The 72,089-nt window shown below is 38.3% G+C and overlaps 2 protein-coding genes and 1 non-coding gene across 3 annotated transcripts; 1 reads left to right on the plus strand and 2 right to left on the minus strand.

Moving 5' to 3' along the window:
* Nucleotides 1–13,727: 13,727 nt before the first annotated feature.
* LOC141628328 (uncharacterized) lies at nucleotides 13,728–14,315 on the minus strand. Its single transcript, XM_074441486.1, has 2 exons — nucleotides 14,247–14,315; nucleotides 13,728–14,159 (listed from the first exon to the last, which is right to left on the minus strand). Exons 1-2 carry the CDS (start codon nucleotides 14,313–14,315, stop codon nucleotides 13,728–13,730), a joined length of 501 nt encoding a protein of 166 aa, XP_074297587.1.
* Nucleotides 14,316–14,474: 159 nt separating this feature from the next.
* Nucleotides 14,475–22,735, minus strand: LOC141628330 (uncharacterized). The gene is made up of 4 exons (XM_074441487.1): nucleotides 22,510–22,735; nucleotides 15,733–15,932; nucleotides 15,428–15,627; nucleotides 14,475–15,351 (listed from the first exon to the last, which is right to left on the minus strand). The coding sequence occupies exons 1-4, from the start codon at nucleotides 22,733–22,735 to the stop codon at nucleotides 14,475–14,477; spliced, it is 1,503 nt and encodes a 500-aa protein (XP_074297588.1).
* Nucleotides 22,736–33,567: 10,832 nt separating this feature from the next.
* LOC141636519 (small nucleolar RNA R71) lies at nucleotides 33,568–33,673 on the plus strand. Its single transcript, XR_012541125.1, has one exon. It is a non-coding gene; the product is annotated as a small nucleolar RNA R71 (small nucleolar RNA).
* The last annotated feature ends 38,416 nt before the right edge of the window (nucleotides 33,674–72,089 follow it).

The raw sequence follows: 72,089 nt of genomic DNA on the forward strand, positions 1-72,089 counted from the left end.
ACTATAGTGCTCCCGGGGTCGTATGCTCTAATTTTGCTCTTATGATACGGTCCTCGAGCCGTTACCTTACTTGTGGGGCTATAGTGACCCGCTTGGCCCAGAGATTGACTGACTTTGAGGCTTCGCCTGCGTCAGGTACATGGTTATTCGAGTCTGTTCCTACGATGGATGAGAAGTATTGGTGTCACAATAGGTAGCTTAGGAAGTTAGAGAATGGGTCTTTTACTTGGAGGGTGAGGGGATCTATGTGGATGGTGCTCCCGATCCCGAACACCTTCCAGTGGTGGACCTGTGGGGTAATATCCGTATAAAACCCTTAAATTTTAGGACTATAACGTAAATGGAGGACACAACTCCAACAGGACTACCTAGCAAAGTACGACCCGGGGAGTGGTGAGCGTAGACCTAACCTTCAGTCTTACTTGATCGATCCTAAGATTCTGTTAGACCTACCTGAGCCTATCTCCGTGTCGTAGAAGCAGATGATTGCTTCCCCGCCCCGCGAGCACCGTAGAGGGAGAACGGCTAGGATGGCCGAGACCGAGACCGAGCATTCCTTTTTTGCACCTAGCTTTTACCCATCGCAGTACTCACCCTACCCCACCGTCCACGACCCTATGATGCAGGTTAACGACCTGACCGATCGGATTTCTACTACCTTGGTGCTATGAAACAAGCATGAGATGGCCTATAACCAGGGTATAGGGAGGGACTTAGCATAGCCGGTTTGGTGGAGAGGACTTGGGGTTGACACAGGGGTGTTCCATAGTTATGGGGTTGACCCCAGCTTTTGGAGACCATCGACATAGACCAAGTTTGGCTGCCTCGCAGGACCGTGAGGAGCCAACTACGGCAGTCAGCTAGACGAGTCAGGGAGGTGGACCGGCGGTGAAGGCTACTCATATGTAGCTTATCAGGGAACAGGAACATCAGGAGCAGGGACATCTGGGACTGGAGGTGGTGAGGAGATAGAGGAGGATGCGGACATTTGAGTTCCGCTTTGTTTTCTAGATTTGTTTTTCTAGACTTGTTTTTCTAGACTTATTGTTGTATATTTGCTGAAGTTTTATCGTACTCTTTTTATTTTGGGTGTTTGTAATTGTCCATAAGGCCACTACTTGTTTTCCGTACTGATATTGGGCCATCTAGACCGGGAACCTTGAGTTGATGATAGACATCTAGCCGTTGTGCATGATAAAACATTGGTGTTATAGGCACGAGTTGCCAAATTCACGTTCTGCTCTAGAAATTCGGCCGAGCAAGCCGATACTCGGCCGAGTTCGCGTACTCGACCGAGTTTCGCGTACTCGACCGAGTATCCGTACTCGACCGAGTGTCGCGTACTCAACCGAGTATCGCGTACTCGACCGAGTACTCTTCGATACTCGACCGAGTATCTGGACATTTCACACCTTGCTATTTGAGCTTGTTGTAGAACACACTTGAGTATCTGTTATCCTATGTATGTATCTTGCAGTGTCCTAGTATTGGGTTACGTCTTCATGGTATGAACTTGGCTTATATGGTAACGATACCCGGTTGGAATCAATGTCGAGACGGTAATAATAATATAAGAACTAGACAGGGGTGACGGCATGGCATTTGTATCATCATGGTTCACATACGTACAATTTATATCTCTTTGTCTATGTTGCATGTGCCTATTTTCCCTAAATTGCATGAATATGATGGTTTTTCACTTACGTTCCAAACGTGTCGTAATTGTCCCGTGACATGATACATGTTATACGTTTTTTTTAAGCACATACGATTTTGGTTTGATGGGTGGAGTGAACTTCGGGGACAAAGCTCCTTTTTAGAGGGGAAGATAACATCGCAGTAAAAGTCCTAACAAGTAGACAGAGTTATCCTATGTTTCACCTTTGTTTTACTTTCAAGTCTCTAAGTTGTCACAAAACTTATGTAATATGTACTTTTGAAGTCACCATCTCATAACTTAATTGGGCTATGATATTAACTTTGTTACTTAATTATCTGAGTGGCTGCATACAGTAATAGTATAGTGATTTCAAGAAATGAGTATAACTTAGTGTTAAGCCCAATTTAGCCTGGTTTGACTCTAACTTGGCCTGACCTTACTAGGCTGATTGAGGCAACCAGGGACCGGACAAATCTAACTACTATTTGGCAGATGAAGAGTGCCACAAGATAAGCAAGCTACTAAATCCTAGAAGAAAAGCCTTATGGTAAGTGCAAAATAGCCTGGCAAGACACTCAAGCAGGCTGGATTAAATTGATAAACAAGAAATGCAGTTATATGAACAAATAACCACGTTCTACTCTCATGGATGACAAAGTCCAACTACAAGGAGCACATAATCTTAGTAAATTTGAACGTGCAAGAGGAAAGGAAGGACGGTTTGTTAAAGAAGAACGAGTCAACCGTGTTAATAGGGAATGTGCCCTATTTTCCAGCTAACAACTCCAACAATCAAGGGGAACGTTGAGGTTGAATGTAACGTTAGAATCTGTAGAACTATAAATAGCATAATCTAACAATTGTAAGGACATTCATGATTCATCAGTTATTTACAATTTATCTCTCACTCTTTCCTGAATATTCAGTTATATACACGAGTTTGTACTCAGCTTATCAAAGTAATACAAGCGATATTCTTTATACTTAATTCTTCCTTGTTATTTACTCATATTATTATTCTAAACTTATTGAATTAGATACCCTAATTACTCAATAATCAAGCCGGATCATTTCAGGAAAAATCCTGCTAAAACAATTGGCGCCCACCGTGGGGCATCTAGTTCGTTAATAAAACAATTCCTTTTGCCATTCTTCATTTAATATTCACATACAAAAAATGGTAGAACTCACCCTAGAACAACAATTGGTGGCTGCCTTAACTAAAATCAAAGAATTGGAGACAATTCAAGAAAAGGCAGCCCAAGCAGAGGCTGAAATTAGTAGGCTCAAGGAATCTGAGTCTAACCTGATAAAAAAACTGGAAAATCAGGTTTCAGGCTCCAAGAACATATTCGAGCCAGGAACTCCATTCTCATCCATTATCAAAAACATTGACTTTTCCAGTTTTGGAACTCTGGAGAAGGACACCTCATCCGGCACCCAAATCATTCCCAACGATGAAATAAACAAAACCGAAGCAGCAATAATGATGGCCATGCTTCAGGAAATTCAAAAACTTCACAACAAAATAGAAAATATACCCGGAGTGCTAGACCCTGTGGCTGAAGTAGAGGTTGACAGCTTCGCTGATTCACCCTTTGCAGATGAAATTGCAAAGATTGATCTCCCCAAGAAATTTACCGTCCCATCCATCAGAACTTATGATGGAACCTCTGATTCACAAAATCACGTTGCCATATTCAAACAGAAGATGTTAGCCGCCTCAATACCCAGTGAACTCAGGCAGGTCTGCATGTGTAAAGGCTTTGGTACAACCCTGACTGGAGCATCATTACAATGGTTCATCAATCTCCCAAATGGAACTATCAAGAATTTTGCAGAACTGGTCAATGCCTTCAATCAACAACTCGCAACCAGCAGAGACATGGCCAAGAGACCCAGTAACCTGTTCAAGGTAAAGCAACTCCCTGAAGAATCTCCCAAAGAATTCCTGGTAAGATTTGTCAAAGAGAAGGTAGCCATTCCTAGGTGCGATGAAGAGACGGCGGTAGAAGCCTTCAGGCAAGGAGTCCTGCTTGATAGTGACATCTATGCAGACTTGACCAAAAAAGCCTGCCCAACCTTTGCCACTGTTCAATCCATCGCCTTAGAACATGTCAGATTGGAGGAAGATCTCAACTTCAGAACAAACTCGTCCGGAGGAAAGCAAGGCTATGGACACACTAACAGGAAAAGCTCCTACCAGAAAGAAGGCAACCCCAGATCAGCACCTTATTCCAGGCCTGAACGATCTGAAGTCAACATGGCACAAGAACACAAAGGTAACCTTTATAGCCTACCAACTATTCCTGAATATAACTTCTCTATAAATACTACAGGATTAATCAAACGCCTGGAAAGCTTGGAAGATACGGTCAGATGGCCCAAAAAATCCGACAACCCCGGGAAAGATCCAACAAGATGGTGTGACTTCCACCAAGACATCGGACACACCACAGAAGAATGCATCCAACTCAGGAAACAAGTGGCATACCTCCTAAAGAAGGGCTATCTGAAGGACTTAATCCAGCAGCCAAAGAACAAAGATGAAGGACAAAATAAGAGAGATTCGAGGAACAAAGAGAGATCCTCCTCCTCCTCCCCCCATCTATGAAGTCAAGTTCATAAATGGAGGATCGAAAATCGTGGGCTTAAACAGGCTCGGTACGAAGAGAATATCCAGGGAGTCCAAACTTCAACCCCCTCTTAGATCTAAGTCATTACCTGCTGTTACTTTTGATGACTCAGACTTGCAGGGAATATCAGATCTACACCATGACAGCTTGGTGATCACCATGCAAATCGGCACAGCTAAGGTATCAAGAATCCTGATAGACGGTGGTAGTTCAATCAACTTGGTGATGCTTGACGTCCTTAAAGCTATGAAGATAGATGAAGAAAAAATCATCAAAAAATCCACTGTCCTGGTCGGATTCAGCGGAGAAACAAAGAATACCCTGGGAGAAATTAGCCTGCCAACCTATGTGGAAGGCGTGGCTTCCTATGAAAGATTTCGCGGTAATGGATTGCCTATCCTCGTATAACGTAATCCTTGGCAGGCCATGGATCCACAACGTCAAAGCAATCCCGTCAACATACCATCAATGTGTGAAAATACCAACCGAATGGGGGATAACCACCATCAGGGGAGAACAAAGGACAGCTCAGGAATGCTACACCCAGGCTTTGCATAGCAATTAAAGTCACCTGTCAGGAAAGAATATATTGCGCAGTCACAGATGGAAACAGGAGAGGTCATTCTGGACCCAGAATTCCCTGACAGGAAGGTACTTGTAGGGTTAGATGCACCTGACTCAGTCAGACCCAATCTGTTCAGTTTTCTCAAAACTAAAATGTCTTGTTTTAGTTGGTCACATTTTGATATGACTGGTATAGATGCTGATATTATAACCCATAAGTTAAATATTGACAAATCCTTTAAGCCTGTACAGTAAAAAAGAAGAAAATTTGCTGCTGAGAGGCATGAAATCATCAACCAAGAAGTTGACAAGCTATTGGACATGGGAATGATCAGGGAAGTAATGTACCCCGACGGCTTGTAAATGTAGTGGTCGTCCCAAAAGAAAAACGGCAAATGGAGAGTCTGTGTAGACTACACCGACCTAAACAAGGCCTGTCCCAAAGATCCATTTCCCCTGCCACATATCGATGCAATGGTGGATGCCACTGCATGCCACGAGATGTTAACATTCATGGATGCCTCCAGTGGATTCAACCAAATAAAGATGCACCCCGCAGATCAGGAAAGTACAACCTTCATCACTGAAAGAGGAATATACTGTTATACAGCTATGCCCTTTGGATTAAAAAATGCAGGTGCAACCTATCAAAGATTAGTCAACATGATGTTCAAAGATCAAATAGGAGATACCATAGAAGTCTATATAGACGATATGGTAGTCAAGTCAAAAAAGGCAGAAGACCACATCAAAGACCTGGAAGTAGCCTTCCAAATACTGGAAAAATTTAATATGAAGCTCAACCTACGGAAATGCCATTTTGGAGTCTCAGCAGGCAAATTCTTGGGCTATATAGTGACAAAAAGAGGAATAGAAGCCAGACCTGAACAGATCAAAGCCATCCTGGAGCTAGAACCACCAAAGACAGTCAAAGACATACAAAAGCTGACAGGAATAATAGCAGCCCTGAACAGGTTCATTTCAAGATCGTTAGAGAGGTGCAAATAATTCTATAATCTGCTAAGGAAAAACAAAGACTTTCAATGGACCCTTGATCATTAGGCTGCCTTTGAAGATCTGAAAACATATCTATCCTCTCCTCCCCTGTTGGCAAAACCAGTCAAAGACGAACCCCTGACAGTATACCTGTCAGTGACGGAAACTGCTATCAGTGCAGTCCTAGTCAAAGAAGCGGACGGACAACAACACCCTGTCTATTACGTAAGTAAAAGTCCACTGGATGCAGAGATCAGGTATGGCCTACATGAAAAATACGTTTTAGCTTTAATTATAAGTTGCGCAAAATTAAGACCATACTTTGAAAGCTACCCTATAATAGTCAGAACCAATCTTCCTACCAAGTCTGTACTTAGGAAACCAGAATTGTCCGGACGAATGTGCAAATGGTCAGTCCAACTAAGCACATACAACATAACATTTGAACCGAGGACAACAATTAAGTCACAAGCACTAGCAGACTTTGTGGCTGATTTTAGTCCAGCCCTAGAACCCGACCTAATAAAAGAAGTAAATAGATTGACCAATGACCAAACAAACCTAGAATGGACCCTATTTGTCGATGGTGCAGCCAACATGAGGGGCACAAGCCTAGGGGTAGTACTAAAATCGCCACAGGGGGATAAGATAGTACAAGCTATAAGTTGTGCATTTGAAGCCACCAACAATTAGGCAGAATATGAAGCCCTAATAGCCGGATTAAAGGTATGTACTGACCTTGGTGTACAAAACCTAAAGGTACGTACTGATTCCCTCCTTATTTCAAACCAAGTAAATGGAATATATACTGCAAAAGACTCAAAAATGATGCTTTATTTGGAAGTTGTCCAAAATTTAAAATCAAAATTCCGCAATTTTAATATTGATCAAATTCCTAGGGACTTGAATACCCAGGTCGATGCCCTAGCCGGCCTAGGATCCAACTTCAGTCCCCCTGACTTTGACAAAATACCCATCGTACATTTATTAGAACCTGCAATAAACAAACAAGATGAAAGTTTCCCAATATATGTTCCCAATTCATGGACAAAACCTTTCTATGATTGGCTACAACAAGGAATCCTCCCCCTGAATAAGCAAGATGCTAGGGTACTCAAAATCAAAGCTGCTTCATATACTATTATTAACAACATGCTTTTTAAGAAATCGCAGGTAGGACCATACCTCAGATGCCTGGAACCACTAGAAGCTGAACAAATACTATCAAAAATCCATGGAGGATACTGTGGAAATCATAAAGGAGGAAGGAGCCTGGCAAGCAAGGTACTCAGAACAGGTTATTATTGGCCCACTTTGAGGGCCGATTACCTGGAATTCAGCTCTAAATGCGAAGCTTGCCAGATTCATGGACCATATATCCACCAGCCATCTGAGGAACTACATTCCATATCCGCACCCTGTCCATTTATGAAGTGGGGCATGGATATAGTAGGGAAACTACCTCAAGCACCCGGGCAAAAAGTTTTTATGCTAGCAATGACTGACTACTTCTCTAAGTGGATAGAAGCTGATTCATACATGCAAGTCAAACAAAAGGATGTCATAGCATTCATCAAACGCAACATCATATGTAGATATGGCATCCCTTCTGAAATAGTATGTGACAATGGCACGCAATTCGTGGGAAAAAGAACAGCAGCCTTCTGTGCTCAATGGAACATCAACCTGGTAACCTCTACACCAGGATATCCAAAAGCTAACGGCCAGGCAGAATCTAGTAACAAAGTAATAATCAGTTGCATAAAGAAGAAGCTAGAAAGAAGGAAAGGTAGATGGGCTGAAGAGCTCCCCTTGGTCCTCTAGGTTGACAGAACCACGCCTAAAACATCCACAGGCCAAACCCCCTACTCCTTGGTCTATGGATGTGAAGCAGTAATCCCAGCTAAGGTCGACATTCCATCAGCAAGATGCAGCCTGAATACAATAACGAGCAATATACCTCTAATGGAGGACAACGTGGACTTGACAGAAGAGCTAAGCGATGCGACCGAAGATTAGAATGGCAAAGATATCGGAAAGAGTTGCAAAAAGCTACAACAAGACTGTCAAAGCTAGAGTATTCAGGGTAGGAGACCTTGTTCTCAGAAAAGTTTTTCAAAACACAAAAGAGAAGAATGCTGGCAAATTGGCCCCAACCTGGGAAGGTCCCTACCTGATTGACTCAATAGTCGGCCAGGGAGCTTATAGACTACAAACCCTTGACGGCGAAATGATCCCAAGAGCTTGGAATATCGCACACTTAAAACTATTTCACATATAAAATATATCCCCCAGTCCAGGTATAATCTTCATCTTACCATTTCCTGCCTGACCTGATATGAAACTAAATGTATGATATTTGCCATTATATGAATAAATGTCTTATATAATTTCTTCCATTATGTGCCCAAGTACTTGTCAATATTCTCGTATTTCCCTTCACCGAGTAGAATCTTCAATATTTTTTTACATACTGTACTTTACTTAAAACAAATTTTAAAGATTGGGGGCCACCCCACTGATATCCAACTGATATCCAACTTTCAGTTGCAAAAACATGCCTTAAAATATTAAGCTCAAACCTGGAAAAACTTTTCCTGGCATGTGTGACATAGATGGGTCATAAGACCTCCAGACAGGAAGGGGACATAAGCCCTCCAGACAGGCAATAACCCCACCCATGACACAAAGAACTCACTAGATCCAGCACAAAAAAGACTGGTCCGATCCAGTCGAATAAGTGGCCAGATCCAGTACACATCCAACACTACAAGTATTCTTCATCAAAACACAAAAAGAAACCACTAAAAGACCAAATATTTATTCCAAAACAAAATAATCACTCAAAAAACTCCAGCCCTACCACATACTTAATAATTATTCATTCCAGGAACATCCCTCCTGGATGGGCCAAAATGAATAGCAAAAACCCAAATCTAAGTAGGCTTCGAACCAGTGACCGACTCACAACCATCCACCATTTCCTGATCACCAGATTTCTCCATGGAAGGAGGAGAATCCACTTCTTCTTCTTGACCCATATTGGCCAAATCAGGATACTGGGTGTCCAGAGCTGTCTCATCCGGATCCCAATTAGCCCGGTCAGATTCCGGATCTCTCATAGCATCAACCCGGCCTTTCCCAAAGAAGTACTGAGCAGCATCAGCAAGTCGCGCCTCCACTAGCTTCTTTTCAGCACTAATCTCTTCATTTTTCCTCAGCTGATCCTGCATTGCCTGTTTCTCGGCAGCCAGCTCTTCCTTGACAGTCTTGTCTTCAGCTCTTCCCTTGCAGCCTCCAACTCTTGTCTGACAACTTTTTCAGCGTTTTTTGCAGCCACCTCACAAACCAAAGCTGCCCTGGATGCCTCTCTAGCTGACCCCAACTGAGATTGAAGTACTACCTCACTACCCCTGGATGTGTGCAGCTCATGGCTAACTTTATCTAATTTCTCCTCCAAGCTAGAAATCCTAGCCTGGGCATCCCTGAGCTGACAATCAGTAACCAACCCAACGTCCAATCCCTACAGAAAAACAAAAGAAAGTCAATCAGCCAAACATACAGCAACACAAAGAACACATAATAATTGAAAAGTCCCTTTGCAACAAACTTCCTTAGCTTGAGAAGCAAGGGCAGCAGCCTTTGTCACAAGAGAAGACAAGATAGAAACCACTTTAGTAGAAGAGTCAAAGTTATTGTCAGATAAAAGCTGGCTGCTCATACTAGCAGAGAAATCATTTATCTGCGCCCGGGCAACATCCATATCGTCCATCCGAGCAGACACACTTCTGATTGGCTGAGTCTAAATAGGCTCTTTCTCTCTCCCTTCTTCTTCAGGAATAACAGCTTCCCTCCTCCTTTTGGAAGCCTGAAGGACCTCTAGTGATACTAGCCTGGGCGGTTCCTGGGGAGGCTGGACATCAGAAACCAAAAAGTCAAGCATCTTGTCACTCTCACTAGCCTCCTGGCTCTTGGACTGTTCAGCAATCCTAGCAACCCCAGCTTTCAAGTCAGTTGCACTAAAGCTGGCCAACCTAGCAGAAGACCTGTATACTGAATGTATAAAAAATACACATAAATATCAGGAGAGGAGCGACAAGAAGACAACAATCAACACAAAGACATATAGAAGACATACAGGAAAGAGCAGTGGAGCTAGGCTTGCCTTTGGGTACTTTAACCACACTCAGCTTAGTCTTCATATATCGGGGCAATAAATCCCTGCCCAGACTAGCAGGCCAAGCCCTCTCTTCCTCAGGAATAGAAAGAAAGGCCTCTATCGTTGAAATAGCCTCCTCGTCAAGAGGTTTGAAGTCCCAGTCAGGAGCTGCAAATATCATCAAAAATGCATAGGTAAAACTTTAATATCCTAATTTCGTATAAAATAAAATGCAAATTAAGAATACGGGAAACCTACCACTCTCCAAAGGAGGATATCTCAAATAATCAAAGCCTGACCCCAAACTTTCAGTCCAGATGAACAGGTAAGTCTTTGCCCAGCTTTTATCATCTCCAGAGTCCAGGTTAGTAATTAAAGGAGACATTTTCGACTTAATCCTCAAATTGAAACGACCGATAGAAGGATTTTTCAAATGATATATTGCCTTGATATCGTTAATAGTAATTACAAGTTTATGCTTAGCACATAAATTTTTAATAGAATGGATAAGTTTCCAAACCATTGGCATGATTTGGAAAGGTGATACTTCCATGGCACGAATAGTATCAATCATTAAAGGAGTAAAAGGTAACTTACAACCTGCTTTGAACGCCCACTCATAAATACAGAACCAACCAGGCGATACCCAGTTAACTCTGACTGGACAAAACTCAGGAATCCAAACCTCAGCCGAATCATGAATTAATTTTTTCTCCCTTAAAACCCTACCATAGTTTGTTTTCAATAGGTTTTCTTCAGGGAAATAGGGATCCAGAGATTGAAGAGCAGAAAAAACAGAATCTTGATATTTAAACGCAATAGCATGAGCAGGAGGATCAATTTCAACCACCTCCTCTTCATGGACGCCTGTAGGTTCAGGTTCAGCCGGGGCTTTCTAGGAAGCAGGACGCTTTTTGGCTCCCATATCCTTTATTTTTTTATTTATCGTGATAAATTTTACTTAATGAAAAATTATAAGTTAGCAAACTGGAATTCCTGGGAAATAGGGAAGAATTTTAGAGAAGATTTAGCAAGGAAAGTGGAAGAATTTTGGTGAAAAATAAACTTGTCACAATTACCGTATTTATAGAAGAAGAGTAACGGTGCAAAAACCCTAGGAAACATAAAACTGTCAGCATGACATCATGTAGTTAGCCGTAGCAGTGATTAACGGTCACTAGGAGTCTAAGAGTTATTGAGTAACTATAATTCTTTTTATTGTTTAACCCCGGTAAAATTGACATCTCACCCCTGGCCTGATCCAGCACGGGTAAAATGTCAAGGGGCAATTGTTAGGCCCAATTTAGCCTGGTCTGACTCTAACTTGGCCTGACCTTACTAGGCTGATTGAGGCAACCAGGGACCGGACAAATCTAACTAATATTTGGCAGATGAAGAGTGCCACAAGATAAGCAAGCTACTAAATCCTAGAAGAAAAGCCTGATGGCAAGTGTAGAATAGCCTGGCAGGACACTCAAGTAGGCTGGATTAAATTGATAAACAAGAAATGCAGTTATATGAACAAATAACCACGTCCTACTCTCATGGAAGACCAAGTCCAACTACAAGGAGCACATAATCTTAGTAAATCTGAACGAGCAAGAGGAAAGGAAGGACGGTTTGTTAAAGAAGAACGAGTCAACCGTGTTAATAAGGAATGTGCCCTATTTTCCAGCTAACAACTCCAACAATCAAGGGTAACGTTGAGGTTGAATGTAAGGTTAGCATCTGTAGAACTATAAATAGCATAATCTAACAATTGTAAGGACATTCATGATTCATCAGTTATTTACAATTTATCTCTCACTCTTTCCTGAATATTCAGTTATATACACGAGTTTGTACTCAGCTTATGAAAGTAATACAAGCGATATTCTTTATACTTAATTCTTCCTTGTTATTTACTCATATTATTATTCTAAACTTATTGAACTAGATAACCTAATTACTCAATAATCAAGCCGGATCCTTTCAGGGAAAATCCTGCTAAAACACTTAGTGTCGTACGCGTCATAGACTTAATTGGTGTTTATCGCCGTGTGAGTGGTAGGTCTTTCCTTAGGTGTCTTGTCTTGTCATTTTGGGAAGTGTGGGATGAACTTCGGGGACGAAGTTCCTTTTAAGGGGGGAAGACTGTAATACCCGACCTGTTTACGGACCCGTTGACTGACCGTTTGACCAAAGGAGACCCGTAGCAAGGGATATGGGAGAGGTTAGGAAACCTACGTTACTGGTTACTCGATCTAGTAAAGGTCACTCGGCCGAGTAGTGAGAATACTCGACCGAGTAGGGCTTACTCGGCCGCGTATGCCTATACTCGACCGAGTATCACGTCTGTTAACGCTTTATTATAAAATGCGAGATCATGAACCTCATTTCATTTCCGACGGTTCCTTTCTCTTTCTAACCCTAATATCTCTCTCTCCCACTTATCTTCCATCACCCTACACTCTTACATGTCCTTGACACTAACCCAAGAAGGGAGATGGTTCATGCTTGAAGTCATCGATTCGGGTTGTCGCCATTGCCGACATCGGTCGGCGTCTCAAGGTGAGTTTAATACTATAATAATAGGACGTGATTACTATTTGGAGGATTCATCTTGGAGTCTTGCTTGGCTAGTTGTTGGATGCACTTTCATGGAATAACAAAAAAGGTAGGGTTTCCTTACTCAGTTGATTGCATGATTGATTTAAGATGTGTTGTTGTGATTTAATTGATATGAATAGTATTGTTGATTGATTGTATTCTTGAGTATTGGAGTAGTGGTGGATTGACTATGACTGTGAGGTGCGTCCTCGGCTGAGTGGAGTCACTTGCAGGAGTGGCTTCATGCCCTTAATTCGCCCCTTGTGGAACCCGCCATAGGAGGGGATATGCACATGAAGGAACATGTGTTGTCCCTCGTTGTGATGAGCGGGGCTTAGGTGGGCAAGGCTGCGGTCCCCCACTGGCGGTGTTGATTATCTGTCGCGGCAGTAATCCGGCAGGACTACACACTCAAGTGTGTAATCAGTATTGGGTTATGATGAGAATGGGAGGATAATTGTGGAATTGGTGTCATTGACTTTAGTGTATTACTTATCTTTATTATGCAGTGAACTGAGCCCGTGTTGTGTTTTCAAAACTGTGGTGATCCATTCGGGGATGGTGGGCAATTGGTTTAGCAGGTACAACTAGTCTTGATGCTTGCGAGACATGGGAGGGAACCGAGTCATCACGCTACTGAAATAGATATCACCGTCACTCATGTCTAGTAGTTCTCCCAGTTGTATCTGTTGTACTTTTCTCACGTTGGTTATAATATAAAGTACAAAGTTATTTAATAAATGTTCTGTTATTGTTTATTTGATCTACTTACTTCGGGCAATCGAGATGGTAGCACCTTTATACACTGGGATGGTCCTTGGCAAGTCACCTTGGTGTATGGGGGTGTTACAGAAGGTCCTTCAACTTTTGTGATCTTCGCAAGGCTAACCGTGAAGCAAAGGGTGTGAAAACTCGGCTGAAGCAGAACTCGTCATAAATCAACTCGATCTTGGAATTTACAAACTTGGTTTTATTTGATTTGATTTGATTTGATTTTTTTAAAAGATGGAATGATTTATTTTATTTTATTTGATTTGATTTTTTTTGTATGTAGTTTAACCTCTTGTTTAAGAGCTTTGACTTGCAGTTTATGCTCTTGCTTAGAAGCCTTCACTGTTGGGGTTTAAGAATAGTAGCGCTTCAAAAACTTCCCATTGATTGGTCCTACACGAACGCCATCTTCATCCACAATTTTGTAAGCATCATTTGTGTAGACCTCCTGTACCACATATGGACCATCCCACTTAGAGGTGAATTTACCAAATGGTTTATGAGAGGTGATGATTGGCCTTCGTACCGCAAGGACAAGGTCTCTTACTTGGAAAGAAATAGGGCGCACCTTTTTGTTAAATGCACATGACAACCTTGCTTGATAGCACTGAAGTTTTTGCCGAGCCTCTAGTCTTTTTTCATCGAAAGCCTCTAACTGTGTTAAACGCAACTTGTCATTTTTGTCATCTGTGAGTCCTTCCTGAATAGCGATGCGCAACGAAGGAATTTGCAACTCTAACGGCAACACGGCCTCCACTCCATACACCAACGCATACGGGGTTCCCTGAGTAGGTGTTTTGTTTGTGGTACGATACGCCCACAATGCCTCACCAATTCTTTCATGCCAGTCTCACTTTGACTTTGCCACTACTTTCCTCAACAAGTTGCAAAGGGTTTTATTGAAGGCTTCTACCAAACCATTTGCAGAAGCATTGTACATTGATGACTTGTATTGTTCGAAATTGAATTTTCCTCCCTGACTTGTCATCATATGGTTGAATAATTGTTTCCCATTATAAGTAGTTATACGCTGAGGTACACCATATCTACAGATGATCTGGGTTCGAATGAAGTCCACAACATTTTATTTCTTGACTTCTCATAGTGGTAAGGCTTCTGCCCATTCTGAGAAGTAGTCAGTGCTGGCGAGAATATACTCGTGTCCATTTAAGGCCTTTGGAGTAATAGGTCCCACAACATCAAGTCCCCAAGCTTCAAAGGGCCATGAAGAAACAGTAGGTTGTAACGGCTCTGGCGGTTGGTGTATGAAGTTTGCGTAGAACTGACAGGGATCACATTTTTTCGCGAAGTCCATACAATCTTGCACCATGGTTGGCCAGTAATACCCCATTCTCTTTACTCGATCATGAAGTTTAGGCCAAGATTGATGAGCGCCACAAATGCCAGAGTGAGCTTCATTCATTGCTTCAGCAGCTTCGTCTTTGCTTAGACACCTCAACCACTGCCCTAAGAAAGAACGTCTATAGAGCGTCCCTTTGTAGTGAATAAATTTTGGAGCACGGCGACGTATCTTAACCTTGTATCTGAGATCATCAGGTAATTTTTGGTGGTCCAAGAAATCAATGATAGGTTGACGGCAAACATCTTCATCAGCTGTGTAGACGCATATGATGTTGGTTGTATCTACATTTTCTTCTTCTTCAAGCAATGATACTACCCAACGATTGTAGACTGGGACTTGCATAGACTCTTCTGCCCCCAGTGCAAAAGTGGCTGCAAGGTAAGCAAGCGCGTCATCCAACTTATTGGCACTCCTTGGTACATGACCAATTTTGATGGAGTCAAGTTGATTAAGCAGTTGCAAGGCCCGTCGATGGTAAGGGATTAAGTCTTCCATTTTCACTTCGAATTCATCAAGGACTTGGTTGACCACCAGCTTTGAGTCTCCGTAGATGTCCATATCTCTAACGCCTATTTCATTGCCATTTGGAGACCAAGTATGAGAGCTTGGTATTCTGCCATATTATTTGTGCACAACTGAGTGAGCGTAAAGGTATATGTCCTGAGATGATTTTGTGGAGTTACGAATACAACTCTAGCTCTAGCTCCATCTTGCCTTGCAGCACCATCAAAGTACATCTGCCATGGAGGGAGAACGTCCTCGTAGAAGATTTTTTCTCCTGGAAGGTCATCTGAATTTTCCCACTCTGCTGGCGCATTGGATGATCAGCAAAGAAATCGGCGATAGCTTGACCTTTCACAGCCTTTTGAGGCACGAACACCAAATCGTACTGCTTAAGTAAAAACGCTCAGTTCGCAAGTCTTCTAGATAGGACTGGTCTTGAGAGTATGTACTTGATTGGATCGGCTTTTGAGACCACATGTATAGTATGCACCTTCATGTAGTGCCTCAACTTTTGGATGGCGAACACCAAAGCAAGACATATCTTCTCTATAGGAGAGTAATTCAACTCAACTCCAACCAAGGTACGACTCAAATAGTAGAGTGCCCTTTCCTTGCAGTCATCAATTTCTTGAGCACACATTGCCCCCAGCGAGTGTTCTTGTACTGCGATGTAGAGGACAATTGGCTTTCCTGGAATTGGTGCCCCCAGCACTGGTGCACTGCCAAGTACTTCTTGATGTTATCAAAAGCATTTTTGCATTTTTCATCCCATTTAAATAGAGCATCCTTTGTCATGAGATGGCTGAACGGCTGGCAACGCCTGGCTAAATTAGAGATGAACCTTCGAATGAATGCCAAACGTCCTTTCAATCCGCGTAACTCCTTCAGTGTCTTCGGTTCTAACATTTCGTTGATGGCTTTGATTTTTGTTTAGTCAATTTGAATGCTTCTATGCCTGACTACGAAACCAAAAAATTTCCCACATGTGACGCCAAACGCACACTTCAACGGGTTCATCTTGAGTTGACATTTTCTACGTCGCTCAAAGACGGTTTGAAGATCTTATATATGTTAGGTTCATATACCTATTATTAGACATTTCTAATAGTGATTTAATCAACAAATTAAATTTGTCATAGTGGATCTAATGCATGCATAACAAAATGAAAGAATAAGGAAGTAAAAACAATGTTCCTGACATTGTTGTATGGCACGAAATGATCCTCCAAGACTCTATATTAGGAGCCCTCCTTTTGATTGCACCCAAGATTTGACCCAAAATTAATACTAATATTAACTACACATTAGGTAGTAATATTCCCTGAATATAACTAATATTACTACACTAGTAATATTTGGTAAACATTAGTAAAATGAGTATATATGAGTTTAGAGGATTTGCATGTGTGATATTTTGAGAGAAAGGTAGAGTAAAAATGAGAACAACAATTATTCTCCTCTTGTTCCATACATGTGCCGTCCAAATGCTCCTTATGTAGAGTATTTTGGTTTTCTCATTTTGCCTTATGCAAAATTCTTTATGTGTAGGTAGTAGGCTATCATGAATAAAGCATGTCATAAGAAGTTGGAGCATCTTTCCAACCACAAAATCACAAAACTAAAAACTCAAGCATGCTCACCATTTTGGACGGTGCACTTGAGAATATATGGGTCCATTTTTGTCTTATAATATTTTTCCCACAAAGGCTTAATAGTCTTATGTTTAATTATCTTACATAATCAAGTATTAATTTAATCACATAACAATTATGTGACAAATTAATAAACAAATATTCACTCAACTTATTGAGTAATATTTTACCATTATATCAACATATAATGGGTCCTATAAAAGCTAGTTAGTTAAATTTACAACCTCTTGTAAATGTAAATAACTAATTACCTCTACCTCGAAATATTTATAAAACCTCAACATAATTTAGTAAATTAATATATTAATCCACTAAATCGAATCTTATTTAATCACATTACAATAAAATACAAAATCCAACTCATATAAATAAGGGATTAATTAATCCGTATCGAATACAATTAATTAATTATTTATTTGGGACTCATCCTTTAGGTGTGACCTTATGGGATCACTTGATAACCACCGTTAACACGACAGTAACGTCAAACTCTAGTCAACCAATCGTTACCGATTAATGTTGATCAGTTGACTATACAATTTATCATCCCTTCTGTATTCTTACTATGACATTTAATTATGTGATCGCACTATTGTTGAGACAAGTGTGCGTCACCAATTCTCTTGTCCTATTATATCTCCCACTCAATGCAAGGTGTCTTGCAGGTCATACTTACATGTGATCATAGCTAGATGACATTTAATTATCTGGACAGTAACTGTCTGACCGGAATTATCTACCGCATATACCTTCCGAGCGTGGCCACGCATTTTCAGTTCACTACTCCTTGAGTGGCCCTGAGATTTCAAACAACCCTGACAAGGGGGTGGATAATTCTTATCGCATTATTCCCTTCGTATAGCCACAGTTCATCATAACCTAAAATATACTCATTTGACTTCAGTTACGACAGTCGTAGAGTATAAATCAAAGCCAATCAGAAACTTGTGCAAACTTGGGCGAATAGTTTCTAGTCAAAAGAATTGGCTCATAAGAATACTATAGTAGCTCTTGCCACGACCAGGCTTTATGAATTTCCAGAACTCTATAAGCAGTCACTGCCCAACAGAGTGTCCCATACAGTCTGTCTATGTGATCGACTAGTCATCCCATATGACCCTATTGCACTTGAACTTGCTATCAATCGCATCACACTCTAGTCACTTCGAGACGTTACCTCATATAAGTAACTAGGGGCCAATACTAAGTTAATCCAGTTGACTTTAATAGGGTTCAACATTATCTCAACAACCTATTTGGATATAACAAAGTAATAAAAAAAGTTTTTAAATGAAACTCAAACGATAAATGCGATTATCATATATCAGTAATCAATACAATATTATTACTGCACATCTTATAATCTAAAGCATTTAAAATCCATGAAACTTCATGGTGATTTCATCAAGCTTGCAAAAATAATTTGTTTGGAAAGTACATCATCCATTCTAACTCCGAAAAACTATAATTTCCTTCTATCGATGTAATTTGGAATGAAATTTTCTAAGTACTTTTCTAGTCTTGTAACTAGACTTTGGGTTCTTTAGCTTGAAAGATACTCCCACTGTTATCACATAACTTGTGATGGGATCTTTGGTGGAAAGACCTACTAATGGTTTCTTTATAAACCACTTTATCCTGATCACAATGTTCTCAGACTCCGTTCGTAGAATTTCAATGACTGGCTCTTTAAGGTCTCTCAAGCTATTTGCACTTTTGATAATCATCAACAAGTCCAGCCTGAGATCTCAAATCATCTCAATAAGTTTGGAAACTTAAGTTTGTGTATTCTTCAATACAAAATTCAACATCTCTTCCAAACACAAGAATGAACCCTTAGTCCTCCTAGAGAACTCAAGGATGTCCTTGACGGCTATGATACGGTCATTATGTACCAAAAATAAATACCTAAGTATAACTAACAAAAGCTAGCGATAAGTAGGGTCGATCTCCAGAGGGAGGCTAAGTATCTATCTGTAAGTCCGTCTATCTAGTCACAATTCGTTGATTTTAATTTGTTTTCAAAACTACTGAAGGCAAAGTTTAAGAGCAGTAAAGATAAGAGCAATAAAGTGAGAAAATAAAACATATGTGATCAGATAAGAGAGATATGTCAGGATTTCGATTCACCATGGCATTTTATCGACTCTGTCATAAATAGTCTAGACAATTTACTAAGAGAAGGGCAAGGGAAAGGTCCTTCCGGTCCGCTATCCACCCTATATTACAACTAACTTAACTTCCGTCCTCATTAGGGTAGTCTACTGTTCATAGCAGGTCTGTTCATTCCAATCTTCTGATCTAGGAATGAAATTAACCAGATTAAAGTTATTTAGAAGCGTGCACTCAACTAATCATGTTACAATTATATTGCTATGGTCACAGATTCTCACAAATAATTGTCTATCCTATTCGCAACATCGTCACTTTACTACCATGGCTCCCCTAATCCTAACATAAGAAGATTAGTTACTCATGTTATCAATGCAAACAACAACAATAAACATAAACATGCTAAGAGAAGACATAAAAGAGAGATTTAAAGGTTGAATTATACTAGCAACAATAACTAAAGTAATTAACAGACAATAGAATAAGGAGAACAATAATTAAAGCAAGCAAATGTTTAGATTAAGATTAAGAATAGAGAAAGATTACAATCAAGCGAATCCGGCGTAAAGAATAAGTAGCAGCCGTAATTAAGAGATGTTCATAGATTAAAAAGCTAAGAAGTGTTTATGACCTAATCACGACTTCCTTATATAGGGAAGTGAAAATTAACAAAAGATAAACCTAAACGCGGATTAATTAACCCATGTACTATAGCTAGTTACTCGATCGAGGCTTTTTATTCCTTTAGCCAGACATTCCCAAATAAATAGAACTGTTACCATCTCGGTTTCCCGAGGTAGTGAATAACAAAGTCCAACTCACCAAAGTACGTTAAACTAAAACTTAATGATTACGTGTTTATTACAAATTAACCAACTAAACTTAATATAAAATAAATACAACTCGCAGCGGAAAATAAATAAAGTGATAAAATCTTCTATGTGGTCTAGACTTCTAGGTAGATTGGCCAAATCCTCACGCATCCCATAACTCCCAAGTCAGCTGATCTTTAGTACCTGTCAAATCTGCTCCCCATTATGGTTCACCGCAGGTGTTCACGAATACACAGTCAACCGCGAGGTTGAGTAGGAATAAACTAAACAACAATAATATTAATCCAACCAAAATAAACATTCTTCAAATTCTCATCACTTCATCCGTACAATTCACTTACGTCACTGGCAGTAGCACAACTCCCTTAACACCGTGCTATGCTCAACTGGCAGTAGTACTTGCGTACCATGCTCACCTGGCAGTAGTAATTACTTACTATGCACAACTATCTCTGGCAGTAGTAATTACTTACTATGCTCATCTGGCAGTAACGATTGCTCGCTATGCACAACTGGCAGTAACACCCTCCGTGTTATGCTCAACTGAATAATCAACTCTCCAACAATCCAATACTCAATGACAATCCCGTCTTACTGCTCAACCAACAATTTAACATACTCAAATACTCTATTCCAATAATAAATCACAATTGTTCATCTTAGTCTCATCAACTGTCACATTTAAACATCCATTCACTTAATAATAAAACCCGAGTTGAGTAGGAAATTCCTACCTGGCAAGCAATTCCGAATAATGCAATCTACTAAAAATATTCTTCAACAAACCAGTTCCACAAGTCCGTCACCTATAGATAAATAATATTTATAACTTAACTATTAATTATTCAATTTATCATTATAATAATTTAATCAATTGTAATTAATTTACCTTAATCATCTCCCGTATAAATATTACGTAAAACCCGTCTTACATAGTTAACAGCTCGAACCCAAATCCCAATACCCAAGACATCACGTGAAAACAACCCAACCCACACCCCATGGTACATGGCAAAATGTGTTTGACATCCCCCCTTTCACCCGCCTATAACCAACACCTCTAGCCACCACTCACACCACCCAACCCCGTCACCAACAGCCCGAAACACCATGACTATCGACGACCTCCTACTGCCATCCCAACCATCCCCTAAAGCTTCCAAATTTCACGCCCTAGCCACGACAACCACAAACACAATTTACCGAAAACCCGACATCGATAACACCGTGTATAAAGCCCACACCCGACTCCACCTTAACCTGCCACCAACACTACCTATAGCCTAGACTCTACCGCACTCATCACCCCAAACCACCCACAGCAACACCATACACACGGCTGGCCCAAACAACAACGACAACCAAACACCAACAAACCCCCTGTTTTTCCCCTGTTTTCGCCACCAACGACACCAACCACCACCAGCCACCCTACCGACACCCCCACTGTGGTCGAACCAACCCCCTGAAACCAACCCACCACAACCCAGGTCAACACAAGACCGTTTAAGGGTTCGAATAAACCCATACAGACTCACGACCAATCCCGAAACTACCACGGCTAACACCCAATTCACCACCCCCTGGTTTCACGACGGTGGTAAAAGATTGGTCAGACGAGATTATGGTGGTCCCTAGTCCAGCTATGGTCAAGGTCGGGTCTCAAAACAGCGAGGTAAGGGGTAAAACCGTGTAAGATCCGCAAGGCAAACAACACAAACAACCACGTAAAACCCAGCAACAACCCCTCCCCTGCCGGTCAACGGTGGTCATATGGAGGTCCAGTTAAATACCTGGTGGTCCACGTCCAAGGTCACGGTCCCAGCTAGTCATATGGTGGTCTAGTTTACAAGTTATATTAGTTAGAAAATCAATACATTAAATTGTGAGACGGTCTTACCTTTTATCGCTAATTGCCTCTTCCGTCTTCTAAATCTCCTTTTTCTTCTTTTATCACTTACTTTTCAGATTTATTAAGTATTTATAGTCTAGGTTTGGGGAGTATATGAGGCCAATTAGGAAATTATTGCCTTTTCTAATTATTATTAGGAATTACCAAATTATTATAATATTTATTATTTTATTATTAAATCCCGTCTCATGTCCCGACTACCACTCATACTAGGCCTAATATAATCAGCCCATATTTATTCACAACACACGGCCCAAGGCTTAGTTACTAGCTAAACCCAATTCCCGACTTGCTACTTATTTAATTATTTAATTAACGTCTTTCTCGCAATTATTATTAGAAATCCCATTAATTATTTATTTAAATTACATAAACGATTCTCATTAATTATTATTAAATTACGGGGTATTACAGTCTTCCCCCCTTAAAATGAACTTCGTCCCGAAGTTCGCCCATAACTACTAAAATAACATTTATAAACATTTGCACAACTGAGCCTCATTCCAACCTATGATCATTGCAATATAATTAACTTAATCATTATCAAACCATATCATACTTATCAAAATGTATCACAAACTAATTCAAAACATGAAAATGTATCATAAAATAACTTAAAACATAAGGTGTCACATTCTACCCCCCTAAAAATAAACTTCGTCCCGAAGTTTCGGAACTACTACTACTTATTAAACTATTGACAACTTAAATACTTATATAAATTATAAGACTCTAATCCTCTCAATAAAACTAGTTACCCTTCTCTCCATTCCCTTGCACTGTACTAGCTGTACCAAAAGTCTTTCCACCATTACTCTGATTGCCCCCATTGCCTTGCCTATTGTTGTAGCTCCTCTGAGTACTCCATTGTCCTGGATACCTATTTCCCTCAATACTTGGTGCGGGAGTTCGATAACCCTCTTGGTTCCTATTTTCATTACTTCCCCTAGGTGCACTCCTGCACTCAAAAGCTCTATGCCCCATTTTGTTACAGTTAAAACATCTCCATCCTCGAACTGGAATCTTACCTGAGCCTCCTTCTCCACTTCGTGTTGCACTTCCACTATAACTAAACCCTCCGGGTGAAAAATGTTTAGATTGAGTATTATTTTTCTTACTACCCCCAACTACCTCACTTGATGACTCAGCCTTTCTCTTCTCACTCTTTTCCTTCTTCTCCTCCTTCTCCCTCCTCTCTTCCTTTAACATATCTGCAATCCTCTCTGCGTGCCCAGCTCGTTGATAAACATCATCCATGGTACTTGGTTGACCAGCTGAAAGCCTCTTCTTAATAGTGGTTGTTAATCCCTTTTCAAACCTTAATGCTAGCATCTCCTCACTAAAGTTCAAATCGGACACATATTCTCGCTAATTCCATGAACCTATTATGATAGCTCTCCACCGTCATTTCATCACCATCTTGAAAGAATCAAATTCAGCTCTCATCTTACTCCTAATATGTTCCGGTACAAATACACTCCTCATAGTCTCCTTGAAACCCTTCCAAGTGATAAAAGTTTCATCACTCTCCCTCCAAGCTTCCCTTAAGACTTCCTTACTACGATTCCACCACAAACCCGCTTTTCCCCTCAAATAGTAAGCAGCTTGATCTACTTGCAACTCCGAAGGACATCCTAGCAACTCAAAAAGGTTATCAAACTCTCTATGCCAATCCCCAAGTAAAGATGGTTCCCCTAATCCGTCATATTTCGTCGGGTTGTGCCTCGCGATACTAGCACTCATCTTTGCTTGGATCCCGAACCGACCCCTTAGCTTTCAAAGTGCCGCAGATCAAAGCCTCATTCATGGATATCAAACGGTCAATCTCCTCTTGGGACATGGTAGAGGGTGTAGGTGTAGATCTCTTTGGAGGCATGGTTCTATAAAAGTAAAACAAGACAACGTAAGTTTCTACCCGAGTAAAGATGGCTCAACATTTTTAAATATTCTATACTTACAAAACAAGGTTTGGTCAATTCTATCCTTTCTCACCCCTCTTTAGGTCCTCCTATCATCACTCCTACCTCCCAATTATCATAGGTTAGGAATCGACAAAATATTTATATTAAACTTTTGGTAAACTCGCGTTTTTTCGGAAATCAAAGTCAAGCTGTAACTTTCAAAAATCACCATTAAATAACCGTTATATTCTACATTGCGTTTTTATACTTTCCAGAAAATATAAAGAGTTTTCAAATCATGAGAAAAAGAATTAAGCCCAAATCTCGAATAATCATTTTATAAAGATTTTTACAATTCAGTGGTTCGAAAAAAAAACTGATCATTAATTTGTCAACATCTTGGGTCAACTTTTAAAAATCACTATTAATTGTCAACAATTTACCTTGCAACGTGCCTTATCAATTTAGAAACATATTTGAGTCTTTTAAACAGTGGAGTTAGAATTATGCAAAAATCTTAAGTACAAATAAAATGAGAATTTTTACAAAATCGTTTGTCGAAAACTTAACTGTACAGGAATATTCTGACCACTGTCCACTAAATTATTTATTTCTCCCAAATCATATAACTTTTAAACATAAAACCAATGGCATTGGTAAGCTAACTCACGGAATTATCACTCATAAAAATTGCAACCTTGTATGATGAACGGAGGTCAAATGGCAACTAAATCAAATAGGGGTAAAATCTGACGGAATAAAGTTCAGCTCTAGGTTCCTTTCTACTAGGTCACAAGCCCTTATTAACACCCTCTTACTCCTATATCAACACAACTTGGTCGATAAACTTTCACACCCGACTAGTATATACTATAAAGCATTCATATCACAAGCTTAATCATTTCATAATATATTTTAAATAACATGGCTTTGGGATTCACATAACCTCATATCACTAGACATGATTCTACTATCACACAACGTCCAACCACATAATCAATATCAATTTGTAATTACTTTGATGCTCATAATCAAAACAATTCAACATCAAATCCTCATTTCATCCCTTCAACTCTCCTTAAAATCAAGGTTACGTCCCGTAACCTCAGTCATCAACGAAAACAATATTCAAACAAAGCAACCAAAACTCCTACGACAAAATAAACAATATTCATTTTAAATTACCCCACTCTTTGATATCTCTCAAGGTAACCGGTTCAAAACTGAAAGGGCCAGAAGTTTGGTGTGAGGGGGCCCCTAACTCATCCCAAGCCTTAAGTGGGCTCCTAACGTTTCTATCCGGTTCATTTTATTAGACACGTCCTATGTTCATTATTATGTTCATTGGTTAGGCACGAGGATCGCTTTGCTCGATACCACTTTGTAACACCCCATTTATTCAGGAGCCTTTAGCCGACATTCCCAAATAAATAGGATCGTTACCATCTCGGTTTCCCGAGGTAGTGAATAACAAAGTCCAACTCACCAAAGTACGTTAAACTAAAACTTAATGATTACGTGTTTATTACAAATTAACCAACTAAACTTAATATAAAATAAATACAACTCGCAGCGGAAAATAAATAAAGTGATAAAATCTTCTATGTGGTCTAGACTTCTAGGTAGATTGGCCAAATCCTCACGCATCCCATAACTCCCAAGTCAGCTGATCTTTAGTACCTGTCAAATCTGCTCCCCATTATGGTTCACCGCAGGTGTTCACGAATACACAGTCAACCGCGAGGTTGAGTAGGAATAAACTAAACAACAATAATATTAATCCAACCAAAATAAACATTCTTCAAATTCTCATCACTTCATCCGTACAATTCACTTACGTCACCGCGTAGCACAACTCCCTTAACACTGCGTGCTATGCTCAATCGCGATAGTACTTGCGTACCATGCTCACCACGGCAATAGTAATTACTTACTATGCACAACTATCTCGGCGGTAGTAATTACTTACTATGCTCATCCGCGATAAATTGATTGCTCGCTATGCACAATCGCGCGTAACACCCTCCGTGTTATGCTCAACTGAATAATCAACTCTCCAACAATCCAATACTCAATGACAATCCCGTCTTCTTTGCTCAACCAACAATTTAACATACTCAAATACTCTATTCCAATAATAAATCACAATTGTTCATCTTAGTCTCATCAACTGTCACATTTAAACATCCATTCACTTAATAATAAAACCCGAGTTGAGTAGGAAATTCCTACCGCAAGCAATTCGAATAATGCAATCTACTAAAAATATTCTTCAACAAACCCGTTCCACAAGTCCGTCACCTATAGATAAATAATATTTATAACTTAACTATTAATTATTCAATTTATCATTATAATAATTTAATCAATTGTAATTAATTTACCTTAATCATCTCCCGTATAAATATTACGTAAAACCCGTCTTACATAGTTAACGACTCGAACCCAAATCCCAATACCCAAGACATCACGTGAAAACAACCCAACCCACACCCCATGGTACATGGCAAAATGTGTTTGACATCCCCCCTTTCACCCGCCTATAACCAACACCTCTAGCCACCACTCACACCACCCAACCCCGTCACCAACAGCCCGAAACACCATGACTATCGACGACCTCCTACTGCCATCCCAACCATCCCCTAAAGCTTCCAAATTTCACGCCCTAGCCACGACAACCACAAACACAATTTACCGAAAACCCGACATCGATAACACCGTGTATAAAGCCCACACCCGACTCCACCTTAACCTGCCACCAACACTACCTATAGCCTAGACTCTACCGCACTCATCACCCCAAACCACCCACAAAGAACACCATACACACGGCTGGCCCAAACAACAACGACAACCAAACACCAACAAACCCCCTGTTTTTCCCCTGTTTTCGCCACCAACGACACCAACCACCACCACCACCCTACCGACACCCCCACGTGGTCGAACCAACCCCCTGAAACCAACCCACCACAACCCAGGTCAACACAAGACCGTTTAGGTTCGAATAAACCCATCTGAGACTCACGACCAATCCCGCAACTACCACGGCTAACACCCAATTCACCACCCCCTGGTTTCACGACGGTGGTAAAAGATTGGTCAGACGAGATTATGGTGGTCCCTAGTCCAGCTATGGTCAAGGTCGGGTCTCAAAACAGCGAGGTAAGGGGTAAAACCGTGTAAGATCCGCAAGGCAAACAACACAAACAACCACGTAAAACCCAGCAACAACCCCTCCCCTGCCGGTCAACGATGGTCATATGGAGGTCCAGTTAAATACCTGGTGGTCCACGTCCAAGGTCACGGTCCCAGCTAGTCATATGGTGGTCTAGTTTACAAGTTATATTAGTTAGAAAATCAATACATTAAATTGTGAGACGGTCTTACCTTTTATCGCTAATTGCCTCTTCCGTCTTCTAAATCTCCTTTTTCTTCTTTTATCACTTACTTTTCAGATTTATTAAGTATTTATAGTCTAGGTTTGGGGAGTATATGAGGCCAATTAGGAAATTATTGCCTTTTCTAATTATTATTAGGAATTACCAAATTATTATAATATTTATTATTTTATTATTAAATCCCGTCTCATGTCCCGACTACCACTCATACTAGGCCTAATATAATCAGCCCATATTTATTCACAACACACGGCCCAAGGCTTAGTTACTAGCTAAACCCAATTCCCGACTTGCTACTTATTTAATTATTTAATTAACGTCTTTCTCGCAATTATTATTAGAAATCCCATTAATTATTTATTTAAATTACATAAACGATTCTCATTAATTATTATTAAATTACGGGGTATTACAGAACACTTCCAAATTAGCCATCTTCGATCGAGCAAAGAAACCACTCGATCAAACTTCCGCAGCTGCCAAACCACTCGATCGACCATAAAATCCCCTCGATCAAGTGTCTTCCATAGACAATAGCATCACACTCATTTGGCTTGCTTTCCAAAGACCTCCCTTCACGCTTCCCGAGGTACGTCTTCTGCTCTAAATCTCCGTCTCCTTAAAATGCATGCAAAGTGGGACGACTAAGGCACGATTCCACTACTTTTAAGTCCATTTCTACAATTAAGACAAAACAAACCAAAGTAGCCAATTCGGGCATTTTGCAATAAAAGCAACGAAAATGGCATAAAGATGCGTGCAACAAGAGGCTAAAAAGTCTATATTAATTGCACGTATCAAATCTCCCCAAACCGAACCTTTACTCCTCCTCGAGTAAATTAAATGCAAACTAATGGAACGGATATGAAAACTCAGAGCTATCTCTAACTTGTCCACTTAAACCATTTAATGCAATCAAAAATTAACAGTAATAGCTACAGCAGTCAATACACAAACGACCTTGCAAGACCTTTTAAAATCTGACTCTCACGGGTCACTCTTCTCTCATGAAGCAAAGGGTGAAAGTATATGTGTAAGAGAAGAAGAGGAAAACAATCACTCACCTAAACTGCGACCCACATAACAAAAATGATAGAAGATTCCAAACACCACACATACATTCCAACCAACAATATCCGTCACAGCCGAGGGCTTACAAATGATATAGGAGAGTGAGGTTACAGGTAAGAAAAGGCAAAACAGATTATGGAAATGGGGAGGTAAAGTGTCAAGCTAGCACCTAAACAAGACCATATAAGTCTATCCATTTCATAGCTGGCTAGAAATCGAACACAAGTACCCTTCTTTGGCACACAACTCACTAACCAATACACAATCTCCTCAAAAACATATAAATAAAAACGGAGGAGTAAGACCGTCACAAAATTCTCTTTTTTTAATACGGTCTATTTTTCATTTCCAACTTCTCTTTTTTTTCTTTCTTTCTTCTTTTTTTTTTTTTTTTTTCTGTTGCTCACATTTTTTTTTCTTTTTTTTCATTCTTTTCCATGCTTTTCTCATTTTCCTGCCCGCGTTTCTTTCGTTTCTACCAACTCCATATAAATGAGAACAAACCAACTCGCAGCAATAAGAATATACCACAAAAATTACACTAAACTAGCTTGACAAGCTGGCTTAATTTGGGTGTAGCTAATGGGTCAAAAGGCTATTTTTGGTTAATTGGAGCTAAATGGGTGAAAAAGAAAGAAAGGAGGAAATTGTAAGCACCTCCCTGCATGTGACACCGACCACAAACCCGAATGTATGCAAGCAAAAGGCAATTGAATCTCATAAAAGTGCAAATACGATGAACATGCTATGCAAGGAGTACTACTCTCAATTCCTATATGAACTGGTCATGAATGATACCAGTTATACGACTCTAAAAACTTAGAAATTATAAAGTTGTTTGCCAAATTTATCAGGTCAAGTTTATACAATCAGCTATATTTTTGACATTAACTTATAGATATGCGCATGACTAAGCTAATAATTGCCAATTAGATACAAGGCTCAAGTGATATGACAAGTTAAAGTGCAAAATCATCACGGAAATCTACCGTTCTGACTCAACCTATATGCAAAATGAAATGTGAATTTTTTGAATTTTTTGAACTTTATTTCGATTTTTCATTTTTTTTGAAATAAAATACAATGCAAGCAAAAAAATAAATGTGAATGAAAAAAAAACAAATGCAAATTCAGAAGAAAAATAAACGTGAATGAAAAAATCAAATGCAAATGCAGACTCAAAGGATGCAATACCCTCCCCAAACCAAAATGGATAACGCCCTCGTTGTCCTCCAGCATACACCAGCAGTATATATAATGGGAAAGGGATAAACCAACCAATAAATGAATGAATAAAATAAATAAATAAATAAATAAGGAGATGAAAATAAATAAAAGAGCAAAATTACATACAGAATGACAAACTTCCCCAACAGCCGGAATATTGAGGAAGTGAGAAGACCATTAGCTACTCGTCAACATGATCCTCCTCCTCCTCACCCACCACCGTGTAGTTAGGATCTCGCTTCTGCTCCCTCCTCCTCCTCTCGTCAGCTCTAACCCTCTCCTCCTGCTCGGTTGTGTCTGCCTCGCTCTCTGGCTGCGGGTACCCCTCCGTCGGAAAACGGTAGAAGGAAGGGTGTGGCCAGCCCTCAGGATTGTGACGTCCTCTCCTCATGTGATACTCGTACAGAGGGAACAAGGCAAGTGCCTGATCCCGCTCCATACGAGCCTGCCGGATAAGCAACTCAAGAACCAAACCGTTACGGCGCCCTGTGTCGATGACCTCGGACGCCTCAAAGGGTAGAGGAGGAAAAAAGTTAGCAGGGTAGACCGGCTGTGTAATAGAAGGAGTGGGGATAGGGTTCAGCGAAGGCGTGGGCGTGTAAGACTGCCCAGCCTCAGTCGGTGTGGATCCCTCTCCAGTCTCAGGTCTCTTCCACTTCTTAGGAGCGGAAGTGGTAGGTGGAGCGAGTGTAAGGTGGTAGAAAGACAAAGGTGCAGGCAACCTCCCCGACATAGTGGACAAAGGTACAAGACGGCGTAGGTCGGGAAACGGAAGGGGCACGGACATGGAACGACCAATCTTCCAAGTCCGCTGGTCTGAAGGCAACCAAAACATTGCCAACATGGCAGAAACATCTAGGTACTTTTCCCTATCTACATGTGCCAAGTCACGGGGAAAGTCAGTGAAGATAGAACGGGCGAGGTAGGTGGCTATGCCTCCACAGGTAATAGTGCCCATCTTCTTCTTCCCGACAGCATTAAAATGCTGAGCTGTCAGATAAGCAATGTTAAAAACAAAGGGGCCCTTGCTATCAAGGTTTAAATAGCCCCCTAAAATCGACAACTCAACATTGTTAATGTTGTTAGGCTCTTTACGGCCGAAAATCGTCCCTCCAAGGAGACACAAAAAGTAACGGGCCGAGGGAAGGTGAACATAAGCTAGCTTGCACTCCTCAAAAGGGGTATGTGCCAAGGTCCGACAAAGTAAACGTAGGACCTTCCTAGGAGGGTCCAGCGTACCGTGGGAAGACAAACCTAACCTACTCCCAAACTCATCTATGTTCCAGGTAGTAGTCCGGTTAAACAACCGAAAGGAGACACAAGGGTTCTGTGGGTCTGTGTCATAAGCGGCAGCTGAAAAGGTAAAGAAGCTGAAAAACTCAAGGCTCAGCTCCGCATAGGTCAGTGCACTCATGGTTGTCAACCCAGTCATCCTCGTCCCGTTTAACAACTCAGCAACAGGCTCGTAAATCCCCAGTCTCTTAAGGGTAGTCTGACACAAGAATTTGTAGAAGTAATGTCACAACGCTCTAAATTATAAAACGAGTACGATGAATTGAATTAACGAAACGTACCTCAGGATAGTCAGGATGCGGTTCCAAGGAGTCATCGGCACGGAATGTAGCAGTGGCACGTCCAGCAGCAGGAGTGCCTCGTCCTCGACCCCGACCTCATCCAGCCGTACCCGAAGAAGAAGCTAGACCAGGAACTGGGCGGGGTACTAGGGCAGACCTGTAAGAAGCTGTGAAAGCGGGTGACGACGCAACAGGGGTCATCACCGAAGAGTAAACAGTACCAGTAGTGGAAGCAGTAGTGGCAGCGGTAGTAACAACAGAAACGACGGTGGCTGTAGAAGGGGCTACCGTCTCAAACAGGGATGGGGTAACAGTAGAACTAGTCGAGGGCATGGTGTTACTATCCATCCTAACAATCAAATAAGTCCGTAAATTAATCAAATAGGCAATTAAAACACGATTTCCCCCAAATTTTTCGAAACTTTACGAAACCCTACCCCTCAAATAGTTCGCGTCTACATACGCCTTCACCTTCTTCTTTTCTTTTGCATTCCTATCTTCATTGGCGGCATTCTCATCACTTAATTTGACCTTCACTGTACCATGACTGATGGCATCTCCAGTATCCACTCTGTCTGTACCTGCAGTAAGGAAAACAACAGAATGATCCTCCTTTTTGCTCTTAGTCTGAGGCGGAGGTGTTACTATAGCAGCACAATACTCAATATTTTTAGCTGGAGTGTCTGTGTCTGGGTCAATAGAGGGTAAGGCATTGCAAGGTTGAACTTGCATAGGGGCCCTACGTGCTTTGGACTGATAAAATGTCAGCTCCTCATCTCCTACCTGAAAGGTAAGGGTCTTCCCCCCGACATCAATTACTGCGCGAGCAGTAAACAAAAATGGTCGCCCTAAAATAATAGGGGTATAAGAGTCTTCGGGTATGTCTAAGACCATAAATTCAACGGGAATAAAGAATCTCCCGATTTTCACAGGTATGTCCTCTAAGACACCTAGTGGTCGTGATATACTACGGTCGGCCATCTGAACGGTCATATTGGTACAATTAAACTTGGTAAAACCCAGTCTCTTAGCGAGAGACAGAGGTAAGACAATCACGCTAGCTCCTAAGTCACATAGCGCATTGTCAATTAAGTGGGTTCCTATATGAAAAGGAATTGAAAAGCTACTCGGGTTTGATTGTTTAGGTGGTGTCTTATTCTGAACTAAGGCGGACCCTACTTCAGTTAAAGCCACCGTTTCATGGTCACTTATATGCCTCTTACGCGTTAATATTTCTTTTATAAATTTCATTTAAGAGGGTACCTGGGTAAGCAGTTCGGCGAAAGGAACGTTGACATGAAGGCTCTTCAGGATTTTAGCAAATATTCCCGAACTATTGGTTGGCCTTATTATTCTGCAATCGCCTTGGAAAGGGAACCGTGATAAGAATTTCTAACCCTTTATTTCTTTCTGCCAATGTCTCGACAGGAGCATCAACTTTTCTGCTCGATCGATCCCTTTTTCCTCTCGATCGAGGTCTTTCAGCAACAATTTCATTCGATCGGGCATCATCAGCAACTCGTTCAAAGTCCTCTTTATCAGAATCACTCGATCAAGGTTTGAATTTACTCGATCGAGCAATTTCCTCAGAAACTTCCTTCGATCGAGGGGTTTTCTCTACTAGATCGGATTCTTCAAAATAAGCAGTACTCGATCTAACTCCAGCTTCACTCGATCGAGTACTATTTCCTGCATTTCCTATCGATCGACCATCAAAAATGAGTCGATCGAGGATTTTCCTTGGATTCAGCATTGTTTCGTCCACTGATGACTGTTCACTCTCCGCAACAATAGGTCTCGGGTCTGATATGTCTTCATCTATCGACATTTTGGGTCCTTCATAAGAGAGACGGCTTCGAAAATTTATCAGATTAATCGTCTCATGTTGATTCTTATAGGGTTGAGACGGTAAATGACCTGGTTTCCTTGAAGATTGGTTAGCCGCGAGTTGAGTGATTTGAGACTCAAGTGACTTTATTGACGCATCTTTCTGTTGGTCACTCTTCTGCAGCTGAACAGTCAACGATTGTATCATTGACTTCGACTCAGTCATCTCACTTACACCACTAAAAGAAGCTCTTGGATTCGGCGGTGGAAAAGATGGAGGCTTTTGAAAGCCTTGTTGAGCCTTGTGAGGAGGGATGTAAGGTTGTTGCTGCTGCGGTGGAGGTGAAGGGTCTAACAAATTTTGACTAGTCCATCTCAAATTGGGACGGACTCCATAATAAGAGCTACCTTGCTTGTATTGCTGAAAGGCAAGAACCTGCTCCTTCTCAGTTAGAAAGTCAACAGCAGTGTGACCGTCATTACTACCACACCTCTCACATGAAACGGTTTCTTGTCTAGTCAACAAGTGAACCGTCTGTTGATCACCAGCATTCTGCAATTCCAACCTATCGAAACGGGCATTCATGGCTTCAAGTTGAGCCACAACTGCATTATCAACAGAATTAACTGTCCGAATACCATCTCTCGGGTTCTCATACTCAGCACAATGGGTAGCCATCTCCTCTATTATTCCCCATCCCTTGTCATCATAATTATTCTTCTGAAATCGCCCATTTCATGAGGCATCCAAGATAGAACGATGGTCATCATACAACCCATTATTGAACTGGTTGCGTAAGAACCGCTGATCAAAACCATGATGAGGAAGAGACTGCACCAACTTCTTAAACCGGCACCAAGCTTCATAGAAGTTCTCATCTGGTGCTTGCTTGAAACTTGTAATTTTTCCTCTCAGCTGATTAGTTCATTCTGGAGGAAAATACCTTTTATAGAAGGCAAGGGCCAGGATCTCCCAGTTGGTGATACCAGCTGCGGTTTTGTCAAGATATGTGAGCCATTCTCGGGCTCCATCGGTCAAGGAGAAAGGAAATAAGACCTCCTTAATCTTGTCCTGGGTCACTCCCTTAGTGGCGGGAATGGTAGAGCAATAGTTAGTGAAAACCTCCATATGTTTACACGGATCTTCACCCGCCACACCTCGGAATAGGTTCTGTTCGACCATATTGATGTAGGACGGTCGGATATCAAATGTATTACCATCCTCGGCCGCAATTTTGAAACCTTTAGGGATTGAAGCAGCTGTGGGCTCTGAGTGACTCGCGATATTAGACATTTTCACTGGATTTACAGCAGAAATAGATTTGTCTTCTTCACAAGACGGGTCTTCTACAAATAAAAAGTGTTCTAGCTCCGGTTCAAAAGTACTCAAGGCTTCCTTTTGAATATTTCTCTACAGACTTTGTCTAATGCGAAAGGTCCTTTCTGGCTCAGGTTTAGCTAGAACTAACTCTGACCTACTAGACCTGGGCATAAACAAAACTGGAGAAAATAAGTGAGAACTATCTCAAGGAATAAAAATTCTCTGAGACCGAAAAAGATAAACGATACAAAAACAAACAAATAGGCTATTGCCTCCCCGACAACGGCGCCAAAATTTGATACGCTCGTTATGTACCAAAAATAAATACCTAAGTATAACTAACAGAAGCTAGCGATAAGTAGGGTCGATCTCCATAGGGAGGCTAAGTATCTATCTGTAACTCCGTCTATCAAGTCACAATTGGGGGGTTTTAATTTGTTTTCTAAACTACTGAAGACAAAGTTCAAGAGAAGTAAATATAAGAGCAATAAAGTGAGAAAATAAAAGATATGCGATCAGATAAGAGAGATATGTCAGGATTTCGGTTCACCATGGCAGTTTATCGACTCAGTCATAAATAGTCTAGACAATTTACTGTGAGAAGGGCAAGGGAAAGGTCCTTCCGGTCCGCTATCTACACTAGATTACCACTAACTTAACTTCCGTCCTCATTATGGTAGTCTACTGTTCATAACAGGTCTATTAATTCCAATCTTCCGATCTAGGAACCAAATTAACCAGATTAAAGTTATTTAGAAGCGTGCACTCAACTAAACATGTTACAGTTATATTGCTATGGTCACAGATTCTCACAAATAATTGTCTACCCTATTCACAACATCGTCACTTTACTACCATGGCTCCCCTAATCCTAACATAAGGAGATTAGCTACTCATGTTATCGATGCAAACAATAACAATAAACATAAACATGCTAAGAGAAGACATAATAGAGAGATTTAAAGGTTGAATTATACTAGCAACAATAACTAAAGTAATTAAGAGACAATAGAATAAGGAGAACAATAATTAAACCAAGCAAAAGTTTAGATTAAGATTAAGAGTAGAGAAAGATTACAATCAAGCGAATCCGGCGTAAAGAATAAGTAGAAGCAGTTATTAAGAGATGTTTAGAGATTAAAAAGCTAAGAAGTGTTTATGACCTAATCACGACTTCCTTATATAGGGAAGTGAAAATTAACAAAAGATAAACTTAAACACAGATTAATTAACCCGTGTACTATAGCTAGTTACTCGATCGAGGCTTTTTATTTCTCTCGATCGAGTACTTCTCCAGCAAAACCGTTCGATCGAGCAACTAAGGCTCTCGATCGAACACTTCCAAATTAGCCATCTTCGATCGAGCAAAGAAACTACTCGATTGAACATCCGCAGCTACCAAACCACTCGATCGACCATAATATCCCCTCGATCGAGTGTCTTCCACAGAGAATAGCGTCACACTCGTTTGGCTAGCCTTCCAAAGACATCCCTTCATGCTTCCCGAGGTACGACTTCTGCTCTAAATCTCCGTCTCCTTAAAATGCATGCAAATTGGGACGACTAAGGCACGATTTCACTACTTTTAAGTCCATTTTTGCAATTAAGACAAAACAACTCAAAGTAGCCAACTCGGGCATTTTGCAATACAAAGAACCGAAAATTGCATGGAGATGCATTCAATAAGAGGCTAAAAAGTCTATATAAATTGCACGTATCAGGCTATCTGATGATCTTCACTTGAATTGACTTGTTATTGACTTGTCATGCACCAGGCATACAAGTCATCAAGTTATGTGCACATATTATGGCATACATGATTAATCCAATGGCGGAAACATTAGGACTCAACTTCATGCGTCCATCAACTCTCAGGTTCAGTGGGTGATTTTACTACTAGCTCTAAGTAATCCCACTTTCATCAATATGAAAAACCTTCTTGATATGTTGATGTTTAAGATATGAAAGATCTTATCATCATAAGGCTCTCGACTATATGCCAATATTCTTTCAAATTTACCACATAGATTCGGAAATCTAGAATACTTCGCACCTTTTCCTAGTCTCCCAATCACTCTTTCATAGGGGAGGGCATTGGTACATTATTCTCAATGAGTAATATGTTATCAACAAATAAGACATGGGAAAAATAATTCTGGCTCGCAATTAACTTCATGTATAAACATGATTCTTCAACAATGTGAATGAAACCATTCTCAATTATCATATGAACGAAAAGTATGATTATTACAATCCTTTGATGTTTGCATAAGACCATTCTAGGATCGCTTAAGTAAGCTTTTCAAAATATGTTAGGATTCTTAGATCTTTATCTAAGGTTTTGTGTTCCGTACACATCCTTCTCTAAATTCCCATTTTAGAAAAGCGAATTTTAAATATCATTTGCCATTCTTCATCAAAATGAAATGTGCCAATTCCTAACATGATTTATCTTGATTAACATCTTCATGTCGATCTATGCTTTTAGGTACTCTAAAGCTCTATTTACTTTAAAGAAACCATCGCCTTAAAGTAAATCTACTCTTGAGTATAAAATTCTTTTTTTTTGGATTATAATGATATGGCTTTTATGCAACAAAAGTCGATTTGGTACTACTCGCAATTGATCATTCAGTAGGTCATAATTCCATTACTTAAAAAAAGTAACATATTAACAATAAGACATGTGTACTTTACTCCCACTCTATCTCAATAGATTATAGTTCCATTACTTTCAAAAAGTAACACATTAACTATAAGACATTTTTGTGATGATCTACTCCCACTCTATCACTTTGAAATACTTCTATCTTCTTAAGAGATAGCTTTGTGAGTTACAAACATATATGGTGAAGTAATACAAGTTTTTCTAGACTGACGTGTTAGCTCATAAATTGACCAGCTCTATTATGGCAGTTTAATTCATGTAATATGCGAGTCTCATCCATGTCATTTGTTAAATAGACTTGCTATTTTAGGTATCTCCAGGTTGACCTTTCGTTTAAAATAATGTGTCCTTTTTGGATTGCAAATCCCTAAAAGTGAGTTCGACAACTAAACCCGACTCATATTAGTTTGATCTTATAGGTAGTGACACAAGGTCATAATCCATAAGTGAGAAACAAATTCATTACTTAGATATTCGCCACCATGATCGGATCGTAATGCTTTAATTTTCTTATTCAATTGGTTCCCTACTTCCTTTTGAATTCTTTAAATTTCTCAAAAGTTTCACTTTTATATTTGATTAAGTAAACATACCCATATCTACTTAAATCGTCGGTAAAAGTGACGAAGTGGTCATAATTTCCCATAGCGGTGATACTCATTGGACCACATACAACAGTAAGTATTAGTCCCAATAAATCACTTGCTCGTGTCCCTTTACCACTAAAGGGAGGACGAATCATTTTGCCAAGGAGACAAGATTCGCATATTCCATATGATTGAAAATCAAATGGCCCAATAATTTCAATCGATACTAGCCTTTTGATGTGTTTCTCGTTTACGTGACCTAATCGACAATGCCAAATGTATGATTCATTTGGATCACTTGATTTGAGTCTTTTGGATTGTATGTTATAGATATCTTTGCTCGAGTTTAAAGTTTCAAGAACATAAATTCCATTAATTGAAGTGCCTTGGCCTATGGCCAAGTTATTCTTAGAAATTTCACAACAATTATTCTTAATAGCAAAAGAAAATCCTTCCATGTCTAACATGGCAACGGTAACGATGTTCTTCGATAAAGAAGGTACAAAATAACAATTATGTAAGTACAACTTAAATACATTAGCTAAAACAAGTTCATAAGTCCCTCTTGAAGTGGCGGCTACCCTAGCTCCATTTCCTAGTCGGAGATCTACATCACCCTTGTTTAGCTTTTCCACATTTCTAAGCCCCTGTAAATGATTACAAAGGTGAGAACCACAACCAGTATCCAATACCCACGTAGAGGTGGAAGTATAATTTATATCAATAACAAAGATTTCGGAAGAAATATTACCAAGTGGAGCGTAAAGTCCAACATTGATATCTCCTAAATACTTGGGGCAATTTCGCTTCCAATGGCCCATGACATTACAATAATGACATTCATCGTAGGATTGGGCACCCTTCTTGGTTTTGGTTGTGGTAGTCTCACTATCCACTTCCAATCCATTATCGGGTTTGGGTTTCTTACCCTTCTTTGCCATTCCCTTAATAATACCATTACTCCTTTCAGTTGCAAGGACATTTTTGCTAGAACTCCCACTCAATATAATATTTCTCCTTGCCTTTACAAACAAGGATGCCATGGAATTTGTGAGATTCTCCTCACAAGATTCTCTTACCATAGAGGTGGGCATGAATATGGGAGTGGGAGGTGTGGAAGTGGTAAGGTAGCAAATATTTCCATCCTCACCAATGCCAAAGCTTAGTTCTCTAGTCGTACCATTGTCATACAAGGAGCATTTTTCATTGAATGATTCGAGCCACAAATGAATGGTGATCGGTGTAAGAGTATTAGATGAATCCCTTGCGGAAAAATAACTACAAAAAGGGAGTTGAAGGAAACAATTAACATTTATCGTTATAATACTTGTAAATCCAAGTATAGCATTTATATAATGACCTATACCCAACTATAATAAATGATTCCGAGATCCAAAATTCATATTAACTTGAATGTGAGCCAACGGGCCCTCTACACCTTTACTAATATAACTCGGTGGGTTAACCTTCTTAACCGATTCTACAATTAGAACTATCGGTCGATGAATTTACGTTAAGATCATCTTTAGCCCGAACCTATTGCGGCTACGGTCGCAATATACCTTCGTTGAGATCAACCAAATTTTCTAAGTGTAATAACTACTTATTACCCCACTTACCCAACGTCAATAGAAGCACCCCGAAAAATCGTATTGTACCCATTATGAAATTGAGACTCATGGGCTCCTACTATTTGGTAAGGCAAAGTCTCAATCTTTTGAAAGTAAAGGTCTTGTCAATTTATTATCTATCAATTTTAAGTGAGCTAAAAGTCGAATTATCGATAATTATAATTGACACGGTCGAAAACTCGATATGATATGCATGTGTTGTTATGGCGATTTGGCAATGCATGCAACATATTAAAAGAAATGCAAAGTAAATAATAAATTCCTAGTATGGCCATCCTAAAATATAAAATCAAATAATCTATTACAAATTCAGAAACCAACTCCTTTGGTCCCTTGAATCTTCAAGTGGCACACCTCCCATGAACACCGTCTTTGTCGGAACGCCTTTCCGAATGGCACGGTCTGGAAGGAATTCCGGAATTACAAATGATAATAAAATACATAGCTATTCCTATTATACATTTGTAATATGGAAAATCTAGTAAAAAATAAAAGTGATATGAGATCACATTAAATTACAACCGAATCAATATTCCCATTCATTACGGATAATATCGATTAAAAACTAAGGCCATACTAAGATAAAATTACATAATTCAAAATTACATAAATAAAATATAATATTCAACACTGAAATATGAAGCATTATAATATGTGTCTATCATGCCAAATTATGTGCCAAATCGCCCTATTTAACTTATATCGATCATATAACCCGGTTTTATGGAAATTCACGACTTTTAACTTATTAAAATCGTAAATTAATACTAAAATCTAATTTTAGTCCAAGTTAATTATCCTAACACTCTTAGGTCTCAAAAATTAGTCATTACTCAATTTTTGACAATGATTCAACTTGATATAATTTTGTGCTCATTTTGACCCCAAAATCATAACATTTATGAAATAAATCCAAATTTAATTACAATAATTTTAAAATTTGAATTTTAAAATTTTGAACATTTTGGAATATATCCATGACACTCATAGTGTCAAAAATCATTGTTCAAATTTTCGAATTTATTTCGAGAAAAAGTAGTTGCGATTTATCGGTTTTATCAAATAAAACATCTAAAGCATACAAAAATTAATCTAATCAATTTTACAACTTTAGATCCTATAAATGGGATATAAATACAACCTAAAATAATTTTCTCATACCATGTAATTTGTTTAGCTATTTTTGCTAAAATAGTCACTATTTATGTTATTTTTACTCTAAAAAATTCATAAATCATACAAAATGAATCAAGTTCATCTTAAATTTTAGACACAGTGAGTAAAATATACATGTGACAACATATTAAAATTTTAAGGTCAGAGACTATGTTTAACTATTTTTAGCATTTTAAATACCATTTTAATCATAAAAATGTAATACAATTACTAAAAATCATTAAAACGGGCAATAAAATACCATAAATCATAAAAATGACCTAAAAACATTTTAGGACCAGAATATATAACATGCATTAAGATTTCGTGGCTTTATCTAATAAATCACAAATTTTTAGTTTTAATTAAGTTACTAATAACTCGAAAAAACGATAAATCGATTATGCATGCAACATCCTATGCTCTGATACCAATTGTTAGGTTCATATACCTATTATTAGACATTCCTAATAGTGATTTAATCAACATATTTATTTTTTCATAGTGGATCTAGTGCATGCATAACAAAATGAAAGAATAAGGAAGGAAAAATAATGTTCCTTACATTGTTGTATGGCACGAAATGGGCACAAGTAAGGTCTCCTACCTTCACTTGTTCTTGAGCTTTGATAAGTATTAGGATGATCCTCCAAGACTCTATATTAGGAGCCCTCCTTTTGATTGCACCCAAGATTTGACCCAAAATTACTACTAATGTTAACTAGACATTAGGTAGTAATATTCCCTTAATATAACTAATATTACTACACTAGTAATATTTGCTAAACATTAGTAAAATGAGTATATATGAATTTAGAGGATTTGCATGTGTGATATTTTGAGAGAAAGGTAGTGTAAAAATGAGAACAATAATTATTATCCTCTTATTCCATACATGTGCCGTTCAAATGCTCCTTATACAGAGCATTTTGGTTTTATTATTTTGTCTTATGCAATATTCTTTATGTATAGGTAGGAGGCTAGCATGAATAAAGTATGTCATAAGATGTTGGAGCATCTTTCCAACAACAAAATGACAAAACCCAAAACTCAAGCATGCTCACCATTTTGGACGGTGGATTTGAGAATATATGGGTCCATTTTTGTCTTATAATATTTGTCCAACAAATGCTTAATAGTCTTATGTTTAGTTATCTTACATAATCAAGTATTAATTTAACCACATAACAATTATGTGACAAATTAATAAACATATATTCACTCAACTTATTGAGTAAAATTTTACCATTATATCAACATATAATGGGTCCCATAATAGCTAGTTAGTTAAATTTACAACTTCTTGTAAATGTAAATAACTAATTACCTCTACCTCGAAATATTTATAAAACCTCAACATAATTTAGTAAACTAATATATTAATCCACTAAATCGAATCTTATTTAATTACATTACAATAAGATACAAAATCCAACTCATATAAATAATGGATTAATTAATCCGTATCGAATACAATTAATTAATTATTTATTTGGGTCCCATCCTTTAGGTGTGACCTTAAGGAATCAACTGACCACCACCGTCAACACGACAGTAACATCAAACTCTAGTCAGCCAATCGTTACCGATTAATGTTGATCAGTTGACTATACAATTTATCATCCCTTCCGTATTCTTATTATGAGATTTAATTATGTGATCGCACTATTGTTGAGGACATATACTCCAACAATATATGGTCTTCTCTTTTCTTTGATTTGACAACCACGTCATCAACATAACACTCTATTGTTTTATGCAGCATGTCATCAAAGATCTTTTCTATTGCGCGTTGGTACGTAGCGCCATCATTCTTCAATCCAAACGGCATGACCGTGTAGCAGAAGATTCCTTTTGGGGTTCAAAAACCAGTTGCTTCTTGATCTTCGGGTGCCATATGTATTTGATTATAACCTGCCGTACAATCCATGAATGAGAGTGCTTCATTACTAGTGGTTATGTCAATCATCAACTCTGTAACTGGGAAAGGGAAGTCATGTTTCGGGCAAGCATCATTAAGATCTCTGAAGTCGACACATATACGTAATTGTCCATTCTTCTTTCTGTCTGGGACAATATTCTCTATCCAGGTATGATATTTGACTTCGCGAATGAAACCTGCTTCTATGAGTTTGTTGACTTCCCTTTTAATTTCAGGTACAAGCTCCGGCCTAAAACGACGTTGAGGCTGCTTTTTTGGATTAATGCCCTTCTTGATTGCTAGACGATGAAGTGAAACTTTTGGGCTGAGTCCAGGCATCTCTTTATAGCTCCAAGCGATGAAATCTTTGTACTTGACCAACAACTTGTAGTACTCCTCTTCTTCTTCCTTAGTCAGTAGAGGACTAATATAAATGGGGGGGGGGGGGGGGGGATCTTCATTAGTTCCCAAGTTGAGTTCCTTGAGTTCATCCACGGTCGATTGCCCCCCGTCTTCAAGTATATCTTCTACTGTGATGTGATATGACGACGTCGTAACTTCTAAGTCTCTTGGCTTCCTTATACCAGAGGGACATGAAGATGGAAGAACAGGCTCTGCCACATTTTTTGACTGCCCCGTGAGCACTAGTACGCGCCACCTTGCTCTGAGTGGCTCATGCTGGATGATATCCACTACTTGCATACGCTTCATGCGAGATGATATTGCGCTTCTCAAGTCATCACTTACTCTTACTTCTTCTTCATTTTGTGTTGCAGAAGCTGAGAGAGGACGACCCTCACTACTATTCTTCTTAGTAGCCCCTAGTCGACTGAAGACTGTTTTTGATTGACCGCCCAAGTGTTCATGTATTGTGCCCTTCTATTTTGTGCGCAACGAAGGCGTTGATATTTTGACTTCACTTTCACCTTGATTGCCAAGCCTATCAAAGATAGAAGTGTGTTTGGTTGAAGCACTTGGCCTTCCAAGCCTTTTAAATATAGAAGGATGAGACTTTTCTGCAGGTGGACTTATTCGATCGAAGACCGAAGATGAATGCATATTTTCTTCTCTTTCTTCATTTTCTTCCACCTCTTTTACTGTGATGTGCTAAGAAGACGTAGTAGCCACTTTTCTACGAGCACCAATCTTCACGAGTGCAGGAGACTCATAACCAAGCACGGGCTTAGTCACTATGAAGCTCCCTTCTAGCTTGAATTGCTCTTGTTGCGCCTTGTTAAGACAATACGGCTCAACTTCTATAACTTTGTCGAGAAGAGTCGAATTTGTAAAGTCATATCTAGCCTTTGCCAGTAGCTCGTAAGCATTGGAATCAAATAAACCCTTGTTTTCCTCACTTGATTATTGACTGGATGAACAGACGATACCAGTTGGAGGAGGTCTCATAATCTTTGTTTGGGATGAACTTGGTAGAGGTTTAACGACTTTGGCCACCCATTCCTGCTTAATCACCTGACTTAACTTTTTATCCTTAGGCTTTGTCTTTGGTGTTAGCCACTCTGCAAAAGGACTCTCCCCATCTTTACGGCGATACTTCAGGATGTAGCGTAGTAATGGTGTTGTAGTTTTCTGCGCCAACTCCTCCTTCTTAGGCAATGCAACAGGTGTAATTGTTTTGCTAGCCTTTTCTACGTCTTCCTTAACATCTTTTTCTTTTGCAAAATTATGTAAGAGAAGCTGTAGGAGTTAATAGCCAAGACAATCAAGTGTCAGTTAGATGATAGCTCGACAAACACTGGACGCTACATCAAGCCTTACACTAAGAGGATTGACAGTTTGCGCATGCCATCTCGCTATTAGCCTCCAAAATTTCAATAGTTCGATGGAAAGGGGAACCCAAAGCAACACATCACACACTTCTTCGAGACATGAAACAATGCTGGAACAGATGGTGATCATTTGGTGAAGTAGTTTGTGTGTTCGCTCAAAGGGATCACGTTTGACTGGTACACAGATCTGGACTCTGAGTCAATTGACAGCTGGGCTTACATGGAAGATGAATTCCTCAACAGAATCTACAGCACCAGACGCGTCGTTAGCATGAGTGAGTTGACAAAAAAAACCTCAATGAAAAGACGAGCCTGTCGTCGATTACATTAAAAGGTGGCGCGCGTTGAGTCTGGAATGCAAGGACAGCTTAAAAGAAACGTCAGCAGTTAAAATGTACGTCAACAGGATGAACTAGAACATTCTCTACATCTTGAAAGGGATCATGCAGAAGAGCTTCAAAGACCTGGCTACCCGCGCCCATGACATTGAGATCACAATCAAAGAACATGGCAGTACTCGACCAACTTCTTACAAGGCGCCAAGTGAAAAGGAGTTCAAGAAAATTGACAAGGGCTCCAAGTCGTCGGCAAAGGAGACAATGGTCGTTAAAACCAGCAATGCGCCTGTGAAGATCTCATCCAAGCCTAAGTATGAAAAGAAGAAGGAGACGTTTGCTTACAATTTCCAAAGAGAAAAGCCTACCTTGAAGGAGTTCCAAGCAAAAAAGTATCCATTACCAGATTCTGACTTGTCCGGAATGCTTGACGACCTCTTAGAGAAGAAGGTTATACAATTGCCAGAGTCCAGGTGCCCTGAGCAGGCAAACAAGACAAGTGATCCTAACTACTGTCGCTACCACAGACTGGTGAGTCATCCAATTGAAAAGTGTATTAAAACTTAAGGAGAAGATCACGCAACTCTCCAGGGAAGGGAAGATCATTCTTGACTTGGATGAAACAGTAGCCACGAATCAAACTAATGTAGTCTTGGAGCCTGAGGAGCCAACTATACATCAAGGATGGTTTTGTGTATGTTGCAGTTCGGAAGTTTAGAGCCTACGTCGTTATGGATCCAAGGGTCATTGTCGTCGCTACCTCTAATATCAATGGAAGAAAGGCTACCTCCTTAGGAAAAGAATGAGGAAAAGAAGGATTAAGATGATGATGAAGGTTGGACCTTGGTGACACGCAGGAAGCCAAGAAAACCAGTGAAGCAAGCGGTCAGACCTGTCCACCGTCGACAAAGTAAATCAAAGAAGACAAAACCCTAAAAGTCGAAGGAGAAGAAGAAGTTCAAAACAGTGGTCAAACCATATGTCTTGCCTATTGATTTGCTAGAGCAAGAACCACTGAGTCCCGTCACCATAAAAGAATTCTTCCCGCAAGATTTCATGAACAAGGTTGCTGTGTGCACCATCTCAGCTACTGAAGGTGGTGATGATAAAGAGAAAATAGATGGAGGCTCAGGAGTCAATCTTATGCCAAAAGACACCATGAATGACTTAGGTATCACGATGGATGAACTCTCTATTAGTCGAACAATTATTTATGGTTTCAACTTGAATGGGGATTGAGCGCGCAGTTGGCATGATCCGCGTGAACCTTACGATGGGTGAACTGTCTTCTGACACATTGTTCCATGTCATGGATGGCAAGACATCATTCAAACTGTTGCTGGGATGACCCTGGAAGCACGAGAATAGAGTTGTCGCCTCAACCCTCCATCAATGCTTGAAGTATTATCGTGGTGGTGAAAGTAAAATAAACGGGGACGCGAAGCCCTTCTCTAAGGCCGACTCTTTCTTCGCTAATGCAAAATTATTTGAAGAGAATGGTACTTATAGTGAGTTTATGCCAATCACTATCTCTTCAACAAGAAAAGTAGGTAAGTGGGAAAAGAACATCATCAAATAAGATGTAGCTGCAAGTCCTGCTAAAGAAAATGATGTTAAGGAAGACGTAGAAGGAGGAGTTGGCGCAGAAAACTACACCACCAGTACTACGCTACATCCCGAAGTCTCGCTGAAAAGATGGGGAGAGTCCTTTTGCAGAGTGTTTAACACCAAAGACAGAGCCTAAGGATAAAAAGTCAAGTTAGGTGATCAAGTAGGAATGGGTGGCCAAAGTCATTACACCTCTACCAAGTTCATCTCAAATGAAGATTGTGAGACCTCCTCCAACTGGTTTCGTCTGTTCATCCAGTCAATCAGCAAGTGAGGAAAACAAGGGGATATTTGATTCCAATGCTTACAAGCTACTAGCGAAGGCTGGATAAGACTTTACAAATCCGACTCCTCTTGGCAAAGATATAGAAGGGGCTACTGCGTCTTCTCAGCACATCACAGTGGAAGAGGTTGAACAAAATGAAGAAGAAGAAAAGCTGCATTCATCTTGAGTCTTCGATCAAATAAGTGCACCTGCAGAAAATTCTCGTCCTTCTGTATTTAGAAGGCTGGGAAGGCCAAGTGCTTCAGTAAAGCACACTTCTATCTTTGTTAAGCTTAGTAATCAAGGTGAAAGTGAAGTGAAAACATCAACACATTTGTTGCGCACAAACAGGAAGGGAACAATCCATGATCGCTTGGGCGGTCCATAAAAAATGGTCTTCAGTGGACTAGAGGCTCCCAAGAAAAATAAGGATGAGTTTCGTCCTCTCTCAACTTCTGCAAAACAAAATGAAGAAGAAGTAAGAGTAAGTGATGACTTGAGAAGTACAATACCATCTCGCATGAAGCATATCCAAGTAGTGGATATCATCCAGTATGAGCCACTCAAAGCAAGAAGGCACGTACTAGTTCTCACGGGCCAGTCAAAAAATGCTGAAGAGCCTATTCCTTCATCTTCACTTCCCTCTAGAGCAAAGAAGCCAAGAGACTTAGAAGTTACAACGTCATCATATCACATCACAGTAGAAGAGATACCAGACGATAACGAAGAAGTTGAGGTTCGACGAGGCCCCTGAAACGCTTGAAGGCAGGAGGCAACTGACTGTGGATGAACTCAAAGAACTCAATTTGGGAACTAATGAAGATCCTTGCCCCATTTATGTTAGTGCTCTGCTGATTAAGGAAGAAGAAAAGGAGTACTATAAGTTTTTGGTCGAGTACAAAGATGTCTTTGCTTAGAGCTATAAGGAGATGCCTGGACTCAGCCCAAAAGTTGCAGTTCATCTTCTAGCAATCAAGAAAGGCACCAATCCAAAAAAAGTAGTCTCGACATCGTTTCAGGCCGGAGCTTGTACCTGAAATTGAAAAGGAAGTCAACAAACTCATAGAGGCAGGTTTCATTCGCGAAGTTAAATATCCTACCTGGATAGCGAACATTGTCCCAGTCAGAAAGAATAATGGACAATTGCGCATATGCGTCGACTTCAGAGATCTTAATGATGTATGACCGAAGGATGACTTCCCTTTGCAAGTCACAGAGTTAATGATTGACGCAACCACTAGCCACGAAGCACTCTTATTTATGGATTGTACGGCTGGTTATAATCATATACATATGGTACCTGAAGATCAGGAAGAATGCAGGCGCTACGTACCAACTCACAATGAAAAAGATCTTTGATGACATGCTACATAAATCAATAGAGTGTCATGTTGATGACGTAGTTTTGAAATCAAAGAAAAGCGAAGACCATATAAAAGATCTTTGAACCAATTTTGAGAGACTTAGAAAATGTCAACTCAAGATGAACTCGTTGAAGTGTGCGTTTGGCGTTACATCTGGGAAATTTTTGGGGTTCGTAGTCAGGCAGAGAGGCATTGAAATTGACCAAACAAAAATCAATGCCATCAACGAAATGTCAGAACCAAAGACACTGAAGGAGTTGCGCGGATTATAAGGACATTTGGCATACATTCGAAGGTTCATCTCTAACTTAGCCGGGCGTTGCCAGCCGTTTAGCCATCTTATGAAAAAGGATGCTCCATTTCAATGGGATGGAAAAAGCAAAAATGCTTTTGATAGCATCAAGAAGTACTTGGCCAGTGCACCAGTGTTGGGGGCACCAATTCCAGGAAAGCCACTTGTCCTCTACATTGCAGCACAAGAACGCTCGCTGGGAGCAACGGTCCTCAAGAAATTGAAGACCGCAAGGAGAGAGCACTCTACTACTTGAGTCGTACCTTGGTGGGAGCTGAATTAAATTACTCTCCCATCGAGAAGATATGTCTTGCTTTGGTGTTCGCCATCTAGAAGTTGAGGCACTACATGCAGGCTCATACTATACACGTGGTCTCAAAAGCCGACCCAATCAAGTACATACTTTCAAAACAAGTTTTATCTGGAAGACTTGCGAAATGGGCAGTGTTACTTAAGCAGTATGACTTGATGTTCATGCTTCAAATGGTTGTGAAAAGTCAAGCTATCGCCGATTTCTTTGTTGATCACCCAGTGCCCCAGCAGAGTGGAAAATTTCAGATGACCTCCCAGGAGAAGAAATCTTCTACGTAGATGTTCTACCTCCATGTCAGATGTACTTTGACGGTACTGCAAGGCAAGATGGACTTGGAGCTGGAGTTGTATTCGTAACTCCACAAAATCATCTCATGCCATATGCCATTACACTCACTTAGTTGTGCACAAATAATATGGTAGAATACCAAGCTCTCATGCTCGGCCTCCAAATGGCGATCGAAATAGGCGTCAGGGATATGGACATCTACGGAGACTCAAATCTGGTGGTCAACCAAGTCCTTGGTGAATATGAATTGAAAAAGGAAGACTTGATTCCCTACCATCAACAGATATTACAACTGCTGAATCAACTTGACGTCATCCATGTTGGTCATGTGTCGAGGAGTGCTAATAAGTTGGCTAACACGCTTGCTAATCTTGCAGCCATTTTGGCACTGGGGGTAGAAGAGTCTATGCAACCCCTAGTCTGCAATCGTTGGGCAGTATCATTGCTTGAAAGAGAAGAAAATGTAGATACAGCTAACATGATCTGTGTTTACACAGCTGATGAAGATGACTGGCGCCAACCTCTCATTGATTTCTTGAACCACCAAAAACTACCCGACGATCCCAGACACAAGGTAGAAATATGTTAACGTGCTCTAACATTTATTCACTATAAAGGGACACTTTACAGGCGTTCTTTCTCAGGACAATGGTTGAGGTGTCTAAACAAGGACGAAGCTACTGAAGCAATGCACGAAGCTCACTCTGGCATTTGTGGTGCTCATCAATATGGGCCTAAACTTCATGATCGTCTAAAGAGAATGAGGTATTACTGGCCGACCATGGTGCAAGATTGTATGGACTTCGCGAAAAAATGTGATCCTTGTCAGTTCTACGCAAACTTCATACACCAACCGCCGGAGCCGCTACACCCTACGGTTTCCTCATGGCCCTTTGAAGCTTGGGGACTTGATGTTGTAGGACCTATTACTCCAAAGGCCTCAAATAGACACCAATATTTTCTCGCTGGCACTAACTACTTCTCAAAATGGGCAGAAGCCATCACACTACGGGAAGTCAATAAAGAAAATGTTATGGACTTCATTCGAACCCAGATCATCTACAGATATGGTGTACCTCAGCGTATCATAACTGATAATGGGAAAAAATTCTTCAACCATATGATGACAAGTCTGGGAGAGAAGTTTAAGTTCAAACAATACAAGTCGTCAATGTACTACGCTTCTGCAAATGGTGTGGCTGAAGACTTCAACAAGACCCATTGTAACTTGTTGAAGAAAGTAGTAGCAAAGTTAAAGAGAGACTGGCATGAAAGAATCGGTGAGGCATTGTGGGCGTATCGTACCACATACAAAACACCTACTTAGGCAATCTCGTATGCGTTAGTGTATGGAGTGGAGGTCGTGTTACCTTTACAGTTACAGATCCCTTCCTTGAGCATCGCTATTCAGAAAGGGCTCACGGAAGATGAAAATGACAAATTGCGGTTAGCAAAGTTAGAGGCCCTCGATGAAAAAATATTAGAGGCTCAACAAAAGTTCCAGTGCTATCAAGCAAGGTTGTCACGCGCATTCAACAAAAAATGTGTGCCCTCGTTCTTTCCAAGTAGGAGATCTTGTTCTTGCGGTACGAAGGCCAATCATCATCTCTCACAAACCAGTTGGTACTGAACCCCATTGAAGTGAACTGGATTAACATAGTATTCGCCCCTAGTTACTTAAAGGAGGTAACGTCTCGATGTGACTAAAGTGTGATGCGATTGATGGCAAGTTCAAGTGCCATAGGGTCATATGGGATGACTGGTCGATCACATAGACAGACTGTATGGGACACTCTGTCGGGCAGTGACCGCTTATAGAGTTCTGGTAATTCGTAAAGCCTGGTCGTGGCAAGAGCTAATATAGTATTCTTATGAGTTAATTCTTTTAACTAGAGACTATTCGCCCAAGTTGGCACAAATTTCTGAATGGCTTTGATTTATACTCTACGACTGTCGTAACTGATGTCAAATGAGTATATTTTGGGTCATGATGAACTGTGGCTATATGAAAGGAATAGTGCGATAGGAATTGTCCACCCCCTTGTTAGGGTTGTTTGAAATCTCAGGGCCACTTGAGGAGTAGTGAACTGAAAATGCATGGCCACGCTCGGAAGGTATCTACGGTAGATAATTCCGGTCAGACAGTTACTCTCCAGATCGAGGAAACCACTCAAGATATGATCAAATGCAAGTACGACCTGCAAGACACCTTGCATTGAGTGGAAGATTGTAATAGGACAAGAGAATTGGTGACGCACACTTGTCTCGGACAAGTGGGAGATTGTTGGAGTATGTGTCCTCAACAATAGTGAGATCACATGTTTAAATCTCAAATTAAGAATACGTAAGGGATGATTCATTTATATAGTCAACTGATCAACATTAATCAGTAATGATTGGCTAACTAGAGTTTGACATTACTGTCATTTGATGGTTATCAGTTGATCCCTTAAGGTCACACCTATAGGTCAATTTCCTTAATAGACTAGTTGATTAATTGTATATCGATACAAGTTAATCAATTCCTTAAATTTGAACAGTTCATTTGTGAGTGAGAATTTTTATATCTTATTGTAATTTGATTAAATTAGATTTATTTTAGTAATTAAAAGATTTTATTACTAAAATTCATTATTGCTTATGATACAATTATGATAAGAATGAACAGTTAAATATAATTATGGATTTTTTGTGAAACGCAACCTTTAGAAAAACCTTTTTGTGAAACACTACCTTTAAAAACAAAAATTGTAAAACACAACCTTTAAAAACCAAAAAGTTGCGAAACACTACTTTTTGGTCGGATTCCGTCAGCTATATTCATTTTCGGTGTCATAATAGCTCGCACGTGTCATGTTTATTTGACTTTTTATGTTTTTTTGTTCCCCCCCCCCCCCCAATTAATCTCCCTCTTTCTTAATTCCCCCGGTAAAAGCTCCATCCCTCTTTATCTCACTGTCATCTACTTCACCACTTCTCTGCCTCAATTTTTCTAAATAGCCCCCTCTTTCTTTTCACAATGTTCAGTGACTGTTCAGAATCTTCGTCAACACCGCTTCTCAAATGTCGTTAGGGCATCCCTGCCGCCTTAAAACTTTCATGATGGAAAAAAAATCAAGGAAGAAGGTTTCTAACATGTAAAAATTTGGGATTGTTTAAGGTGATTTCAGATCTAAATTTAAGTCAAATAAAATAGAAGGAAGACTTTGGACATCACACATTCACACGTGATAGAGTAGTTGATTTTTTTGGTGCACTTATAGCGTATTTAATGGCGAGTTATCACCGGATTTTTATTAATTTGGTCAAACTCCGGCCTAAAAGTAGTGTTTTGCATCTTTTTTGTTTTTAAAGGTTGTCTTTTACAATTTTTGGTTTTAAAGGTAATGTTTCGCAAAGAGTTTTTTTTAAAGGTTGTGTTTCACAAAAAATCCTATAATTATAATATGTTGTGAATTATATTAACATGACCCATTTTAGTTATGTTATCTAGAATTACTAGAAAATTTGTTATATGTAATTTAAGTAATGTATATAATCATATTTATTTGATAAATATAAATTAAATTAATTAATAACATGTTACATACTACATGTGACATAATGTGTGACAAATGACAAATTTGACAAAATAAAATGGAAGTCCATTTTATGTGTGGACCTAAATGATGGAGGGATTAGTGGATTATGGGGATTTATTTTATTGGTTAAAATTGACATAATCATACGTACTCTACCTAGCCTTACACATCTATTTTTTGGTGAAGAGAAAAAGGATAAAGAGGAGGCCATGCATTGTCTTATGGCCTTCATCCCACCCGGCCTCTCCTCTTTATTGTGAGAAATGTTTTCTCATTTTTTTTCATTCTTATTCTAAGGTTTACATTCTTATCCTTCTCTCTCAACTCTCTCTAAAATTATTTTAGATTTTATAAAGTTGTTCATCCACATTCTAATATAGCAACATAATATTTCTATTATAGTAATATAAATACTATTCGAAACATTTATGGATACTAATATATAAATCTAGTTAATTCATATATTAGTTTTAAGGGAAATAGTCTTGGGTGCAATTGTTAAGGAGCATCTCTATATTTGGGATTTTGGACGATCATCCATTACATTTAAGCTCAAGAACAAATAAGGAAGGTGTTCTTATTTGTGCCCTTATATCGAACCAAAATACAATGTAAGAACCATTGTTTTCTTATTTTATCTCTATTTTAGTTAAGCATGCACTTGATCTTAAGAACTCATATTAGAATATTAATTAGTTCACCATTAGAATAGTCTAATAATAGGTATATGAACCTAACAATTGGTATCAGAGCATAGGATGTTGCATGCATAATCAATTTATAGTTTTTTCGAGTTATTAGTAACTTAATTAAAAGTAAAAATTTGTGATTTATTAGATAAAGCCACGAAATATTGATGCATGTTATATATTCTGGTCCTAAAATGTATTTAGGTCATTTTTATGATGTATGGTATGTTATTGCTAATTTTAATGATTTTTAGTAATGTTATTACAATTTTATGATTAAAATGGTACTTAAAATGCTAAAAATAGTTAAACATAGTCTATGACCTTAAATTTTTTATATGACCTCCCATGCATATTTTACTTATTGTATGTAAAATTTCATATAAATTTGATTTATTTTGCATGATTTGTGATTTTTATGAGATAAAAATGAATTAAATTGAGGTAAAATAGTTAAATATAGTTAAACTTTGAAACATGCCATGAAATTTTAATATGTTGTCGCATGCACATTTTAGTCACTGTGTGTAAAAGTTAAGATGAACTTGATTCATTTTGCATGATTTATGAATTTTTAGAGTAAAAATATCATAAATAGTGACTATTTTAGAAAAAATAGCTAATATAAATTACATGACATGATAAAATTATTTTAGGTTGTATTTATATCCAACGTATCATATATATAAAGTTATAAAATTGATTAGATTAATTTTTGTATGCTTTAGATGTTTTATTTGATAAAACCGATAAATCGCAACTATATTTTTCTCGAAATAAATTCGAAAATTTTAACCATGATTTTTGACATTATGAGTGTCATAGATATATTCCAGAATGTTCAAAAATTTGAAATTTGAAATTTGAAATTATTGTAATTTAGTTTGGATTTATTTCATAAATGTTATGATTTTAGGGTCAAAATGAGCATAAAATCATGTCAAGTTGAATTATTATCAAAAATTGAGTAATGACTGATTTTTTCATCCTAAGAGTATTAGGATAATTAACTTGGACTAAAATTATATTTTAGTATTAATTTACGATTTTAATAAGTTAAAATCGTGCATTTCCATAAAACCGGGTTATATGATCGATATAAGTTAAATAGGGCGATTTGGCACGTAATTAGGCATGGTAGACACATATTACAATGCTGAATATTTCATTGTTGAATGTCGTATTTTATTTATGTAATTTTGAATTATGTAATTTTATCTTAGTATGGTCTTAGTTTTAATCAATATTTCCCATAATGTAATTTTATCTTTAGTATGGTCTTAGTTTCAATAACAAGTTAATTCGAATGAAGGTCTTTTGAAAGCCTTAAGGAACATCCCTTAAGATTCTTGAGGAGAATTGGGGATTCGTTCTTATGTTTGGATGATATACTAAGTTGTGTGTTGAAGGGTTGCACAAACTCTAGTTTCCAAACCTATAGGGATTTGTCGAAATCCTAGGCTGATTTTATTGACTTAGGAGTAAGTGACTAGAGAGATGTTTTAGTTTCAACCATTGCAAGTTCTACAAACAGAATCTAAGTACATTGTGATAAGATGGTCAATGTAGGGAATGAGAGTAGATCCCTCTACCAAAGACTTTATCATAAGTTATAAGATAACAGTGGGAGCATCTTCCAAGTATAAGAGCCCAAGTTTAGTAAGAAGACTAGACATATACTTAGATAAATTCATGTCATTAGAAATAACATTGAATGGGAGAAAATAAAAATTCATAAATTTGGAATGTATGGATACATTGTATATCCACATACCAAGCTTTTATTGCAACTTAACTAGTGTAAAATGTACACTATAGATTATGAGATATGAAGTAGTAATAAAGTATTGACTATTCATATATGATAATCGCATTTATCGTTTGAGTTTCTTTAAACTGATCCATTACTTTGTTATATCCAAATGGGTTGTTGAGACAATACTGAACCCCATTAAAGTGAACTGGATTAACATAGTATTCGCCCCTAGTTACTTAAAGGAGGTAACGTCTCGATGTGACTAAAGTGTGATGCGATTGATGGCAAGTTCAAGTGCCATATGGTCATATGGGATGACTGGTCGATCACATAGACAGACTGTACGGGACACTCTGTCGGGCAGTGACCGCTTATAGAGTTCTGGTAATTCGTAAAGCCTGGTCGTGGCAAGAGATAATATAGTATTCTTATGAGTCAATTCTTTTGACTAGAGACTATTCGCCCAAGTTGGCACAAATTTCTGAATGGCTTTGATTTATACTCTACGACTGTCGTAACTGATGTCAAATGAGTATATTTTGGGTCGTGATGAACTGTGGCTATATGAAGGGAATAGTGCGATCTTGTCAGGGTTGTTTGAAATCTCAGGGCCACTTGAGGAGTAGTGAACTGAAAATGCATGGCCACGCTCGGAAGGTGTCTACGGTAGATAATTTCAGTCAGACAGTTACTCTCCGGATCGAGGAAACCACTCAAGATATGATCAAATGCAAGTACGACCTGCAAGACACCTTGCATTGAGTGGGAGATTGTAATAGGACAAGAGAATTGGTGACGCACACTTGTCTCGGACAAGTGGGGGATTGTTGGAGTATGTGTCCTCAACAATAGTGCGATCACATGTTTAAATCTCAAATTAAGAATACGTAAGGGATGATTCATTTATATAGTCAACTGATCAACATTAATCAGTAATGATTGGCTAACTAGAGTTTGACATTACTGTCATTTGATGGTGGTGATCAGTTGATCCCTTAAGGTCACACCTATAGGACAATTTCCTTAATAGACTAGTTGATTAATTGTATATCGATATAAGTTAATCAATTCCTTAAATTTGAACAGTTCATTTGTGAGTGAGAATTTTTATATCTTATTGTAATTTGATTAAATAAGATTTATTTTAGTAATTAAAAGATTTTATTACTAAAATTCATTATTGCTTATGAAACAATTATGATAAGAATGAATAGTTAAATATAATTACAATATGTTGTGAACTATATTAACATGACCCAATTTATTTATGTGATCTGGAATTACTAGACAATTTGTTATATGTAATATAATTAATGTATATAATGATATTTATTTGATAAATATGCATTAAATTAATTAATAACATGTTACATATTGTGTTACAAATGACAATTTGACAAAATAAAATGGAAGTCCATTTTATATGTGGACCGAAATGATGGAGAGATTAGTGGATTATGGGTGATTTATTTTAATGGTTAAAATTGACATAATCATACCTACTTTACCTAGCCTTACACATCTATTTTTTTGGAAAAGAGAAAAAGGATATAGGGGAGACCATACATTGGCTTATGGCCTTCATCCCACCCGGCCTCTCCTCTTTATTGTGAGAAATTTTTTCTCATTTTTTTTCATTCTTATTCTAAGGCTTATATTCTTATCCTTCTCTCTCAACTCTCTCTAAAATTGTTTTAGATTTTATAAAGTTGTTCATCCACATTCTAATATTACAACATAATATTACTAGTGTAGTAATATGAATACTATTAGAAACATTTAAGGATACTAATATATAAATCTAGTTAATTCATATATTAGTTTTAAGGGAAATAGTCTTGGGTGCAATTGTTAAGAAGCATCTCTATATTTGGGATTTTGGAGGATCATCTATTACATTTAAGCTCAAGAACAAATAAAGAAGGTGTCCTTATTTGTAACCCTTATTTCGAACCAAAATACAATAATGTAAGAATAATTGTTTTCTTATTTTATCTCTATTTTTGTTATGCATGCACTAGATCTTAAGAACTCATATTAAAAAGTTAATTAGTTCACCATTAGAAAAGTCTAATAATAGGTATCTGAACCTAACAAATGGTGCTTACAAAATCGCGGATGAAGACGGCGTTCGGGTAGGCCCTATCAATGGGAAGTTTTTGAAGCGCTACTATTCTTAAACCCCAACAGTGAAGGCTCCTAATCAAGAGCGTAAACTGGAAGTCAAAGCTCCTAAGCAAGAGGTTAAACTGTATACAAAAAAAAAAAATAATCTCACAAAAAAAAAGTAATTAGAAAAAAAATCCTTCCATCTTTTATGAACTACGTCGGCTTGATCTTGTGAAATACACTTTGTGCTTCACAGGTACGTAGGCAGCTTGGGTGAACGTGTAGCTCAAGTGCAGCCACACCTCCAAACAAAAAACCAAAATCCATGTTTTTTAAACTACGTTGCCTTGATCTTGCAAGTTATCACCTCTGGTAGCTTTACGAGTATGTATGTAGTTTGAACAAACACTTTGTTCAGGTGCAGCCACACCAAAAAAAAAAAAACAACTACAACAACAGCAACAAAACTAATTACTCCTGGCCCGCAAGAGTTAAACTGTGAACGGCTAAATAAATTGTATTGTGAGTATTTGCTTGCATAAGTCAAATATGATGGAATATAACACGCTGAAAGGATGTTATTGTAAAGAAATGATTAAGACAAACAAACATCTTAGAAACAATTGGTCCATTAAGCTACAAAAACAAAAAAATGAATCAAGATGAAATTTATAAAATCGGAAAAAAAAAAAAAAAACCAAGTGCCTATGGATAAACTGTTAGGTTCATATACCTCTTATTAGACTCCTCTAATAGTGAACTAATTAACTTCTTAATTATATGTTCTTTAGATCTACTGCATGCATAACAAAATAATAGATTTATAAGGAAAAACAATGTCCCTTACATTGTAGGTTGGTTCGAAATATTGGGCACAAGTAAGGTCACCTTCCTTCACTTGTTCTTGAGCTTAATGTGTTGGATGATCTTCCTAAGACTCCAAGTATAGAAGACACTCCAATAAGTTGCACCCAAAATTTAACCCAAAAATTCCTACTAATATTAACTAGATATGTAGTAGAAATGCTTCCTTAATATTACTAATATTTTTAGTATTACTACTTCTAGTAATAGTTGGAGAGTATTAGTATTTGAGAGTGTTTGGAGGATTTTGCATGGGAGAAATATGAGAGAAAACAAGCCAAAAACCAAGAAGGAAAAATGAGCAACAAATGCTCATATTTAATAGCTAAATCGGTATCGCATAAAATAAGACGCAAAATCACACTCCCATAATTAAGGAATTAATCAATCTGTATCGCATAAAATTAATTAAATATCTACTTGGGCCTCATCCTATAGGTGTGACCTAAAGGGATCAACTGACCACCACCGTCATACGAGAGTAATGTCAAACTCTAGTTAGCCAATCATTACCGATTAATGACGATCAGTTGACTATTAAATGAATCATCCCTCACGTATTCTTAATATGAGATTTAATTATGATATTAAATCATGTGATCGCACTATTGTTGAGGATACATTTTCCAACAATCTCCCACTTGTCCGAGACAAGTGTGCGTCACCAATTCTCTTATCCTATTACAATCTCCCACTCAATGCAAGGTGTCTTGCAGGTCGTACTTACACTTGATCATATCTTAAGTGATTTTCTCGATCTGAAGAGTAACCGTCTGACCGAAATTATCTACCATAGATACCTTCCGAGCGTGGCCACACATTTCCAGTTAACTACTCCTCAAGTGGCCTTGAGATTTCAAACAACCCTATCAAGGGGTGGACAATTCCTATCACATTATTCCCTTTGTTCAGCCACAGTTCATCATAACCCAAAATATACCCAGTTTGACCTCATTTACGAAGTCGTAGAGTATAAATCAAAGCTAATCAGAAATTTGTGCCAACTTGGGCGAATAGTCTCTAGTTAAAAGAATTTACTCACAAGAATACTATAGTAGCTCTTGCCACGACCAGGCTTTATAAATTACCAAAACTCTATAAGCGGTCACCGCCCGGCAGAGTGTCTCATACAGTCTGCCTATGTGATCGACTAGTCATCCCATATGACTCTATGGCACTTGAACTTGCCATCAATCACATCACACTCTAGACACATCGAGACGTCACCACATATAAGTAACTAGGGGCGAATACCATGTCAATCCAATTCACTTTAATGGGGTTCAATTAGTCTCTACAACCCTTTTGGATTTAACAAGGTAACGGGTGAGTTTAATAAAACTCTTAACGATAAATGCGATTATCACAAATGAATAGTCAATACACTATTACTACTTCATATCCTATAATCTTTAGTGTATTATTAACACTAGTTAAAATGCAATAAAAGCTTAGCAAGTGGATATACCCTATATCCATATATTCCAACTTTGTCAATTGCTATTTCCTTCTATTCAATGTTATTTATAATAACTTGAATTTATCTCTAAGTTTTTTTCTAGTCTTCTTACTAGACTTGGGGTCTTTAACTTGAAATATGCTCCCACTGTTATCACATAACTTGTGATAAAGTCATTTGTAGAGGGATTCACCCTTATTCCCTACGTTGACCATTTTATCACAATCTACTTAGATTCCTTTTGTAGAATTTGCAATGCGTGAAGCTAAAACACTTTTCTAGTCTCTTACTCCCAAGTCAATAAGACATCCTAGGATTTCAACAAATCCCTTTAAGTCTGGAAACTAAAGTTTGTGCAACCCTTCAACACCTAACTTAGTTTATCATCCAAACATATGAACAAGTCTTCAATTGTTCTTTAAGGCTTTCACAAGACCATCTTTTGAATTAACTTGTTATTGACTTATTATGCTCCTAGCATATGGTTCATCACAGCGTGTGCGTCCGTTGGCATACATGATCATTCTAATGGCGGAAACATTGGCAAACGATTTCATGTAATCAACAACTTAATAGGTTCAGTGAACGACTATGACTTCATCATAGTAATTCCACTTTCATTATCATGAATAACCCATTCAACCTTGTTGATGTAAAATAGATACGAAAGATCTTATCATCATAAGACTCTTAATTCTATGCCAATATTCTCTCACACAGATTCAGAAATCTTAGAATATATCGCACCCTTTCCTAGTCTCCCAATCACTCTTGACAGAAGAGAGCATTGGTACATTATTCTCAATAATTAATATGTTATCAACATATAAGTCATGGAGAAACAATTCTAGCTCCCACTTAATTTCATGTATAATCATGATTCTTCAATCATGTTAATGAAACCATTCACTATTATCACATGAACGAAAAGTATAATCCTTTAATGCTAGCTTAAGACCATCTTGTGATCACTTAAGATAGCTACGCATAATATGTTAGGATTCTTAGATCTTTATCTAAAATTTTGTCTTCCAAACACATCCTTCTCTAAATTCCCATTTTATAAAAGCGAATTTTTATTTGCCATGCTTCATTAAAATGAAATGCGGCAATTCCTAACATAAGTTATCTTGATCAACATCTCCATGTCAATCTTAAGCATTTGAGTACTCTAAAGCTCTATTTACCTTTAAAGAGACCCTCACTTTAAAGCAAATCTACTCTTGAGTAACAATTTTTGGATTGTAATGTTATGACTCGTATGTAACAAGGTCGATTTGGGACAAGGTCATAATACTATCACTTTCACAAAGCAATATTTTAACCAATAAGACATGTGCGATAAACTCCCACTGAATTATACTCCCAATCTATCTTCATAGATTATAGTTTAACTATACTCCCACTCTATAGTTCTATTACTTTCACAAAGTAATACTATAAGACATGTTTGTAACGATCCAATCTACTCCCACTCTATCTCTCAGAGATACATCTATCTTCTTAAGAGATAGCTTTGTGAGATACAAACATATATAAGGTGGAGTATTAGGAGTTTATCTAGACTATACATTAGCTTTCAAAAGGCAATCCCTATCATGGCAGTTTGATTCATGTAATATGTCAGTCTGATCCATGTCATTTGTTAAATAGACTCTCTAATTCAGGTATTTCTTGGTTGACCATCCGCTTAGAATTACTTGTCCGTTTTGGATTGCAAATTCCCAAAATTGATTTTAATAACTGAAACCGACTCATATTAGTTTGATCTTATGGGTAATGACACTAGGTCATAATCCTTATACTAGTAAATCAAATTCATTACTTAGATCTTTGCCACTACTATCGGATCGTAATGCTTTAGTACCTTGTTCAATTGGTTCTCTATGTGATTTAGAAATTTCTCAAATTTCTCAAATGCTTCACTTTATATTTGATTAAGTAAATATACCCATATCTACTTAAATCATCGTTAAAAGTGACTAAGTAGTCATAAATTCCTTTGCGGTGATGCTCATTAGAACACATACATCGGCATATATTAGTCCCAATAAATCACTAGCTCATGTCCCTTTACCACTAAAAAGAGTACATATCATTTTGCAAAGGTGACAAGATTCGCATATTCCATATGATTGAAAATCAAATGGTTCAATAAATCTAGTCGACACTAGCCTTTAAATGCGTTTCTCATTTATGTAACCTAATCGAAAAAGGTCAAATGTACAAATCATTTGGATTACTAGTTATGAGTCTTTTGGATTGTATTATGAAGATATGTTTGCTTGAGTTGGAAGTGTCAAAAACTTGTATATCATAAAGATAAGTGACATGACTTACAGCCATGTCTATTTTCAACAAAATGCAACAATTGTCTTTGATAGCAAAATTTAAATCCTTTCATGTCTCACATAGAAATGGAAATAATGTTTTAGACAAAGTGGGTACATAATAACAATTATGTAGATTACAACTCAAAGCTTTTAGCTAAAACAAGTACATAAGTCCCTCTTGAAGTGGTGGCTAGCCTAGCTCTATTTCCTTGTCGGAGATTTATATCACTCTTGTTTAGCTTTTCCACATTTCCAAGTCCCACTTGGAGTGATAAGTCCAACTTTGATATCTTCCAAATATTTGGGGCAATTTCGCTTCCAATGGCCCATGACATTACAATAATGACATTCCTCATATGATTGGGCACCCTTCTTGGTCTTGGTTTTGGTAGTCCCACTATCGATTTCCAATTCATTATTAGGTTTGGGTTTCTCACCCATCTTTGCCTTCCCTTTAATAATACCAATACTCCTTTCATTTGCAAGGACACTCTTGCTAGAACTCCCACTGAATTTAATATTTCTCCTTGTTACTTCAAACAAGGATGCCTTTGGTTTAATAAGATTTTCTTCACAAGATTTTCTTACTAAGGAGGTTGGCATAAATATTGGAGTGGGAGGTATGGATGTGGTAAAATTCCTGACCAATGCCAAAGCGTAATTCTCTAATCGTTTCATTGTCATACTCAGAGTGCTTTTCATCGAATGATTGGAGCCATGTATCAATGGTGATTGGTGTAGGAGAATTAGATGAATTCATTGCGTATAATTAACTAAAAAATGGAGATGAAGGAAATAATTAACATCTATCGTTTTGACAATACTTGTAAACATTTTAAACAAGTTATTGAGCATTTATGTAGTGACCTCCACCCAACTAACATAAATAATTCCGAGATCCAAATTCATATTAATACGGGTACGGTGAGCCGAGTCATCCCTTATTAATATAACTCGGTGGATTAACCTCTTAATCGATTCTACTTCTAGAACTCTCGGTCGATAAAAATTAATCTAATTTTCATCTTTAGCCTGGAACACATGCGACTACGGTCACGAATACTTCCGTTGAGCTCAATCAAAATTTCGAGGTAATAACATTTTATTATCCACTTACCCAACGTAACAAGGTTTGTATTACGGTGAAGCCGGATAAACTCCCTTATGAAATTGGGATTCATGGTTTCTACTATTTGGTAAGGCTAATTCTGAATTATTAAAAGTGAGAGGTCGTGTCAATTTATTATCTATCACGTTTTAAGTGAACTAAAGCGGTGAACTACAATAATTTTAATTGACACAGTCGATGACACGATATAATATGCATGTGTAGTTATGGCGATTTGGCAATGCATGTAACATATTAAAAGAAATGCAAAGCAATAATAAAATTTCCTAGTATAGCCTTCCTAAAAATAGAAAATCAAATAATCTATTACATATTCGGAAACCAACTCCTTTGGTCCCTTAAATCTTCAAGTGGACACGCTTACCAAGAACACCGTCTTCGTCGGATCACCTTTCCGAATGGCACCGTCTTGAAAAACTCCATAATTACAAATAATAATAACAATACAAAACTATTCATATTATACATTTTTAAAATGGAAAAACTAATAAAATAAAAGTGATACGAGATCACATTAAATTACAACCGAATCAATATTCCCTTTCATTACGGGTAATATCGTTTAAAACTAAGGCCATACTGAGACAAAATTACATAATCCAAAATTATATAAATAAAAGACATTCAACAATTGAAATATGTAGCATTATAATATGTACCTATCATGCCAAATTATATGCCAAATCGCCCTATTTAACTTGTATCGTTTATATAATCCGGTTTTATGGAAATGCGTGATCGTAACTTCTTAAAATCACAATTTAACACTTAAATCACATCTAAGCTCAAGTTAATTATCCTAACACTCTTTAGAACTCAAAAATTAGTCATAACTCAATTTTTGACAATAATTCAACTTGATTTAAGTTTTATACTCATTTTTTACCTTAAAATCATAACATTTATGAAATAAATCCAAATTAAATTACAATAATTTCAAAATTTGAATTTTAAATTTTTGAACATTCTGGAATATTTACATGACACTCATAATTTCAAAAATCATTGTTAAAATTTTCGAATTCATTTTGAGAAAATATAGTTGCATTTTATCGGTTTTATCTCATAAAACATCTAAAGTATCCAAAAATTAATCCAATCAATTTTACAACATTAGATATGATTAGTGGGATATTTATGCAACCTAAAATAATTTTCTCATTCCATGCAATTCGTTTTAGCAATTTATGCTAAAATAGTCACTATTTATGCCATTTTTACACTAAAAATTCATAAATAATGCTACATGAGATCATTTAATCTCGAAATTTACATACACTCTGTAAATTATGCATGTGACAACATATTAAAGTTTCATGGCCCAATTCGAAATTTAACTGTTTTTAACCATTTTACCTCTTTTCATCCATTTTTATCTCATAAAAATCATAAATCATGCAATATTAATCCAATTAATACAAGCTTTTACACACAACTTTTAAAATATGTATGTGAGGTCATATAAAATTTTCAAAGTCCGAGAGTATGTTTTACCATTTTTAGTTATTTTAACCTCAATTTATGCCATTTTTACACTAAAAATTCATAAATCATGAAATATTAATCACATTAATATGATATTTTACATGCAATACATAAAATATTCATGTGAGGTCATACTAAAATACCAGGGCCATTAGTGAAGGCTAACTCATTTTACTGAATAAAAGTTCATTTTAATCATAAAAATGTAATTATTTCACTAAAAATCATTAAAATGAGCAATAAAATTCCATAAATCATAAAAAGGACCTAAAAACATTTTAGGACCAGAATATATAACATGCAAAAATTTTCGTGGCTTTATCTTCATAAAAATCATATTTTTGGTTTTATTTTAGTCATCTTATAACATCGTAAAACCAATAAACGATTTGCATGCAACATCCTATGCTCTGATACCACTTGTTAGGTTCATATACCTCTTATTAGACTCCTGTAATAGTGAACTAATTAACAACAACAAAACTAATTACTACTGGCCCGCAAGAGTTAAACTGTGAACGGCTAAATAAATTGTATTGTGAGTATTTGCTTGCATAAGTCAAATATGATGGAATATAACACGCTGAAAGGATGTTATTGCAAAGAAATGATTAAGACAAACAAACATCTTAGAAACAATTGGTCCATTAAGCAACAAAAACAAAAAAATGAATCAGGATAAAATTTATAAAATCTGGAAAAAAAAACCAAGTGCCTATGGATAAACTGTTAGGTTCATATACCTCTTATTGGACTCCTCTAATAGTGAACTAATTAACTTCTTAATTATATGTTCTTTAGTTCTAGTGCATGCGTAACAAAATAATAGATTTATAAGGAAAAACAATGTCCCTTACATTATAGGTTGGTTCGAAATATTGGGCACAAGTAAGGTCACCTTCCTTCACTTGTTCTTGAGCTTAATATGTTGGATGATCGTCCTAAGACTCCAAGTATAGAAGACACTCCAATAAGTTGCACCCAAGATTTAACCCAAAAATTCCTACTAATATTAACTAGATATGTAGTAGAAATGCTTCCTTAATATTACTAATATTTTTAGTATTACTACTTCTAGTAATAGTTGGAGAGTATTAGTATTTGAGAGTTTTTGGAAGATTTTGCATGTGAGGAAGTATGAGAGAAAACAAGCCAAAAACCAAGAAGGAAAAATGAGCAAAAAAATGCTCATATATAAGAGCACAAAACCGGTGCTTCTCTTACAAGGGGAAATCTTTTCCTCTTATTTTTACTTCTAGTAATAGTTGGAGAGTATTAGTAGTTGATCCCTTAAGGTCACACTTTGGTCCATTTTTGCCTTTTTTTCATTTGTCCCACAAATGCTTATAAGTCATATGTTTAACTATCTTACATAACTAATTATTAATGTAATCATTTAACACTTAAATATTACAATTAATAATATAATATACACTCCACTTTTGAGTAGTATACTACCATTATATCAATATATAATGAGTCCTATAATTGCTAGTTAGTTAAAATTATAACTTCTTGTAACTTTAAATAACCAATTACCTCTACTTCAAAACTTATATAAAACCTCAACTAATTTAGCAATTTAACACTTATATACTAAATTAAATCTTATTTAATCACATTACAATAAGACGCAAAATCACACTCCCATAATTAAGGAATTAATCAATCTGTATAGCATACAATTAATTAAATATCTATTTGGGCCTCATCCTATTGGTGTGCCTAAAGGGATCAACTGACCACCACCGTCATACGACAGTAATGTCAAACTCTAGTTAGCCAATCATTACCGATTAATGACGATCAGTTGACTATTAAATGAATTATCCCTCACGTATTCTTAATATGAGATTTAATTATGATATTAAATCATGTGATCGCACTATTGTTGAGGACACATTTTCCAACATCAACATCAAGAGAAGCACACATCTCTTCCAATTCAACCCTTCGCTCTTGAAGTAGGGCTTCCTCTTCAGGGTTCAAAATAGGGATATTATCGAGCTCGGTTAATTCTCTCTCTGACTTCTAAAGATCATCTTGCAAGGAGATTAAAGATGTATCCCCAGCTTCTAAATTGCTTCGCAATGTCTTCTCCTTCTCTCGCGCTTGCTTGAGTTTAGCTTCAAGGACGTTTATTTCTTCTAGAGTAACAAAAAGTTCCACAGCTTGCTCTTTATGCTTTTCTTGCGCCTTATCATGAAATGATTTGGTATGCTCAATATTTTGATGCAACTCCAGCCTTTTATCCTCTAACAATGCAGGGTGATGACACTTTGCTGCATGCTTCTCGAGTGCAAGGTAAGCATGGACCGCACCCACGTAAGAATCAACTCGCGCCTGTAGTGAAGAATAGTCAACTTTAAGTTGTCGAATGCTCTCACAACACCCGTTAGCCTTTATTGCCACTTCCCCTACATTAGAGAACCTTGCATTTTTTAATTCTCCCAAGAGCTGCAAGCGGATCGCTTCTAGTGCTCTGTCAAAAATTCCCTTAAGTGAAGGAGGTGGACGAAATGAGACCCCGGAGCACGTAGGGAGTGTGGTAGGTTTAAATGGTATTGCTAGAGGCTAAAACTCCTTCCTTCGATCGTCAGGCTTGTGAGGAGGAGACATATGAGTTGAGGTTGGACTATCCACAGCAGTCTGACTACCATTGGCAAACGAGCTGTCAGTCTGGCTCGCCTGAGATGCTGGACTACAAGAATCTCCTACGGGTGTTGATTTATAAAAAATCATAAGCCCCTTCTCTATTCCAGGCATCATCTTTGGTAGACTATGCGGAAGACGATATTCCGGAGCAAGTGAGGCTGTCACCAAAGCACATTCACCTTCCTGGAAATAAAAATGAAAAAATGATCATGTAGAAAAATAAATAAATAATGGACGATGGTCACAAAAGAAAAGAAGCTAACAAGTGTTTGTGAAGGCATTCTTGATGCACTCGACACCGCCTCAAAAATCTGGGCGTCTAGTCTGATATCATCTGCATCCAAGACAGACACTTTTCTCTTGCCACGACGATCATGTTTAGGTTCAATCTCAGACTCTGCATTGCTGTGATGGTTGTCCTCAACATAGCCTTTCGCATTCGGGACAATAACTTTGGATTTAAGGGGCAATGCTCGCTCTCGAGGCTGATTTCTAGTATCCCCATGATGATAACGCTTCTTAGTCTTGTGGTCACTTCCGGTACTATGTACAAGGATGTCGGAACTCTTTCTTAGATCCTTCGGGTAGAATTCCTTCCACCATTTAGTAAAACCAGAAGTGATATTCTCATCCCATCTAAACGGAGGACTGGCAAGGCAAACGTGAGACATGCTACTTGTAAACAAAAACACTTGCCAATATCTCATTGCCTCAAAACATGTGACGTCAGGTTTGTCAGAACCACGACTCAATACGCTGGGAACGTTTTACAAGGTATCAAGGTCACCATTGTCTAACAAGACATCTCCTCTGTGTTTATTCAACATAAAACGATTTGCATCAAATTCTCTTCCCTCATGCAAAAGTTTTCGAGCCTCTTTGGGTTTTCCATTCCTCGCTCCAACAGGACCCTAATACTTAGTCATATGGGGACCTGTCGGTGATGGATATATAGCATGATAAGTGTCAAAGTAATTTGCAATCCACCCGTATAAGTAATGCGTCGGGAAGAATGACCTAGAGTATCCGGCGTTCGTAGACGTGGCTAACCCGTTCAAACCTTTGTAAATGCTAGCTAATACAGGAATAGCCAGACTAAAAACTCGACCTTATGCCATCATACTTGTAATCTCGAAGGTAGCTGGTCTAATTAATCTGTCGTTATCTTCCGGCAAAACGAATACACAAAGCCAACATGATAAATGCGCAGCTAAATAAACCTTTGCCCTGCGAGAATCATCACAATCCAACCTTGCAAATAAGAAGTGTTCCTCCTCCGTCCATTCATCAGGTGTTCGGGGCTCAATCTCACCACTTAGGTTTTGGGTTGACACTGGAGGATTTTTGGTGGTCCTTCGTCCTTTGACCGGAGGAGGATATACTACTGGTCTTTTGCACCACAAATTAATCCGTTGTTGGGCATAAACTTCACCCGTGTCCTTGTATTTCTTCGCAAGGTAGTGGAACGCAGTAAACAGGAAAGTGCACGTAGCAGGGACAATTAAGTTAGTTTCTTCAGTCGTTGACTTTAGGATGCTAAGTTGAGACACCGTTTCATCATAAATATCTCCCACAACAGGGAGACCTCTAACTTTCTTTAGATCCCACAGGGAGATAGAAAATTCGCCTTCTACAGTATGAAAGATATTAGCACCAGGACACCATCCTTCGAAGAAAGCACGCATGATATGTGCGTCCTTATCATAAGAGTATAAGGAAGAATAGATCATTGAACGGATAGAAGCAGTCGAAAGGATGTCACTGAAGCGAGCAAGTATGTCTTCAGTCCACTCCCAATACTTTGGCATGTAGATCGATTCCTCGTAAATTTTCAAATTGAAGGATGCCCATCTAACTTTTCCTGAAATGATTCTACGTCCAAGTAACTCATAAGTATAATTTGTACCAGGCTTCACTTTAAGTTTTTTTTTTAAAGGTAGCGTGAGCAAGCATCTGGTTCTCGAGTGTCAAGCTTTGAAGTAAAACTATCAGATTTGGAGCAAGTTTTGACACGAAAATACTCAAGTGGCAAACAAAGAAAACTCAGCTTGTTTAGGACTCAAGGTATGACTTAATTCGAACACAAAGCAATAAATTAAGCCTAGGACTCGTCCAAGCACTTAGCAAAGGACTTAGCCAACCTCCTAGCACTAAGCAAGGGAGTTTATCAAGCACAAAGCAAAGATAAATAAGAAAGAGAGCAGGCTGCTTCTTAGGATTTTTGTCATTCAAAATAATCTGATTTTTGCTAAGGGTTGTGCTTGCTTTTATAGGACAAGCAAGACAATCCATTCCCTTCATCTAAGATTGCATCCTGTGGCCATAAAAAGAGCTGCTAATAGCACCAAACACGGCAGCCAAGGCCTTACAAGAAAACAGAAAAGAAAAGGACATAAAGCATAAAAGATAGAAAGTAAACTAATAGTACAACAATCCCTTGTTTACTAGCTTAACTCTTGTTTATGCACACTTGGACTCACTTGGAAGACTTTGGCAAGGCTGCAAAAACTCTTCTAAGGGCCCTTGAGATATTTTTGATCAAAAGAGGAATGTTGATAGCGACATAATGCACAAAAGCCTAAGCATGCCCCAGTCGTGGTCCTTATTGCACCCGGTTTTGTTTAGCTCTTCAACTCTTGATAGGAAACTCTTTGGGATACAAGTTCCTACAATAAAATGTCCTAAACTCACCAAGGAATTGAACCAAGCTAGAAAAAGGCTTGAATTCTTAGACAGAATTCATGTTAGACCTCAATCTAGTGTAAGGTCCAAAACTGGGTTCTAAAATAGCCTCCTCGGTTGAATTCTCTTCAATCTCCCCTTCTTGAAAAAAGGATTTGCCCTCAAATCCTGGCCATTATCATCTTCAATCTCTTCAGAATAAGGACTTAAATCCCCAACATTGAATGTGCCATAGACCTCATAATCTCCGGGCAAGTTAATCTTGTAGGCATTGGACCCAATCTTTTCAAGGACTTCGAATGGACCATACGCTCTTGGCATGGGCTTGCTTTTGGCTGGAAATCTTTCTTTTCTTAAGTTTATCCAAACAAGATCCCCTACTTCAAAGTTCGTGGCTTGCTTAGGACCCTTGGCCCTTGCTTTGTATGCTTCATTTGTTTTCTCAATTTGCTTCTTAACTTGAGCATGGATTTGTAGCATTTGTTCAACCCTCTTCTTGGCATCGAAATCGATTTTTTTCCTTTGAATGGGTGCCAAATCAGTTGGCATGAGGGGGTTGGCGCCATAAACAACTTCAAATGGGGACTTGCCCGTGCTTGTAGAAGAAGCCCTATTGAAGGCAAACTCGGCTTGAGCTTGTTTGAGGTCCCAATCCTTCAATGACTTAGAGACCGTGCACCTTAGGATCCTCCCTAGAGTCTTGTTAGTCACCTCCGTTTGTCCATCAGTTTGGGGGTGATGGGAGGTGCTAAATAAGAGCCTAGTCTTGAGTAGCTTCCATAATGACCTCCAAAAGTGGTTCATGATCTTTGAATCCCTATCCGAGACTATAGACTTAGGGACTCCATGGAGCTTAACCACCTCTTTGAAGTATAAGTCAGCTACACTAGATGCATCCTCCATTTTCTTACAAGCAATGAAGTGAGCAATCTTGCTACACCTATCAACAACAACCATGATGGAGTCCTTGCCTCTTTGAGTTCTTGGCAAAGCAACTATGAAATCCATGCTAATGTCCTCCCATGGCTGATTTGGGATGGGTAAAGGAGTATAGGGGCCTATTTTGAAGTAGGACTTGGATTGTTGACATGGAGCACACCTATTGATGACGTCTTGGACATCCCCAAGCATCTTAGGCCAATAGAAATGCTCTTGGAGTATGTCATAGGTCTTTTGAATGCCAAAGTGCCCGGCAAGACCATTGGAGTGTGCCTCTCTTACTAACAAGCTTCTATAGGGACTCTTTCGCATACACAACCGGTTTCCACGAAACAAGAACCCCTCTTGGACCAAGTAATGACCCCCTTTTGCTCGTCCATTTTGCAATGACCCCCGCTCCTCTTTGAAATCTGGATCGTCCTTGTAAAACTCTTTCATGTGCTCAAATCCAAGCACTCTTTGTTCCATGTAACTCAACATAATGAACCTTCTTGATAGAGCATCCACAACCACGTTATCCTTCCCTTCTATGTACTTGCTTGCAAAGTTGAATGATTGTAAGAACTCAATCCATTTGGCATGTCTATGATTGAATTTATGCTGCCCATTGATGTACTTAAGAGCCTCATGATCCGAATGGAGAACAAAGGGCCTTGGCTTGAGATAATGGCTCCAATGAGTTAAGGCTCTTATAATGGCATAGAACTCTTTGTCATAAGTTGAGTAATTAAGCTTGGCACCACTCAATTTCTCACTAAAGTAAGCAATTGGCTTGTGCTCTTGAACAAGGACAGCCCCAATGCCAATGCCACTAGCATCACACTCAACTTCAAACAACTTATCAAAATTTGGTAAAGCAAGAATGGGAGACTCACATAGCTTTTCCTTGATGGTGTTGAAGGAGGTTTTGGCCTTATCTCCCCATTTGAACTCCCCCTTCTTCATACATTTAGTTATAGGAGCCATGAGAGTGCTAAAGTCCTTGATAAACCTCCTATAAAATGATGCTAACCCATGAAAGCTCCTCACATCCGTGATAGTCCTAGGAATAGGCCATGACTTGATTGCTTTAATCTTCTCTTGATCAACCAATATGCCCCGGTCAGAAATGATGAAACCCAAGAATTGGACTTCACTTTGCATAAAAGAACACTTCTCAAGCTTCCCATACAACTTGTGTTCCCTAAGAGTGTCAAACAATATTTGCAAATGATTGAGGTGCTCTTCTTTGTTAGGACTATACACCAAGATTGTTGGAAATCTATATCTCATTACCTGACATATTCATATATGTGATGCTTTTAATTTAGTCATAAAATTAAAAGATGATCTTATGCATGCAAACAATAAAATAATTAAAGAAGAAATCATCATCTCACATTGAAGATTTCGGTTTATATGGGCACAAGTGAGTTCTCCTACTCACTTGTTCTTGAGCTTCCTAAAGTGGATTAACAAGGATTCAAGTAGAGAATCCCTCCCATGGTTTTATACCCAAAGTAACAACTTAATAAAATTAATATTATTATTACTAGAACAATATTAATTTTGTGTAAAAATTGACCCAAAATATTATTTGATCTCTCAATAATTTCGGTTAAGAGAGAGGGAGGAGAAGGAAGATTTTATCTCACTAAAACTCTTATTTTAGATGATGAAAAATGAATGATTGATACACTAACTATTGGTAGTGTATATGGTAAAAATAAGGAGAAAAACCCATGGTTTTCTCCTCTTGAAAAACCGGGTGCAAGGGGAATGAAGGGGTCAATGCATGCACAAGGTGGTCTTCACAAGATTAAGTAGGGTTGCATGGCTAGGATTAGGAAGAAATGATTATGTTTACCACTAACATAATCAACATAATATATTCCTAATCATTCCCATTATTTCGGTTTTTATGGATAAAATGGACTCCATTTTATCTTTGTCAAATTGTCAATTTGTCATATGTCACATGTCACATAAAATTGTTATGTATTTTTAACATATTAAAAATCAACGCATTAATAAAAATACGTCATATACAAAAATCGAATTAGTAATTCATAATTACTTGTACCAAAATATTTTACCAGTTATAAATCACAACATCTTGTATTTATAATAATTTATTCA

Source organism: Silene latifolia, chromosome Y (genome assembly GCF_048544455.1).
Source record: "Silene latifolia isolate original U9 population chromosome Y, ASM4854445v1, whole genome shotgun sequence".
Lineage (NCBI taxonomy): Eukaryota > Viridiplantae > Streptophyta > Magnoliopsida > Caryophyllales > Caryophyllaceae > Silene > Silene latifolia.

Excerpts from the sequence above, each read along its gene's own strand:
- LOC141628330 (XM_074441487.1), bottom strand. The coding sequence starts at position 22,735 with ATGGGGCATAGAGCTTTTGAGTGCAGGAGTGCACCTAGGGGAAGTAAT. Across the intron at positions 15,933-22,509 it reads GCAAGGGAATGGAGAGAAGG|GAAAGCCAATTGTCCTCTAC; the intron begins GTAACTAGTTTT and ends CACCAATTCCAG. Across the intron at positions 15,352-15,427 it reads ATGGAGCTAGAGCTAGAGTT|AATACCAAGCTCTCATACTT; the intron begins GTATTCGTAACT and ends ATAATATGGCAG.
- LOC141628328 (XM_074441486.1), bottom strand. The coding sequence starts at position 14,315 with ATGTACAATGCTTCTGCAAATGGTTTGGTAGAAGCCTTCAATAAAACC. Across the intron at positions 14,160-14,246 it reads TTTGCAACTTGTTGAGGAAA|GGAACCCCGTATGCGTTGGT; the intron begins GTAGTGGCAAAG and ends ACACCTACTCAG.